Source organism: Cornus florida, unplaced genomic scaffold (assembly GCF_030987335.1).
Source record: "Cornus florida cultivar Cherokee Brave unplaced genomic scaffold, ASM3098733v1 CherokeeBrave_3.0.0_Hap2_Chr06, whole genome shotgun sequence".
NCBI classification, from domain to species: Eukaryota; Viridiplantae; Streptophyta; class Magnoliopsida; order Cornales; family Cornaceae; genus Cornus; species Cornus florida.
Genome location: NW_026775576.1, coordinates 50,895,214 through 50,967,302, shown reverse-complemented (window position 1 = coordinate 50,967,302; position 72,089 = coordinate 50,895,214). Strand labels below are relative to the sequence as shown.

The 72,089-nt window shown below is 33.0% G+C and overlaps 5 protein-coding genes across 5 annotated transcripts; 2 read left to right on the top strand and 3 right to left on the bottom strand.

Annotated features, from left to right (window-relative positions):
• Positions 1–13,595: 13,595 nt before the first annotated feature.
• Positions 13,596–14,817, bottom strand: LOC132311501 (protein spotted leaf 11-like). Its single transcript, XM_059809416.1, has one exon. The coding sequence runs from the start codon at positions 14,770–14,772 to the stop codon at positions 14,311–14,313; it is 462 nt and encodes a 153-aa protein (XP_059665399.1). The 5' UTR covers positions 14,773–14,817; the 3' UTR covers positions 13,596–14,310.
• A 93-nt stretch (positions 14,818–14,910) lies between these two features.
• LOC132314089 (FBD-associated F-box protein At5g27750-like) lies at positions 14,911–17,786 on the top strand. Its single transcript, XM_059812999.1, has 6 exons — positions 14,911–14,961; positions 15,060–15,476; positions 15,622–15,759; positions 15,884–16,147; positions 16,295–16,383; positions 17,660–17,786. Exons 1-6 carry the CDS (start codon positions 14,911–14,913, stop codon positions 17,784–17,786), a joined length of 1,086 nt encoding a protein of 361 aa, XP_059668982.1.
• A 2,831-nt stretch (positions 17,787–20,617) lies between these two features.
• Positions 20,618–22,757, bottom strand: LOC132311500 (uncharacterized). The gene is made up of 2 exons (XM_059809413.1): positions 22,386–22,757; positions 20,618–22,240 (listed from the first exon to the last, which is right to left on the bottom strand). Exon 2 carries the CDS (start codon positions 22,168–22,170, stop codon positions 20,830–20,832), a length of 1,341 nt encoding a protein of 446 aa, XP_059665396.1. The 5' UTR covers positions 22,171–22,240; positions 22,386–22,757; the 3' UTR covers positions 20,618–20,829.
• Positions 22,758–29,499: 6,742 nt separating this feature from the next.
• Positions 29,500–37,819, bottom strand: LOC132311499 (uncharacterized). The gene is made up of 4 exons (XM_059809412.1): positions 37,508–37,819; positions 37,071–37,204; positions 30,740–30,844; positions 29,500–30,183 (listed from the first exon to the last, which is right to left on the bottom strand). Exons 1-4 carry the CDS (start codon positions 37,577–37,579, stop codon positions 29,742–29,744), a joined length of 753 nt encoding a protein of 250 aa, XP_059665395.1. The 5' UTR covers positions 37,580–37,819; the 3' UTR covers positions 29,500–29,741.
• Positions 37,820–48,327: 10,508 nt separating this feature from the next.
• On the top strand, positions 48,328–57,735 carry LOC132311498 (ankyrin repeat-containing protein P16F5.05c). Its single transcript, XM_059809411.1, has 6 exons — positions 48,328–48,448; positions 52,970–53,057; positions 55,041–55,105; positions 57,132–57,200; positions 57,276–57,325; positions 57,427–57,735. Exons 1-6 carry the CDS (start codon positions 48,374–48,376, stop codon positions 57,536–57,538), a joined length of 459 nt encoding a protein of 152 aa, XP_059665394.1. The 5' UTR covers positions 48,328–48,373; the 3' UTR covers positions 57,539–57,735.
• The last annotated feature ends 14,354 nt before the right edge of the window (positions 57,736–72,089 follow it).

Sequence of the window (72,089 nt, the reverse complement as noted above, 5' to 3'; positions counted from 1 at the left end):
CGGATGTGTTCTTATCAGAACGAAATACATAATTTTTAAATCACATACAAAAAGGCATTGGTATTATGTTATGACATTCTAATTCGATTTATAAAGTCAAGTAAGACAGTTTACATTCCGCATATAAGAAGGATGAGGGTTAAGCCCTTGGTATTTGCTTAGGAAAACATTTGTGCTTTTAAGCGATGATTTAAAGGATATGTTTCGAGATTGAATGATTATTTACGAAACTATAAAAGAAAATTTTGAAACAATCTAGTAAGGTTGATTTCAAATGAGACTTTCTTTTCTAGAAAGAACGATATCCTAAATAGGAGTATATTTTGTTCTATTGTGTTTATCATACGTGTTTTATTTTATTTTTTTTGTTAATTACTCGGGATTTGGTATGTGGTTTAGTTGGGGACATAAGTGTGTCATCAACCAATTATTGTTTTAATAACATGGAGTCATAGCGCTATTTACGTTAAATTTGTAAGCATACGGTCATAGGATTTGGTAGATACACATAAATCTAACCAATCTATTGGACCTGGACATGTGTCATTATGGTATGTTTTGGGATGGGATAATTAAACCATCACTACGAGTCAAACAATCTAGAACGATTAATTTAATATACTTTACGTTAGGTATGGATTCGTATCATATTACAATGCCATGATATTGGTGATTGTTAATGTTTCGGTATGCGTGAGGTAGTGGTAAATAAAGATCACTAAAATGCCATGATGATATATCAGAGGTGCTAGATTTGCTGAACATCTTCTTAAAAATTTCAGAAGTTGTTACCAAGTTAGAAGGAGGATTTAGTACTGGATTAAGTACTTATTGGAATGACACCGAGTGATGATAGGAGACTGAATAAATATTCATCAGTAAATTCTTAATCAAGAATTTATTCAAGAGGGTGTGTCATTGGGAGGAATTTGCCGGTGTTGCACATGGAGGAGAAAACTAAGTCTTTTCATTTCCATAAATAATATGGAATTATTTTTTTAGTCACAATTTGCAACAATTAGCTGTTGCAAGGAAATTGATGACTTATGTAGAGGATGGGAAGATTTCATATTCTTTTGAAGTTAGATAAAGAAGTCGGATTGTCATTAACTTGTCTTAAAGAAGCAGGGTGTGTCAAAGACAAGATGGTGAGACCAAATACTTATATAAAGATAAGGTGCATGGTATGTATGGAAAGGTCGTAGTTTGTTGACTTTTGTTGAGTTAAAGTCATAGTTAACTATTGATAAATTGAATTACCGATTGATTTTTAATATCGGCAAGTTTATCACGGATCAGTGGTGGATAGATTTAGTTACAGAATTCGCTTTTGAAGATGCTCCAATTTAAACAATGGGTACAGACGAAAGCTGGTGGTACCGGACTAACGGTACTTTCTGTAGACAATTTGATGGAGGATGCAAGGATTGAGTTTCACAACTCTTAATTCTTTATTCACCCTAGTAGAAACATGATGCTTCACAGTATGAAGCAGATGTTTGGAGGACAGGCAGGAAGAAGAATATAGTGTTTTTTCTCTAAGTCTAATATTTATTAAATAGTAGAGATGGACCATCAGAGATCACTGGATTCTTGCAGCTATTTTCTATACTGAAGTGGAAATGACAGAGCATTTTCACGGATTTAGTTGAGGGATTGCTGATTTGATGTGAGGGTCAAGATTCTAAATGGGATATTGGTTGACTGATAAAATTAAATCAGTTTCAATTTGTCTATTTTGATCGAGCTGGTAAGATATCAGTTCATACGAATATAACGGATCACGAGAAGGCTTAGATGGATGCAATAATAACACTTGTTATTACCAAGGTAGTTCAGGAGGTCAATTTTGAATATCGGAGCTAACCCTAGAGAAGGTGTTACCTTACTCAGATGGAGTTTAAGGTACTGGAGGAGGAGTTAGTAGTTTCTATAAATAGTGATATAACTGTCGGGCGACTGAGATGGAAATTTATAATTTTTCTTGGTACACCCAGACGGTTAGAAGGTACATCACGACATCAAATGTCAGTTTTGGTGAACAGGTACGGATAGGGACGTGTATATAATTGTCCTAAGTGTAAGACCTGCTACAAAGGTGGAAAGTTGATCATTAGATATCATAGGAATCTTTAGCCACTTCCTATAACAAATATGGAAGTTGAACTAAACAGGAGTGATAGTTGGTGGGAAGGATCGACATTGATTTAGAATTTCAGTTTTTCATATGGAATCCGAGTAGTGGATTGAGAAAGATCGCTTGAGGACATAAATTTGAGTGATGCTTATTTTAGAATTTCATAGTAATTATATAGTTCAGTGATAGTAGTGTTATAGCATGTAGATGTCCATATTAGTGGATGCAAAGTGCTATTTCGAAGGAGCTTTATGAAGATTTTGGAGCAGCAGCTCTACTTCATATATATAGAAGGAGGAATTAATCGAGAGATTAAATTAGACCATAAAGGATATATTTGAGGCATATATCCTAGATTTTCATGGACTGTTGGAAGTGTTTACTTCACTTGTCGGAATTTTGTCTGTGATATTGTTGGCACAAGGAGGTTAGTGTGACAACTTTGGAGGTTTTGTATCTTTCACAATGCATACCTCTCATTTGTTGGTTGGAAATGGAAGTAAGGGTTGTACAATCAGACCTCGACTTCATTTAAAAATATGTCGGAAATAGATACTTCCCTTTATATTAAACTGCGCGCGGTTGGGAGGCAACAGTAGGATGTTGTAAATAGTTGAACTCGTATACTAGAGTTTTTCTATCAGGGAGTAGTTTGCTCGTTCTGTTTTCTATGTAGGAAGACAGGCAATTTTTGGAGAAAGGTCAATTTTATTTATTACATTGACTTTTAGAAGATTGTGTTTCGCAATTGAGGCAGTCACCTCTGAATTAGCATTACCAAATTATTAGCGGTGGGTGCATAGGAGTTTGTGCGTATATTCTATGGCACTTGGAGGTATGTAGATCATTCCCTTGTCGACATAGGAGGATTACGTTGTTATTTGATACAACCTACGCATTGTATGATTATTGTGTTTCTTAAAATATAGGAACTCTGTATACCACTAGGTATATTGGAGTTAAGTGGAGCCCTTATAGTGAGGTTGCATCTATTTGGGAATATGAGGATATTTTTCGCTCACAGTTTCCAAGCATAATGGAAGAAAGTAAGGGCGAATTCCGAGGACGGAATTCCTTTTATTAGGGGGGAAGAATGTAATACCCCTAATTTTAAAAAGATAGTCTCGGTATTTATTTATTTGTTTTAATTATATTTTTTAATTATTTGACTAATTGCTTATGTGTTTAGTTGAATTAGGTATTACTTGATTATTTGATTATGTGTCTATGTATTATTTGTATTTGTCTATGTGTTAATTGTTTAATTAGATTATGTGCTTAAATGGTGTTTCGATTAATTGTAAATTAAATGTTTTCTTTTCTTTTATTATTTTATTTTATTTTTCTTTTATGGTTATGGTTAGTAGTAATGGGCCAACCAATTGGGTCCCATGGACTACTTAGATAAGAGGTTGGATGTGTATGAATTATTACCCATGGATAATGTATGTATATATATAGATATATATTATATACATATATAAAAAGGAAAGTAATTTATTAATTATTTTTATGGTAACTTGAGTAGTAATATTTAATCTGATGTATATGTTTTATATTTAAATAATAAAAATATACATAGATTTGATACGTGTTATGTTTTAAGTTACTTTATAATATTATGGTAATTTAAGTATTATTGGATAATCCATTAATAAATAATGGAATGTGTATAATTTATTTATTTAATAAACATATACATAAATTATATACGTAACATATTTTACTTGCCTTTTTAATATATATATAAAAGAGAAAGTAATTTATTAATTACTTTTATGGTAATTTGGGTAGTAATATTTAATCTGATGTATATGCTTATTTAAATAATAAAAATATACATAGATTTGATATGTGTTATGTTTTAAATTACTTTATAATATTATGGTAACTTAAATATTATTGGATAATCCATTAATAAAAAATGGAATGTGTATAATTTATTTATTTAATAAACATATACATAAATTATATACGTAACATATTTTACTTACCTTTTTAATATATATATATAAAAGAGAAAGTAATTTATTAATTACTTTTATGGTAATTTGGGTAGTAATATTTAATCTGATGTATATGTTTATTTAAATAACAAAAATATACATAGATTTGATACGTGTTATGTTTTAAGTTACTTTATAATATTATGGTAACTTAAATATTATTGGATAATCCATTAATAAATAATGGAATGTGTATAATTTATTTATTTAATAAACATATACATAAATTATATACGTAACATATTTTGCTTACCTTTTTAATATTTTTATTTTCATTTTTTTTTTAGTTGACTTGGATTGGGAAAAGGGTTAAAGTTATTTTATTTAGCCTATAAATATATAGCTATAGGTTGTAAAAGGGGGTTAGAAATATTCACGTGATATATACTGGAGAGATAGTGTTAGAGAGGGAATGAGGAAAAGGAAGGAATGAGGAGAAAAACCCTATTGAGAGAAGATCAAGGAGGAAGAAGTTTAACTTTCGATCCGAAAGTTTAAGGCAAGTTCTTCTTCTATCTCTTTCCCTTTGATTCGTGTTTCTGTACATGCCTAGGAAATTCCAAGATTTATTAAACACATAAAATTAAACAATTATGCATGTTTAATTGGGTTAGAACATAGGTTTTATGAAATTGGTTTATATTTGTTCTTGTGTTATGAATTGATAAAATGCATGATTTTGATTTGATTTCCTATGTGAATTTTTACATGTTTAAATTATGTTTTTTTCATATCTGTGGAATGATGGAACGTAGAAACATGTCTAGGATTACTGAACATTAAATAGGGACTAGGTTTGGGTTTTAATAAATTTAAATAGACTCAATCATAATGATGCTTGCTATTTGAATGTTTTAAACAAACGAATGGATTTAATCTTTTAAAATATTTTAGCAATTGAGATTAAATGTGTAGGATGAATTTGATATAGAGAATCCTTATTTAACGGTATAATAAAATATCATCATGTATAAGATTCAGTTTGTGTAGGACATATGATATGGGAAATTTAAAGAAATAATAAGTCATTCCTATTATGTGATAACTTGATATCATATTTATCATAGTTATTTATGGAATGTTTGATGTATTTCCTTAATTGTTACATCAATTGTTGGATTGTGTGGTTTAATGCACCGGTATGGGACGGTGGCATTCTAGGGATGCATTAACTTATCAGTTAAGTCCTACCTATTTTATATAAGGGAATGGATTAACTAAAATGTTAAGTCCTACTTATATTTAAGTCAGGTCAGCTGAACAAGTTAAATGACTTATGGAGGATTAATTTATACTAGATAGGATGGTTACTAGATTATATATATATAAGTATGGTGCCATGATATGAGCTTAAGTCTCATGATCAATGGTTAGGGCGCGTATATCGCCAGGGATGTGTAGCTAGATATAGCGTAGTTGTGTATCCTGGTAGGTCTAGGTACTCATGCCCACTATATGTGCGTTTTGCATGTTGCCTACTATTCAGGTTGAGATAACCCTATAGTCTAGTGAGGTTCCTTTAGTGTGTATATATATATATATATATACGGACTACTAGTTACTGTTGGATTGACTAGGATGTATACGTGTATCGGATCTCTGCTTGGACTGTAGTAAAGTAGAACTTGTTTGTGGGCCTGACCCACCATTATTTTTCAGGTGTTCGTCACGAGTAGAGGTTGTTCATGCTGAGCGAGGATCAGTCTACTTCATTCTTCCGATGCTACATAGGAGTTCCTTTATGATTCAGTTTCCTGTTTTAGATTACTGTCATTTGTTTAGTTTGGATTTTCTAGGGGTCCACACAGTATGAATTCCCGAATTGTATTTTGGAGGATCAGTTGTATCAGAAGAGTTTATTAATTAATGGAAATATATTATGAGGTTTATTATTAGATTATCATTTTAGTTTCTTGTCAGCATTTTATTTATTCTTCTTTATTCTTTTGTACTCTGTTTTCGTTTATTATCAATTTGTTTTGATATCCTCGGGTATTCGGGCGTGGGCCTGGCCAACCCGCATTCGGAAATTCGGGGTATCACATATAATGAAGTCAAGGTCTTATTGGACAACTCTTGCTTCAATTTCAAAACAACAAATGAGAGTTATGCACTATGTAATATACAAAACCTCAAACGTCGTCACACCAACCTCCTTGTGCCAATATTATTACAGACAAAATTCTCAAAAACAAAATAAATGCTTCCAATTGTCCACGAAAACCTAGGATATATGCCTCAAGCATATCCTCTATGATCTAATTAAATTTCTCGATCAATTTCTCTGTCTAAAGATATGAAGCAAAACTGCTACTTCAAAATCTTCAAAAATCTCCTTCGAAATAGCACCTTTCATCCACTATAATGAATATCCACATGCTATAACACCACTATCACTGTAATGTAGAACTAATATGAAGTTCTAAAATGAACATTACCCAAATTAATGTCCACAGGCGAACTTTCTCAATCCATCACTCTTAACCCATACGAAATTCAAATTCCAATTAAATGTCAATAATCCCTACCGACCGTCCACTCTTGTTTAGTCTTACTCCTAATTTGATATAGAAAGTGGCTAAAACTTTCCTATAATATTCGAATATCAACTTTTCCACCTTTCTAACAGGTGTTACATTTAGAGACAATTTTGTACATGTCCCTATCCGTATTTGTTCACCAAAACCAACACATCTGATGTACTTAATAATCATCTGAATGCGCTGAGAAAAATTTATAAATTTTACATCTCAGTCACTCTGACCTCTATAACGTCATTTACAAAAAAATTTATCCTCCTATAGTACTTTAAGCTCTACCTGAGTAAGGTAACACCTCCTCCAGGGTTAACTCCAATATTTTAAGTTTACCTCCTTAATTTTCTTAGAAATAGCAAGTGTCTTTATTACACATGCTATAAATTCAATTGATAACTCAACAACTAATCGAAAGGTTTAAATACTATATCGGTTGTTGAGAGCATCCACTTCTATACTTGTTTCCACAGACGAAACTTAATACAAAGTGTGAATCACCACTTCCATCCATCTAAGCCGTCTTGTGATCAGTTCTAGTTGTATGAATTGAAGTCATACCAGTTCAAAATAGGCAAGAGTTAAGCTGATTTAATTTGTCAATCAACCAATATCCCAAATAAAATAATGACCCTTGTGCAAATTCAGAAATCCCTCAACTAAATCTGTGGAGAATATTCTCTCATTTCCTCTTCGATATAGAAAATAGCTGCAAAGGATCTGGTGATCTCTGATGGTCAATCTTGACTATCTAATGATTATTAAACTTGGAGACAAAATTAACTATGTCCCTCTTTCTACCTGTCCACCAAACTTCTGCTTCATATCGTGACGCATCGTATCTCTACCCTAAGAGTTGTGAATCTCAGTCCTTACACCCTCCCTCCAATTGGTTCGCAGAAAGTACCATTAGTCCAGTACTACCAGCCTTTGTCTGCACTCATTGTTTTAAATTGGAGCATCATCAAAAGCTAACTCAGCAACTAAATCTATGCACTACTGATCTATAATAAACTTACTGATAATGAAAGTCAATTATCATTTTAACTCAACAAAAGTCAACTAGCCATGACCTTTCCATACACACCGTGCACCTCTTTTTATATAGGTGGTCGGTCTCGCCATCTTGTCTTTGACACACCCTGCTTCTTTAACAAAAATAAGTGTCAATCAGACTTCTTATCCAACTTTCAAAAGAATATGAAATGTTTCCATCCATCAACTAAGTCATCAATATCCTAGCAACAACTAATTGTTGCGAATTGTGTTCTAAAAAATAAAAAAAAATCCACATTATTTATGCAAGTGAAAAGACTCAGTTTCCTCTTCCATGTGCAACACCAGCAACTCCTCCTAATGTACGCCCTCGTAAATAAATTCTTTCTTAAGAACCAATTGATGAAAATTTATTCAATCTACTGTCCTTACATGCCATCATTTTAATATGCACCTAAACCAGTACAAAATCCTCCTTCTGACTTGGTGACAACTTTGGAATTTTTCTAAGAGATGTTCTACAAATCCAGCACCTCTGCTAAACTACCTTGACGTTACAGTGGTCTTTATTTACCACAACCTCACGTATACTGAAACATTAACAACCACTATTATCATGGCATTGTAATCAAATATGTATCCAGACCTAGCGTCAACTACATCAAACCTATTGTACTAGATTATTTGACTCGTAATTATAGTTTAACTATCCCATCTCCAATAACATACCATACAGATGCATGTCCAGGTCCAATAGATTGGTTAGACTTATGTATATCTACCAAATCCTATGACCACATGCTCACAATCCTAACGTAAAATGGCGCTATTACTCCATGGTGTAAAAATAGTAGTTGGTTGATCACATACTTATGTTCTCAACTAAATCATATACCTAACTCCTGAATACCAAATAAAGTAATATATATATATATATATATATATATATATATATATATATATATATATATATATCAGACAATTTTACACTTAAAGTACTCATACATAAGACAGCACTCCTTCTAAGGAGAATTTCCTCCTCATTTTTCTTCTTTTTTAGAAAACAGAAGTCGTGTTGGTCCCGATATGCGGTGACCTATCACACATTTAAATCCTTTGTTAGCTTGTACTTTAAAGTAGTGCTAACCGAAACTAAACCTTCAATCCCTTCTGGTAGAATTAGGGATAACGTACTCCTATACTTCTTTGGGTTTTTATCGCTTTCGCCTTGGACCCCATCCTCTTCCTAGTGTCAACTATTCTATAACTACATAATATAATTGACATCAACTTCCCCTAACGAACCGTAAAAAGAATACAACAAATCCTATTATGGGCTCTAAGTATTAAGAAACGCAACGCGGAAGTCATATAACGAAAAACACTCCTAAGGACACTTGAACCTAGAGTGCTCTGATACCAACTATGATACCACCGGATTTCTTAATGCGGGTTGGCCAGGCCCATGCCCGAATACCCGGAGATATCAAAACAAATCGGCAATAAACGAACACAGAATACAAAAGGATAAATAAGAATAGAAAAAATGCTGAAAAGAAAACTAAAATGATAATCCAGTATTTAAAAACTTCAGAATATATTTCCATTACATAGTAAAATCTTCTGATATATCTAATCCTCCAAAATCCAACTCGGAAATCCATACTGTGACCCCTAGAAAATCTAAACTAATAGAATCAATAGTAACACTTGTCTACAACTGAATACTGAAACATAAAGTAATATCATATGTAGAAGATCCGAAAAAATGATATTAACTGGTCTCTGCTCTGCACGATCAAAATCTACATAGACCTGAAAAATAAATAGTGGGTCAGACCCACAAATAAGTTATTTCTACTACATCTAACAGAGACCTAGAGAACGAATACATACTAATCAACTAATGCAATAGCTAAGTAGTTCGTATATAGAAATACACACTAAAAGAACCTCATTAGACTATAGGGTTGTCTCAACCTGAATAATAGGCAACATGCAAAACGCACATATAGTGGGCATGAGTACCTAGACTTACTAGGGTACACAACTACACTACATCTAGCTATACATCCCTGGCAATATACGTACCATAACCATGATCCTAAGACTCAAGCTCATATCATGGAATGTAACTATATATATATAATCCGTCATATCTAAACATAAAATAAATATTTGGTATGTCATCCAACTGATTCAGTTGACCTGACATGAAAATATGTAGGATTTAACATTTTAGTTAATCCATTCCATTATACATGAATAGGTAGGACTTAACGTTTTTAGTTAATCCGTCCCTAATATGCCACCATCCCATACTGGTACATATAATGCATACAATCCATAAATGATGATACAGTTATAATATCACATCAAATAAATCTATACATAGCATGATATAAATTATATAAATATTGCAAAATATAACAATTCTAAGTAGCATGCACTGAATTTATCTCATAAAAATTTACATGCATCTCAAATAATTGTACTCCTCCACAATCTAATCAAATTTGTTTAAAACCAAATAATTGATTAAAATAATTTAATCCAACCATATGTAATTAAATACATATAACATTATCCCAAAAAATGATTTACAATATAATAATTAAATAAAATCATTAATTAATCCAATTACGTGTATTAAAATAAATACCACGTTATTACCAATTTAAACATTATCTTTACTTTTTACTAAAGTGGTAAAACCAACCAACCACTAACTAGTATCCAAAAGTAGTTATATTAATTAACCACATAACACGTTACACGTAATATTAATATTTATGCTAAAGTTCCAACATTTAACCAATACATTATTATCCTATTGATCCATAATTTCAGGATAAAATATTTATCAACAAATTAATATAATGTACAATATAATTTTTACCAATACAACGTTATCCAAATACCTAATCACCACTTAACCATAAATATCACTTACAACGTTAAAACAAACCCAAAAAAAATAAACAACAAAATATGTTGCCTTAACAGGGAATTACGGTCGACCGATTCCCCAATTCGGTCGGCCGAAACACCTACATTGGTCGATCGATCCACTTCATCAGTGGACCGGAACACCTACATCGGTCGACCGAAATAGGTCATCTCTTTCCTCGCGACAGTTGTTCTAAACCTATGACTCCACTATCCGGGTCCTAAATTGTTGTATTGAAATCTAATATGATTATCAATGTTATTTAATATAAAAATACACAAGCCCCAACAATTAAAACAAAGAATCATGCACTAATTTACAGAATTACATACAATCAAGAACCCATAATAAACACAGAATTAGTTCTTGTTTTAATCTGATTAAAGCATGCAACAGATTAATTAATCTTATATAATCACCCTAAGTAGTTCTAGACATGCATTGAATCCCAGATCAAAGAAGAAGAGTAGAACAAAGAACTTGCCTTTAAGGTTTCGGAATGAAAAACTTATCTCTTTCTTCTCCGATCAACTCTCTATTTTCTGGTGACCTTTGGTTGCCTTCACAGACCTCTGCTACTCAAGTCTTAGCCCATGAACAGTCTCTCCTTCTTCCTCTTAGAGTTCGGCCTTCCTTCTTGGTCAACTTTACATACAATCAAGAACCCACAATAAACACATAATTAGTTCATGTTTTAATCCGATTAAAGCATGCAAACAGATTAATTAATCTCATATAATCACCCTAAAGTAGTCCTAGACATGCATTGAATCCCAGATCAAAGAAGAGGAGTAGAACAAAGAACTTGCCTTTAAGGTTTCGAAATGAAAACCTTATCTCCTTCTTCTCCAATCAACTCTCTGTTTTTCGGCAACCTTTGGTTGCCTTCACAAACCTTTGTTACTCGAGTCTTAGCCCACGAACAACCTATCCTTCTTCTTCCTAGAGTTCAGCCTTCCTTCTTGGTTGGCTCCTCTTTCCTCTCTAAAACTCCCGGCTTTCTCACTCTCTGTAACCCTCTTTTCCCTAAATATATATCACATAATAGCCCCCTTCTACAGACCTATACTATTATATATATATATATACTACTTAATACAACCCTACTCCTAATTCTTCCCAAACTATATTTATTAAAGACTAAGAAAGGAAAAAGGAAAATTAAATAAATATACATATATATAAAGTAAAGTATGTTATTCTAACGTGAGATATATATATATATATATATATACACACACACACGCACACACTATAATATATAGCTATATATATATATACTACTGACCAAATCCTATTATAACTATTAATTAATCAAATAATAATACTAGTAATAAAACTATCCTTATATATATATATATATATATATATATATACACACACACACACATATACACCATTATCCATGGGTAAATATCTGTACCCATCAAGACTCCTATTTAAGTAGTCACCCATTGGCTTGATCCATTACTACTATCCATATCTAACTCCTTTAAAAATAAAAGAAAATAAAAATAAAAATAAAAACAAACATTTAATTCAGTCAATCTAACAAATAAATACAATTAGACAAACACATAATTTAAGCAAGCACAACAATTAATTAAAATAAACCATTTAAGCAAACTCAATTTAATTTAAACAATTAATTCAATTAATCATATAAACAAATAGCCAAATAATCAAATAAACAATTAAAAATGCAATTAAAACAAATAAATAAATACTGAGATTATCCTTTTAAAATTAAGGGTATTATAATAGACCCAGGGGGCAACTACCTCCCAACCCAAAAACTTAAGCTATTAAGTGAGGTTACCCCCCACTCGTATATACCCATTCCCTTTTCCATCTAGATCCGATATGGGACGAGCTCCTTCTTGTTATATTCTCCCCCACCCAAACTCGCAATAACTTTGTTGTAGTCGGGCCACCCAAACATCTCTAGACCGAGCATTTGGCGTGACACTAGATTAAAGAGTGGGTCTAGCTCTAATAGTAACTGTAACGGGTGGATACTTCGCAATTTGACCCAAAAGCTTAAACTATTAGGTGGAATTAACACCCAACCCATATATACCCATTCACTTTTTTATCCGAATCTAATGTGGGATAAGCTCCCTCTTGTTATAGTAGCCCATTAAATCTTATTTTATTCTATGCATATTATTGTAAATATTTATAAAATAACCCCTAAAATTAATAAATCCCCCCCTCCCCCCCTTAATAAAACAATCTAATTCTAAAAATCTTTTTAATTCCTTATTTCTTTTCTTTCCTACCCTTATTCTTCAAATTTCCTTTTGTTCTCTTCAAAAATAAAAAAAAAATAAAAAAATTGCATTTTCTTTCTTCAATTAAAATCTATTTTTATCCCCTTCAAAGTTCTTTCTCTCTTTTTCTTCTTAAAAATTTTCTTTTTCATGTGCTCATGTATGATTTATGTACGAATAACCTTCTTTTCTTATTCATTTTTTATTCACTTATTTTTAAATTTATTATTAGAATTTTATACACTTAGGGCATGTTGCCAATCTTTTTTGTTTTGTATTTTTGTTGGCAAATTAGTGAAAATGATAAACAAGTCACAAAAACACATTAATATATTATTGTTACACTATTATATTTCAGCTTGCTGTCTTGCAGCGGTTAGTGAAAAATTATATATTATGACATGCTTACTATGTTCCCCAACCAAATTCCGGCTCCGCCTTTGATTATACGCACAATATGACCCCGACCAAATTCCTGGCTCTTAGTTCCGATGCAATTAAAAATCACTCTATAACATAAGCTTTGAAAATTACACTATAGGTTTTGGGTTTAAATTTTTTTTATTAATTATTATAAATATAAATAAAAAAATTCCAAATAAAAAGAAGCTTGTGTAATTTACTCGTGATACTTGTTTTCAAAATATACTTTTATATTGCTCAAGTTTTCACTAAAATCTCTATAACAATGTCACATCCTAAGCTCAATAGGTCATGCCTTAAGTCCTAATATTGCAAATATTCTTTATTGAGGAGATGGAATGCTAAAAACTTTTTGGGAGGGAATAAATAAAGGAAAATGCTTGCATCCTGTGGGCGGAGGAAGGTTCAACCTTCGCGCTGATATGGCCCAATGACACGATGACAGGTGTCCAAAATAAAATAATAACAAAACACGAGTAATGTCCATTTTGTCCAGGTTAAACCCGTTTTTTACACTCTTCTCTCTCTTTTCTAAATTTCAGAACAGACCAACCGAAGGTAAACTCTCCGACCGCGACACCCAATCTGCTATCACGTCGGAGCTCGAGTCCTCCTCGCCGCTGGGCGATTGTGCGTGTACCTCTCATCAATTCCTCTGTCACAACCCGTACATCAATTTTTTTTTTCTCCCACAACCCATCCATTTTCAGTCACGCGATCTTACATTGGATCTGGTAGTGGTGGAATTGGATCAATTGCCCATTACTGACTGCAACTGCAGGCTCTTCAGGTGAGGTTGAGACAGAATTTTCCATGTCTACCTCCATGATGCCTGAACATCGAATACTCAAAATCTCAAACAATTATTAAAGTTTATACAGGTGATTCGGTGAAGTGCGACTATTTATCTACTACTTTTCTTCTGCAAATGGAATTTCTCATAAATGATGGTTAACAAAAAAATAAAAACTCAACCCATAAAAATTACACATTAGAACTGTTTTTGGATCATCAAACCACCCACTTGCAATTGAGGCAATGACCTCCACCGTTCTTGAAACCGCCACCGCCTCAAACAATCACAACCTCCCTCTCCGTCGGCGTCTCGCTTCCAATCCCAGTCTCGGTGGTCAAACCCTAACCCTTGCGATCTCCGATCCAACTGGTGTTCGGTTGACGTGCCGACCTTGATGAGATGGGCACACGCGGCGTTCTCTCTCGCCGTTGATGTGCCGACCTTGAGAGCTCTGACCAGTGGTTCGATCGCTCCGGATGAAGCTATCAACTCCTTGTTCTCGTTGTAGAGAGATAGGTTTAGAATTGCGGTGATGCCGTACTCTTGAAGCTCAGGATCGGACGACGAGATCAGCGAAATCAACGGCTTGATCGCGCCGGCGCAAGTGATCTCGATTCGGTTCTCGGACTTGTTCTTGGCGAGGAGCCTGATCTCCATCGCCGCTTGCTTTTGATGGTCGATTGGGCTCGCCCCGAGGCCGGAGATGCTTGAAACGGGTTTAACCCGAACAAAATGGGCATTGCCCGTGTTTTATTATTATTTTATTTTGGACACCTGTCATCGTGTCATTGGGCCATGTCAGCGCGGAGGATGAACCTCATCCTCGGCCCGCAGGATGCAAGCATTGTTCATAAATAAATATTGAAATGCGTAAAATGTATGTCCAAGCTTTGGATTTTGGAGGTTAATTTTGCATAAATTTGTTCTCATTGAACCAAATTCAGTCTGTCTACATAGCCTTAAAATCCTCCAGTCTTGATAGAATTGAATTTTTGGATGATGACTCGATCGGTAGGCTCTTTTCGAGCAGCCCTGTGCTTGAAGACTTGTCTGAAACATTATGCGAGCAGAAAGATATCAGTGTCTTTAAGATTTCCGCTCCTGCTCTCAAAATTTTCATCATAAATTGCTATGTGAATGTTGAAAGCAAGTACAAGATTGTACTTAATACACCAAATCTTCAACAACTTACATACAATGGTTATGCAGTAGAAGGTTATTCAGTGAGTAACATAAATTCTTATGTCAAAGCTAACTTCGGTTTGTCTAGAATTGGTGTTAGAGATCTTGCCGTAGCAGAATTTTTTGAAGGAATTGCTTCTAGAGTTCAGTGGCTTCATTTATCCAATGCTACGGTACAGGTTTGTTTGCTCAACTCTTTGAGGTCACACAATCCTTCTCAACGGCTCTTGTTTTCACACTCCGTGCACTCCCGCTCCCATTACCACTATGTGTGATTTAAATTTATAGATATATCTATTGACTATGTTTTCATTTTTCATGAAGACTCTTGAATGGTACTCATATCCACTGCCAAAGTTTCATTGCTCGACTTATTTGGAGCTTGGTGAAATGTATGTTACATGGAAATTGTTACTGGATTTACTTAACAACTCATTGCAACTGGAAACTCTTACTTTTTGGGTAAGGACTACACTAATTTTTTTTTTTTTTTGGGATTAAACGACTTATTATGGAAAAATCTAATTGCTTGAGCAGTTAAATGATGGTTGATACTATTTGTGTGTGTTTTTGTTTTTTTGCTTAGGCACTTTCACGCCCTCGTGACGAAGACCACCCAAGCCATTGGTATCCACCTGAGAACGTGCATTCTTGTTTTTCGTTTCACCTCAAAGTAATTAAAATCAAGTGGTTTGTGGGAGAGGACTATGAGATAAAAATGGCACAGTATTTCTTGAAGAACGCAAAAGTTTTGAAGAAATTGATGATACATCCTACTTCTAGTAAAGAGCTGGACGTTTACAACAAATTATTATTGTTGGCCAGGAGCTCCAAGACTAGTGCAATTGAGGTTTTTTGATCTTTTTTTACCCTGTCATTACCATGGTGACTTTGCTTTTGATCATTTTGTGATGATTTTGGAAAAGTGAATTTTCTGATTTGGAGCAATCCTTCTTGTTGAAGTACTAATATTTGCGGATTATATTTTCCTTTGTAGCAAATCGTATTTGTGATGGTTAGCAATCCAAAGCAGAAACTTATTTTTATTGTTGATGCATATGACATAATCAAGACCTTCATCAAACGGTTTCATTATGTTAAAGTCAGAATCTAGTGTTGTTATTTCAAGATACGTACAACCACTATACAAGCTCTTTTCATTGTTCATATTTGAATCGTGATTTAATGTCCAAAAGTCGACCATATTTAACTATATTTATATGAGTGACGGATGATTCATCGTCATCATCCCCCACTCACATAATACTGTTGGATGCATCCGATTGTCAGATTACATATCATTTTCCTTTCGTTTGGAATCTTGGCCTTCCTAATTTCACCCCCAAGCTTGCTGTTTGGACTTGTGAGGAATTGTTGTGGATGGATTCCACTTTTTAATCCTGCATTGAGCACTCTGTTGGAAGACGGCAAATCCACATTCATCTAGTTTGTCTATGAACTACTGATTAATTGTCCAAGGTTATATGAACTGTTAAATTGAAACTACATTTATATTAAATATTTATTGTTAAATTTAAACTTAAGGTGTATTCGGTTGTATGGAATTGGAACTTGACAAAGAAAATTGACTCAAATTTTTTTCATCAATTTCAATTTCATTTCCATGCAGCCAAACACACCCTTAAGATAAATTATAGTCCACTCAGACCAATTTATAGTATTATACAAGTTCAAAATGGAGTGTAAACTATAGTGCTTTTCATTAGTAACTTTTTCATGTGCATACTGTATGTGATGAAATTTCACGACATATGGGTAAGTTTTGTAAAAAAAACTTTATTATAAAAATATGTGAGCTAGTATGGTCATCATATTTTGATTTCCGAAAAATCAATTTGGTTGGAATGCTTGAAGGGACAGAGAGATGGAATGCTTGAAGCTAAAGAGAGAATATACCATATAAACTTATTATTAATTGATAAATTATTTTTATTTGATTACTACAGTGCATCTTAGCTACGCTGAATTGCATAGAATTAATACGAGGTTTGATTGCATCAACTCCAACTTGAATTTGAATTAAATAGCGAAAAGTTGGACTCATCTTACTTGATTGCAATCCCAATAGCATACTCTATAGAGATTTGAACTATCAACCTTCTATTTTATAAGGTTAAGAAGTATACTATACTACAACCCTAAATAGCTCTATTTAATTCATTTTGCTTTTCACAAATGTCACGAACTTGAACCTTTTCAAACTCACGTGGTCCTTAGAACACCTAAGTAACATTAAGCATGGAAGTGCCTCATGAGTGGGTAGTAGTACATTGATTCTAGGTCAGGCCCATTATCCAAACTATTATAGATTATGAATTGGGCTTTTCATGGGCTTGTTCAGAGCTCAAATGGGCTCGTCTTCAAGAGTGCAAATGGTGGTTGCCAACTTAGTCCGTGTTGATAACCCGTCGACCTTGTTGAGGGAAGTAAAGAAGCTTAGCTTACAAGCTGATCCAACTGGTCTGTAAAAGAACCTTGTGAAACCATGAAAGTTTTTAGAGCAGGCCCATTACTTTTTATTTATTTATTTTTTTTTTAATCTTGGCAAATTAGGGGATTTGGGAACTTGAATACAGGTACACCCGCTCGGAGATCTGGGTGCTCTAAGCCATAATGTCCCCATTACTGCCCATTACTTTTATTTTTTTTTAATCCTGATAAATTAAGGGAGAGGGAATTTAAACACGGGTATATCCGCTCGGGGAGCTTGGCACTTCAAATCTTAGAGCAGGTCCAATGGTAGGGATTTTAGAGACTTTGGGCCCAAATTGGCAATGCCTGGAGTATCCAAAAAGCTTGTTTGATGCAAGTCCAATGGAATAACAATGGTGGTTGCGAATTTCTAATGCTATGTTTGGAAGCATTAACCTTTTGATAAAGGCCCAGCAGCTACAGCATATAGTCACACCTAAAAAAGTTCCAATCATTTCTTTTCTTTTCTTTTCTATTTTCCCTTTACGCCAATGATTTCTTTGACGCACGTCCCGTAGAAGGGTTATTTCTTTTACCCAAACTGATGCGAGTATAAACAATATGTAAATATTTTATGTTTCGGTTGGGAGTACTAAATCCACTTCTTATAAAAATTCAATTCAAACTCAATCGGTGCCATAGATTTGGAATAGTAAAAATCATACTTAAAATTTTAACTAAATTTCTTTTAATTCTAAATTCTAAAATCTGATTTTTTTTTTTTTTTTTTTGTCCTGGCAGCAACTACAACAAAAAAACTGAAACTAGACATAACTCCAAACTCTCAAACAGCAGCATCCTCCTCCAAAAATTTAGGGATTGAAGGCGGCATGGACTGAAGCACCAAGTCCGCTTCCATCTCAGCAGATGATGAACATGCCAACACATGAGCAACCTGATTACCAACTCTTCTCACATGCGTAAGCGAAAAGGAAGGAAAATCCTGAAGCTCCTTTCGCGTAACAGATACCAAAGAAGCAAATGCACCCTCACCAGATCGAACACCCGCTAATGCTTCCACCACTACTTTAGCATCCGATTCAAAATTCTGATTTAATGCTCCCAAACATAGCATTAGAAATTTTGAAAGAAAAAATTCTATGATTGTAATGATGAGTTTTGAAATTTAAAACGGAAATCAAAATATTTTAAAATAGAATTAGATTTCATAGGATTTGAAATCTCAAAATATAGTGTCCACAAATCTTATAAAATTTGGTGGGATTTGATGGGATTAATAAATAAGTTTGTATATTACCCAATTTGCCCATCTTTTTAATGAATCGTAAAAAATTTTTTTAAATCATTTTCTAGGTAGGCTAGAGGCCTTGGTGATAATGAAACATATTATTGCTATTCCTTCCAATAAATAAAGCATAAATGATAAAAGAAATATTTCCCTGATAATAAAATTTTCAACTAATTCCAAGCACACAAATGGAATTTCAATTCAAATCTAATGCCATTTCTTTTCTTCATCATTTTTTTTTATTCCAAATCCCAAAGAAATATATGAAAGAAAAATAAATAAATAAATAAAACAGAGGAGAAACTAAAAGAAAAAAAACTTAAGAGGAAATAATTAACAATTATTTTCAATTGAAGAATGAGATCAAAACCTATAAGCCGTGAGGGTTTGCATCCCTTGGATGCATTGAGTAGGACATGCGCTGGGTCCAACCCAATGCATCCAAGGGATGCAAATCCCTTCACTATAGGTTTCAGTTTCATGCCAATTCATCTATACCATCAAAAGTTGTAACTTAGTGGTATCTCCTCTATCAATGTAAAAGGTGAAGGTTCCAGTCCTACATGAACAAATGAGTTTGAGTTTCTTGCCGATGATTACAAAAAAAAATAAAAAATAAAAAATCCTTTAGGCCTCTACTTGTACTGAACCAGACGATTAACCTCCAGAAATATAGCGCCTCAATTTAATATTGACTGCAACTGAAACAACATTGCTTGCAGCTCCAGCTTCCACTACTGGAGGATCAAGATAATCTACAATATTAGCCCATAAACTAAGCACCCTCACATCACTATCCCTAGTTAATGATTTCAGTTTTACCACTCATCATCATACTCATTACAAAAATTCAGTGGGATCTACAAACCCTACAGTATTTTCCTATCTTTGATCATCACTTCAGAATCAGGATTGATTGAACTAACTCAAATCTGTACATAACTACATATCTCAATCTGTTTTAAGAATACTAGGCACAATATGCTCATAATTTGAGGGTTGCTCATGAAGTCTAATAAGATTTCTCTTTTTGGAGAAAATTGAAGGATGCATTTCTGAGTAGAAATGTTTCAACAAAACTATAATCAAGGAAGAAGAAGCATCTATTTCTAACTATTGTTCAACATATATATATATATATATATATATATATATCAAACAATGGGGGATGTTGATCATTCAACCGAAAGAATGCATGTTAAAGAAAGAGTTATAAATTTGTTCGATTTCAAGTTGAAGGCATGGTAGGAAGAGAGAAAAAAACCTAAAGAAGGTAGATAAATTCTGGCACATAATATACTATTTGTTGGTTAAATTTGCAAACATGTTCTTCTTAGCGACTTATAAATCCATCCCCTTACCACAAAATATTGGAATAGTTTCAGAAATCTATGTCAAATGCAGATACATATATTAAGATTTAACCATATGTGAGTATCATATATTGATACAATTATTTGCCTTGGTAATAACATTTTTGAGCTACAAGCTCTAAATAAGGAGAATGATTAATAAGCACTTGAAATATTTTTAACTACAGAACCAAAACATCAAGATCAATGATCACATAGAACACTGTTAACAGAGGAACAATTACTTAATTCAAGTTAATAGAACAGATGAGTCACTATTTAAAGTCATCAAATGAAAAGGATTGAGCAAGGCTAAAATAATTAAAATCTACATCAAAGATACCATTTGTGAAGGTGAGATAAGCCCAAACTTCAATAAATTAAACTCAGTGACTCGGCTAACAACTTTCACCTGAATTTTGCAGCACCAAGTACTGGTCAGAAGAAAGCCCGGCTACCATAGAACACCCTCGAATTATCCTTCCTCTTCTTCTCGATTTCTACTTTGTTGTTATGGTTTTGAATCACCACACCACGGTCTTCAGGTTCCGGTTTATCCAGGTCCATTGGAAGCTTCATCTTCGCCAGAGACTCGGTAAACTGTTGCATGCTCCTCATGTACATGTCAACTATCTGTTGCTGCATTGCTGACTGTTCCACCTCAAGATTAATACTTCCAAGTGGCGCCGAAAACACTTGACCGAATTTGACAGAACCCATACTCCCTTCCTTGCTGCTCTCCTCTTCCTTCCCTGAAAAATTTGGCCCTTTCTCCTCTCTGACTACACTTTCCTTCTTTGAAGTTGGAGTGTCTGGACAACCACTGGGGCTTTGATTAGTTTCTATAGTAATTGATGCGTTTGGAGAATTTGATAATTCACCAACCATATGATTCTTTTTCTCCATTGAATCAACTGAGTTTCTATCATCACTCAAACTTGTCATTGTGGAACTCAGGAACCCGGAATTCTGAATGCTCCCATTGGGAGAAACGGATCCACCCCGGTTGTCCTCAGACGAGTTTGTAGTCATTTCGTAGTAGTCAACTGGCTGATGAGAAGCACCAAGATGAAGGAACGACCCAGGCACAACCAACCCAGGCCTCAAACCCGAGCCACGCCCTGCCAAGTCAAAATACTCAGAAACCATCTGCTGATTCTCTCTAACTACATCCATATCAGGAAACTCGATCCTTGAATACTCGACTGGGTCTAAAACAGCTTCGGACATCTTCCGATCCAACAACACAACTTCTGAAGTTATCGAAGAAACGGCAGCTGAATCAGAGAAAGAACCGACAGAGGGATTGAGGGGTACATCTGTGTTCAAAGAGAGACTCAATTTAATGGTTCCAGCGGGGGAGTGAAACAAATCAGTGGAAGATAGACTATAATCTTGAGTAAGCTTTCCTTTCCCAACTGAGGAAATTGGGACCAAAACAAAGCCCAAAAGCTGATCTTCCATGTAATTCTTAGCCCTGCTAAGCATCCAAATCTCACATTTGAGGACAGCGTCGAATTGGGCAACTTTCAAGATCAATTTCTCATTGAATTCTGGGTTTTTACCACCACCATTGATGATGCTAGTTGAGAGGGTCTCATCAGGGTTATAGGTGAGAGAGAATTTGGCATAAACATCTTGGTTGTCATAGATACAAATGTTGTGAATGTTCCTAGCATGGTGAACATAAATTTCAAGAATCCCAGAAAACTCAGCATCGTCTTCTGCATTCGAATTCGGGTTGTATCGAAACCCGGTTGTTTGATTGAAGGAATCCATAACAACAAATTCAATCTCTAAATTTATTCACTTCAGGGTTTCTCAAAAATCAAACCTTTTTTTTGTGAAACTGACAAAAGAAATAGAAAAAAATAAAAACAAAAAACAGAAGAAAATAGTTGTCACAGAGCAATTTTATCAAACACAATACATTCAAAGTAATTGAAATATCACTGAGTCTATGAACTGAAGTTTGAAGAGAGAGGGAGACTTACAGTGGAAATTTTGGAGCTTTGTGCAAGTTGAGAAGTGGGTTTGTTGGGGTGAAAGTGGGATAGATGGAGAGGGAAGAATAGGAACGAAAATCAAAGGGAATGATAATGATGAAGAAGAAGCAGGAGTGTGTGAGAGGATATTTTTTCCCCTTTCCTTCCCACTTTTTCTTCCTTCCTCTGCTTTTTGTGGGGGATGGGGGGGTGGGTGAGGGATAGTGATTCTTGGTGAGAGAGAGAGAGAGGGGGGTTTGCTTTGCTTGACATTGCAGCTTCCACTTCCAGTGACGAGAGCCTGCTCCACCAAGAGCAATCGAGGTCCCACCAGTCCCCATCTCCATCATCTCTCTCTCTCTCCTCTCTCCCCCCTCTCTCTCTCTCGCGAAGATGCTCTCCAAAGCTTTAAGACAAGACAATCTATATCCATCTCCCCAAGCTTTTAAGACACCAAAATGTCTACCCAGTCACATGGCCACATACAAAAATCCCATACCAACAGTGATACAGAGTTGGACTGTCAACATTCTCCAATTCTCCTATGCTCCTAGCGTAACCATTTCGTGTTTGTCCCGTGTTTTTACTTTACTAATAACTATATTAGAAAAACTTGTTTATTCTCACTGTTAGTGTAATACACACGTTCGCAATATTACACAAGCTCGAATAATAAATAATTAGATATATCATAAGAAAAAAAAGTCTTAAAATGCATTGTGCAATAGACACAAAGAAATTTTTCTCGTGTTGTAGGGTTATAGGCAGACATCCCTCCACGAGAGGGGATTCAAATTTCGAGATCCGCCCTACCCTAAAATTACTCCATGTAATAAATGTACATACAAAATTATCGCAAGGGTGGCTCTCACACACGAATTTGGTTCCTTTCCGTGCACTAGATAGTTCAGTGCACAGCAGAAGGGTGACAGGGTAAAACTTACTCTTATACGAGAGTTCCACTCGAGTACTGTTACACTTAATCGGTTTTTTTGGCTATTTTAATAATCAGTATCCAATTAGTGATGCATAACGACAGTTCTCTCTTCTTTGAAAGTTTTCAAATCAAATAGACACATTAGTTGATAATAATATCAATTCAGGACTTTTATTATTTTTCGTTCTCCTCTATAAACGAAGTGATCCCACTATTCATTGTGTCAAGTGCACAGGAAAGGCTCGTATTCTCAATCGTTTTATAAATTGAGAGACACGGTTTAGAATCCTTTGTTCTAATTTGATCAGACATTATTTGTAATGGCCTACTCCTTAAAAAAAGTCCAAGGATGAGTGTATATCATGTGTATACACAGTTACAACTATTATAGCATACTATTTGTAATGGCCACTTCTTGAAAACAAGTCAAAGGATTAGTTTATTATACAATGTATATATAAAGTTTGATGCTATACACCTAACAAATCCCATGTGAAGAATATGAATGCTATTTGTAGGTGAGTGCTACAAGAAATTGGACCAAAAGAAAAAGTGGAGGGGGCTCATGCTTTTGCCCAATAATTGCAACTTATAATTTACCTTAATGACTTGTATTCTACACTTGAGTAAATGATTTATAAATCAAGTTCTAAAACACAACATGTGAAGGAAGTATAGACTATCTAGGAGAGTTTATGAAACCAAATAATCAAGATTCTTCTTGCTGCATTGGATTAGCGATTTAAATTTGGGACATTGCAATCTACATTAAAAATGTAACACTATCAGTAAAGTAAACATTAGTGAAATTTACTTCTGACAATCATACAATCAAGGACGAACCAGAAAATTATGTGAGTTGGGCAACTTTTAACAATAACCACATAAAAAATGTTGTGGGGGCAATGGTATAATTTTTCTATAATTTCAGTAGGAGCAATTCTAAAATTTTAGCGCTATATAATACAAAAAATGAAAAATCAGTATTATATAGTACTAAGAAGGAAGGAAAAAAAAAAAAAAATCAGTGGGGGCAATAGTATAATTTTTCTATAATTTCAGTAGGAAAAATAAAATTTTAGGGCCATATAATACAAAAAATGAAAAATCAGTAGTATATAATACGGAGGAAAAAAAAAAAAAAATCAAGAGCAGTAACACTATAACATCATTAAATAGAGAATGAACACATTTAATATTATTGTGTGATATTATATTATATTCTCAATTTAATTGTACCGAATAATATTGAATTCAAATGTGTATCGGTCAGTACTACATATATTTAGTCACTACTATAATATAAAAAATCAAGGGTTATTTACAATATTTCTCTCTATTGGCCAAATTGAAGAAAAATTTTAAAAATAACTTTCACTCACACCCCATCGCATATATATATATATATATATATATATATATATATATATATATAGTGGAGACTGTATATATGAACTCAAATGTTATATGAAGTTTTATATCATACTAAGAAAACCTACGCATCCACTTTACCGAAGATTTGAAATCTCAACATTTAACTTAAAAGGTAAGAAAGTATCTCTAAATAAAGGTTAAAAAAAAAGGTATAAAACTAACTTGAAATAATGGTACTCAACTGATTTGAAATTAGGAAAGGTCTTCTTTCTTTCTTATTCTTGCCTCACGTCTAATGTCCAATATAATTGAGAGAGAGAGAGAGATTGTGACAAGTAATAGTTGGGAATTGGTTTAAATTCAGCCAAGGATAAGTAAAATGCAAGTGAAAAAAAAAAAAAAAAAAAAAAAAAATTATTTGTTTGAAATTTAAAAAAAGTTGGAGCTCAGGTTTGAGCCAACAGCTAAAATATTAGATTTACCTCGAGAACATAATGATTAATGAAATAAAGTCAAATAATTAAGGTAGCAACCCAAAGCTACAGCCAATATCCCCACAAAAATGTCACCAATATGCATATAGTAAAGAATATAAGATATTGCGACTCCTAAACTTTGTCATTTCTTGCTACCCCATTTTGACCCCTTCGAACAAAAATATAGAGACAAATGACGTACTAGAGTTAGAATTTGATAGACTTGTACATTCGTTTTTTCTTTTTATAGTAAAATTTATTTGTGGTCTATATCTATCTTCTACGTAGGCTATATAAGCTTAAACCACGATAAAATGTGATGCAATATTGAGAATCTTAAAAAAAAAAAAAAAAAAAAAAAAAAAAAAAAAAAAAAAAAAAATGGAGGAGGAGACAAATGGACCATACATTCGTCTTTTCTTTCAATTGTAAATTGTATTCGCGATTAATGTCTATCTACGTGGGTTGTCTTTCCTTTCTATAGTAAAATTTCTTTGTGATCTTTGTCCATCCACGTAGACTATAAGCTAAAACACGTTAAATTGTGGTGTGTGGTTTGAACCATAAATGATGCAAAAGCACAGACCCCATAATTCCCTGTAGGTCATACTTGATTGGAATGTTCTAATTTAGTTGTCCTTTTCATGGCATGCTTATTACAAAGTCCTCAATTTGGCACATGCATTGAGACATGAGTGACATTTTCCAACTGAATGGCCCCAATTCTCTCGGTAAATAATGGTTATGTAACACAAATTAATGTATGCAACTGTTAAAAAGTTCCTTTCTTTGTTTCATGAATGAGAGAATAAATGGTGGTAATTCTGAATTTGACAGGTTTAACCTTTTTCAACAAAGTTACTACATTCTCACTTCAAAATGTTTTAAAAACTTCCCTTTCCATCAATTTTATCTATTCAATATAGAGTGACATTTTTTCACTTTCCCCAATCAGTGGGTCATTTTAGGCATATGTCACGTGTTTGTAGCATCCAACTCTCACCTACCGTGCAATTATATCACAAACGTAGCAGATAGGGGCGGAGTCAAAAATTTGAGGTTGGGGGCTCGGTTTGTAATATGTGAGTAAAGTTAAAAAAATTTATACATCAATTGTAAAAATTCTTAAATTTGAGCTTTTAAAAATATAGTTAAAAGAGTCCAAATTAAAAAATTACTAAATTTCAAGGAGAGACAAACTAAATTTATTCCAAATTCTCTATTTTTAGTCGATAGATGAAATTACAATGAAGCTTATATAGTGTTTTGAAAAATGGGGGGCCCAATTGAAATTTTTAAGAAAGTTTGAGATAATTTTAATGAATTTTAGGGATAATACCTACCAAGTAATTAATATTTTAGGGTATAAATGAAATTTTTAAGAAAGTTTGGGGGCAAGCCCCTGCCCACCCCTAGCTCCGCCCCTGGTAGCATATTAAGAACAAAACAAGAATTACAACAGAAAAATAAATATAACACACAAAAGTATAAAGATTTATGTGGTTCGACTTAAATCTAACCCTACATCCACAATGAAGATTCTACCAATATTTCATTACGTGAGAAACATGAATTACAAATTTCAGCTTGCAAACTTTAACTCTTGCTCTTACTTTCTTATAGCGATATTTAGCATTTTCTTGTTATCCCACTCCAAACCCTAGACATCCTTATATAGCAGGTTACAAAAACAAATCAATGACACGCAAGCGAAAAAACGGGCCAAAAAATATCATTTTTCAAGTCGCAACACGGCCTAGATTGAAACAAAATTCGGACCACAACATCGCAGGTATTATTATTATTATTTTATTTTATTTTCTAAAACCCAAACATAGCAATATTTGTTCAAAGCTTAGAAGCTTTTGCAAAGAAAATCGAATCATCTGCTTTTGCAGGTGATATATGCTGGGACATAATTTAGCCAATTTGATTCCTAAAATACACCAGCAAACAACAAGATTAGTTTTATAATTTACTGAAAGGCTATATGCAACAAGAATAGACATGTAGAAGCCCTAAGGGGCATAGTGGCATTGGCAGGGATTCGGAGGTAAATTCTTGAGGTTTTGCTTTCGAACCGCACAATGATATGTGTATTGTAGGGCCGATATACATACTCTCAGAAAAAATATATATATATATAGGACATAAAAGTATTAAAAACACCCAATTTTAACATTGTAGACTGTTAACAGTATGCATAATGAGCTGCATCCATTTCCCACAAAACTAACACAGTTTTAGCTCTTCTATGTGTTTATTTCACTCCAATCTGCCATGCCTTGTTAATGTCCAATTTTAACTATATGCCATGATTGTTCTCTCTCCTTTGTCCACCAAGACTAGTGAAAAAGCCTCTTGTGCCACAGTAGTATTAATTGTCTTGGATCTGTTTAGATGCTATAAAATAACTTTAGATATTATATTATATGAAGAATTGCACAGATTTATTGGTCTACAATAAAAATCCTAGCCCTAACCATGGATCTGATACCAATCGTGTTGGGTTTCAATTCAATTATCAACTTGTAGAAATTAAGAAATAGTGCAATAATTAATTAAATAGGGCAATTTAGCAATAGTACCAAATTGAAGATTAAATATCTTTGTCAATTTGCAGAAGTTCCTTAAGGCACTATCCCCTTATAAGAGGAAAGGGTTATGAAACCCTTACATACAACAACGTGGGAGGACGGTTTCTACACAAATAAATATATCTAAGCTTCACTTTCTATCATGAAAACTTAGATACCAATGCTTAAGATTAAATACACCAAATAAAGTTTAAAAAATCACAATCCAACGGTATAAAACCATACTTTCAATTAGAGCACAAAATTGAAATGTACAACTCAATCTATCAAGTATTGATAATCACATTGCAATTTATTGTAGAAAACGTAATGTATAGGACAACAAAATAATTTTATTTTAAAAAATTCTAATTCTTGAATCTAAGGATCATCAACATAGGATGATTCAATTTGATCCAAGATCTTTGACTTTTGTAAGTGTGAATACTAAGATTTTGAAAGATATTCTAATTTGGTAACCATTTCAATATTTAAAAAAGACTTTTTAAGATTAAAACGATTAAATTCAAAGGCCAAGTCAATGATTTCTAGAGACCAATTCAAATTACATATGAATGATATGCATTTGGTACTTAAATTTTGTTAAATCTAGAGTTAAGTTCTTTCAAATCTTATGAAAGTTTGAACTAACTCAAACTCTGCAAAGGTCTTATAATTTGTGCTTTTGAGTGGTGTGAATGATATTTATGGTCCTAGAAACTAATACTTAGATTGGGCTTTTCAAGTGGATTATTTATTATTATTATTATTATTATTTTGGTAAATAACTTTTCAAGTGAGTTACTTCAAAAATTACTTTCTTTGCACTCATCCAAGACTATCTTCTACCCAAGTCTTTAATCTTCAATTATTTAGCTTTAGGTAGAAGTCTTTTATCTTTAACTTCATTGTCTTGATCTTTAAGAAGAAGTCTTTGACTTCATTGTCTTTTATTGTTTTTTTCCTAGTTTGACTGCATTGTCTTTGATTTTAGATTTTTTCATCTTTCAAGTATAAGATTCTTCTTAGTTTTTGCCATTCATCCACAAACTCACTTGAGTTTATTACGAGTTACCATAATTAACAAAAACTTAAGCAGACGTTAAATCCAACCCCTTCAATAATTTGTCATCACCAAATACCATTGGTTTGAAACCCTAGGGCCTAACAGTAATATTTTCTATAATATGCCAATACTGGTGCTACATCACACTCAATCTGGGCCAGGTGCTCGAGGATAACCAAAATGTGCTACATCACACTTATTGTCAGATTTTTTTTAATCTAACAATAATTTCAGGTAAATTTCAAATGTTTCACCAAATTGGGTCAAGAAGTTTATAATACCAATCGACAATTAACTCATTAAAAACAAATGACTTTATAAGAGTTGCCAAAGTCGAATAATTATAATCTGTTTCAGCTTTACATGGTCAAAAATCCATCTTTTATCCTGCATTACATCAATAATAAAAAGTGCTCTTGAAACAACAATTAACGGCTTTTTCTATCCATGCTTTTAGCTCAACAATTTCACCCGCGAAAAACCCCAATAAAGTGGTTAACCGCCACAAGAAAAATGAACTCAATAACCTTTTATTTCTGGAGACATAGTAGGCCTAACATGATGGGCAAAATCATCTTAATTTTGGACACCATAATCCAACTTATGTTAATCTTAACAAAACGACTTCATTGAGCTTCACCTGAAATTTCTTTCTGCTAAATTTTTCTTTTACGGAAATTACGGATCACGGAAGTAAGATAATCAAATAATGTACACCACAGAAACCCATATAAACAAGGTTGCTGGAAGAACTGAATAGTCAGGGATGTAAACCTGGAAAGGTACAGTAGGGCATTGATCAAGCCCATTTATAACAGGTATCTAACCTACTACCGAGTCAATTGTGTTATTATTTCACAAACTTGAAAGCAAGGAACAACTGTACAAGGAGCGACGAATTTGAAGGTCTCTGTACTAGAGAGTACTCGGAGACGGTCACTTCCGACCCAATCTGACCAAAAGCTGCTCATGTTTTGCAGCGGCAGCCTTATCAGCAGCTTCACGCTTCAGTGCCCTCTTCGCTCGTCGCCCCACCGAATCTTTTGCAGCAGCAGCTTCCTTCTTCTTAGGCTGACGTGACGAACCAGCACCAGAGTCCTGTGTATTTGGTCGATGGATGACTGGCCTTGCTTCTTGCCTTCCAGCGCTAACATATCCATTATCCCCCCATCTGCGGTTACCAATGCGGAGGTTTGATGAACTGCTATAGTATACCTCATCCGGATCGTCATCTTCATCCTCATACTCATACTCATATGAATAAAAAAGATATGCATCTCCATCATCCACCTCTTCGTGATACTCCACTACCAAAGGCTTAAACCATGAAGCCCTGAGAAGAAGGCACACACTCTCCTCGAACATGTAATCGTGGATGCTGTTCAAAGTGGGACATAAACATCTCATAAGAATTTTTATTTCTTTTTTAACTATGATGTATGGTACAAAATCTCTCTTAAGTATCCCTAAAAGCAGTGTAGTCTACTCGTAATATTTTCTTTCTTTCTTTTTTTTTTTTTTTCTTTCTTTCTTTTTTTGTATTTTAACCATCATCAATATTAAAACACCGTAAAATAATATCTAGAAGCCCCAAACTTTTAGCTCATATTCCCTTTTACTTGTATCACACCTTCTAATCTACTTATCGGTAACTAAATAATAGGTTTACATATACGAAGTATTGATTCCCCTCACCTGAGCATCCATTTAAATACTACTGTAGAACACCGTTTCTTAAAATAGTTTCCCTTTCATCAATATTTTCCTCATGTTTTTACAAGTACCCCTGGCAACAAAGATCCCAAACCTCTCATTTTCATAAATACTTGATGATCTTACCTCACTAATTATTTTGACCAAAAAAAAAGTCATTTTTACTTCACAATTAAAAGACCAGAGAATTATATAATGAGCAAGAAGGAATTCTGTTGTACCTGCCATCAAGTGAACGATGTATATTGAGGGACTCAAATGGATGTTTACACTGAGGGCATGTCGGTTTCTCTCTGTATGTGGCCCACTGAAGTATACAGGTCACACTACATGAGAACAATGAAAAGAAATCTAGTTAACATTACAATGACATACATATTTCACGTTCAAATTCCTATATTGCAACTGAGATATGGCAAGAAAACCAATTAACAGACATATTTGTAGTCACATTCCAAGCTCATATTGTTTAACTAATCACCTTGAGCAAACTGATGAGATTGCAAGCATTGTAAAGCACATCAAATGTTCCACCATTTACAAATTAATATTCCAACAAAATCAGTATTGTCAGCTTGATGTATAACAATGCACTTGTACTCAACCATGGATTGAAAGCACATAATAATGAAGTTAAAACAAAAAGAAAACATAGCAAAATTTTAAAATCCAACTGCAACTAGAACCCAAAAAATAAACAAAAGAGGAAGATTAATTAGTGATTATTGAAGTGTCATTGATTAATATAGAAGACAGGACACGTGGATACAGAAAGATGGAGAGAGAGATGTTGTGAACTATTAAAATTAAGTGGTATCAATGACGTAATTAGATATATTAGAATAATCAGTTTCAATAACACATACAGAACTGTATCAAGTAGAATAAATTAAACTGCTCCACTTATTCAGTCGATTCAAACTGAACAGATACAGAATAATTCACAATCTGTTTTTTGTTGGGGGGCAGCGGAAACGTAACAACAAAGACAAATCACAAAATAAAACATCCGATTTACGCGGGGAACGGATGAGGAAATATTCCACTATAATCATATAGATATTCCGGCAATTGAGAATTTCCAACACCGGAACATGTAACCACTCTTACCCAAGAGTTCTTCTCTGTGTACTCCATGAGACTCCCCCTCGACATCAGTATTCACTCTTACCAAACCCGTAATAAGGCTAAATCTCTCTCAACTCAGAACTCTCAACAATAACCCAGGTATTTATATATAGAATCCAAAACCCAATTTCTTGTTGCATATGGATTACAATTCCTTAGAGCCAAGACTTGCCTAACAAGAAATTCCCTAGAGGTCATGATGTAGACAAGGGAGACTTGAAGAATTCAAAGGCTAAAAGTTCAAAGAACTAAGGCTGAAATTTGCAGTTTTGATAGTGGATACGTAGGAAAACAAAGGAGAAGTGGCTGGAAATTCAAATAAACAGATTGGTATAGAGAGAGGATTTGAAAATAAGAAGAAAAAAAAGCCAATTGGCATCACACCATCAGAAAACAAAAACCTATTGAAATCACTCCAACAGGGCCTAGGTATCACACCTAGAGAAGGCCCCACACCCTTGGAATTTGTGAATCACTCACAAAAAAATCTCAAAGGATATTTTTATTCATTCATTCACTGAGTAATCAGAATTACATAGTATCCTATTTATAATAACTGATGACCAATGGATTACCCTACAATGGAGGTAATCAAAAGTTGACTCTAGCTTAATAAAGTAACAAATAACTTAGTTGATACAATTTACAAAAACAATGCAATTTCACCATAATTGATGCAATTACCAAAATAATGCAAATTGACCAAACCCTCTAATTATGCAAGACCCCAAGTGGACCCCCCAACGTCTAGCATGTGCCAAATTAAGGTTTGAGCCTTAGAACCCTCCTTGCCACGCCTTTTATTTACTTTAAAAGGCTCCTGACATTGTCCTCTACTTGCTGCCACTGTTCTCTACCAATTCTCTCTGGCTTGGAAAAACTCGGCTCCGACGAGTTAAAGGGATAAAATTGCGCACAAGTGTGCAAAGAGTAAGAAAATTTCAGCCTTGTATTCAGCAATTTCCTTAATTTGCACCAAAAAACAACGCATAAACTTCAGAGCTCGATCAGAAATAATAGTGTTATGTAACCCATGAAGTCGGACAACTTTTGAAAAGAAGGTTTGGCATTGTGGAAAGCATTGGAGGTCTTAGAACATAGTTCTAGGCAACCCCAGAACAAAATCAGAATCTGACCCCCCACCTCTGACACCAACTCTACCATGTCGAAAATCAAGGCTATCCTTCCATGAATGTATTCAAGCAAGAACATAAAGAGCAACCCAGTTGGTTCCATCTAGGTACTATGCTCCCGAATCGAATAGGCAAATGTTGTTAGGATAAAGTCCTAAACATGTTTTCTCCTCTAGTTTATAATGCATAATTGCTGCATTAGGACCAACTGAGGAAATAGTAGGAAAACTTAACCCTCTAAAATGCTCTTTTAATGCACGAGACCCCTCTAGCTTATCACTTGCAGGATTAGTTTCTTCTGGCAATTGGTTTTTCCAGACCTCATCTACCAAGTTGGTGGATATTTGAACCAGCTTCTGTTGCTTCTTGGCACAACCATGCTCCCATTTCTTTACAGTGCTCACTAATATACACCAAGTATCTACTCCAACAGCCGCATCTTTTGGCAGATTCGGAATAGAAGTACTATCTATCCAGGACACTTTGAATGGTTGTGGATATGGTTTGGTGGAAAATTTGAGACACTTAACCATGGCTGGGGAGACAACATTTGGGCTGTCACTGTCATCCATAATAGGCTTCCAAGCTTGGTTTCCACAATGAACTTCCATCTGAAAATTAGAGTTAAGCAGCCCATCTTCATCTTCAACTTCAGGGTCTTCAAGGATTTGGGTTGTGCAAAGTTTGAGACGCTTAACCATGGCTGCGGAGATCCACAAAGAAATTGCATCTGAGAATTAGATGTGAGTCGCCCATCTTCGCCATCAACTTTAGGGTCTTCAAGGATGCGCGTCACAACGGAGATGGAGGAAACGTTCTCCCCAACTTCTTTCACATGATCAGTGTTGCAATTCTCATCATCAGGCAGGTTCTCACGATCCTTGCTAGCCATCGTACTCTTTCCTCCAAAATGAGCCATGTCATAGAAAGATGCATTTGATCCACCATTTGGCAGCAGCATGGTGGGTTGTCAGTGTGCTGCACATTCCATCACTTGACTTATTTGGAATATCTCCAACGGCATCATGTGGTTCATGATGATTCACTTCCAATGGATTTCTTGGAAACTCTAACATGGGAGGTAGTGGTGGGTCAGCCTTCAATTCACGCATTTGCTGGGAGTGTAAAGGTGGTTGTAGATCACAATTTTTGCCATCATTAATACCAAATGCAAATCCTTCTTCAAGGGCTACAGATTTGTTAAACAGCCGCAAAATTCAAGCTCCTATCTTATCACATCGAGCATTCAAACCTTTAAGTTGTTCCAAAATATGTAACAGCAACTCAATCTCCTGATTGGTATCAATCTTTCGTTTCCTGGTCGTGTAAACATAATGTCAACTTAGGCTCTGATTACGACAAGGGAGACTTAAAGAATTCAGAGGCCGAAAGTTCAAAGATCTAGTTCTGAAATTTGGAGGTTTGATAGTAGAAATGTAGGAAAACAAAGGAGAAGTGGCAGGAAATTCGAACAGATAGATTGGTAGAGAGAGAGGATTTGAAAATAAGAAAAAAAATCCTATTGGCATCAAACCAACAGAAAACAAAAACATATTGGAATCACTCCAACAGGTCCTAGGTATCACACCTAGAGAAGGCCTCACCCCCTCGGAATTTGTGAATCACTCACAAAGAAATCTCAAAGGATATTTTTATTCATTCATTCACTGAGTAATCAGAATTACAAATTATCCTTCTTATAATAACTTATGACCCTTGGATTACCCTACAATGGAGGTAATCAAAAGTTGGCTCTAGCCTTAATAAATAACTTAATTGATGCAATTTACCAAAACAATGCAATTTCACCATAATTGATGCAATTACCAAAATAATGCAATTTGACCAAACCCCCTAATTATGCAAGACTCCAAGTGGACTCCCATCATCTAGCATGTGCCAAATAAAGGTTTGAGCCTTAGAACCCTCCTTGCCACACCTTTTATATACAGTAAAAGGCTGTTGCCACTGTCCTACACTTGCTGCCACTGTTCTCTACCAGGCCAAGACTTGCCTAACAAGAAATTACCATATAAAGTACGACTCTAAATCAAAGTAATTATTGATAGAATTTGAGACAAAAATCCTAACAGTTTTTGACATGTGTCACATAAAGTGAGAGTCCAACCAAACTAGCTCCCTCTGTTTCAGTTTAAAGCATTCTCCAATAATTCATCTACTTGACATTTCCTAAATAACAAATCCCCTTGCAATCAGCTCAATAGTCCCATTTTAGTGTTCAATTGTTGACAGCCATTAACATAATGTTAAAATTTCCCAAGTTTCCGGAATTGGTTAAAAATGAAGTTCTTAGCTCTTTAGGTTCAACTCTCTATTTCCAAAATTTCAATATCTTATCCATTCAGACGGGTCTGGGGAGTAATGTGCAGCCTATCTTTGCATGTAGAAAGACTGTTTCCCATTTCGAACCAAAACCTCCAAGCACAATGGAGCAAACTTACCATTTTTAAAGACTGAACTCAAGGAAATCCAGAAAACTCAAGAATCAGTTTGCAAATTAAAGGAGTTGCAAACAGACGGTTTAGTGAGAATGTACTAAAGCAATTATGACTAGGGCTGGGGGTGTGTGGAAACAATTAAAGAGAAAATCCAAAAAGCTGCCTCGCAGAATATATATCCTGTCTTTGTTTCAATTCAAACTATCAGACTGTGAGACCACGGAGACAACATTCACTTGTAAGAATAAACATGTGTGCATAATATATATATATATATGTATAATTATACATATATATATATATAGAGAGAGAGAGAGAGAGAGTAAGAGAGAAAAATAAGAGGGGTAATGTGTGGGCGTGTGTGTGTGTGTGAGTGAGAGTGAGAGTGAGAGACGGTGTACTCCCGAATGATACAGATATCACCATAAAAAAAGGGTGGATCTAAAAGTCTCACCTTGGAGTCACAGTAAATGATAAAACTAATATATATATATATGTGTGTGTGTGTTAAGGATCACGAACAACCAAGACATATGGCATAACATGACACAGGACACAGCACTATCATATTTTCAAAATGTAAAGTACGAAGCAGCATGATTGCCAGCACAGAAACGAATAGAGTTCCATTGCACTAACGAACTCGCTCCAAATTGGTTGAAGCCCAATCTCAGAAGATATTAAACAATTCACATAAAGATCATAAATAGAACTTCAAACATCATGAGAAATGCACAAATTAACAGGGAGAGATATATAGGGACTAGGGAGAGATCTCAATCCATGTAGACCACCTCAATTATTACACGAGCGGCCCATCTCAGACCTAAAGATAAGCATTGTGTATTCGACAAACAAGTATGAATTGATGAACTTACTTAGCTCACAAAGAAACATCTATGGTTGGTTGCTTAGGAAGACCAAAAACTTAAGATGATAATAGTTTCTAATTCTTATAGAAATCAAATGGTATTTGGAAAATGAAACTGACAGGAAAATGATACAAGTAAATCTAGCATTTTTACTGAAGGGCAAAGCTACTACTAAATTTCATATCAACAAATATGATGTAGCATCATATAATACCACATCAAGTTTTAAAGGGAACTTGCTCAGAATCCCACATCATTATGCTTGTAACAAATACTGTAGAAAATAGATAAACAAAACATATAAGAAACTCTCATTATATTTATTGTACCTATTTGCCACTTCTTTTTCAAATGTCTATAAATTACGAGTTCACATATTCTTGATTTTACAAAACCCAGGTTCAAAATAAGATCAGTAAACAAAAAGGTGAACTTTCAACTTAAGATAGAAGTTTCACTTGAGAATGTCACCCATAAACCTACTTATAATCCCCAGGTCTAAACAAAGTGCTAGGCTGTTAAGTTGATACAAGTACTAAACTTCCATCTGTGTATCACAAGCCACGTCATTTGATTTTTCTTCATACACTTTCTCCTAATCAAATTTCATAATTGTGATGGTGTTTTATCAGATATGGATCAGAATCTCATTTTCCACATGCACAGAAAGCTCCTTCCTACCCAAGGAAAAACTACACATGCATAGTTTATTGTTTTCTACCACCCTGATAATGTCCAAAAACACAAAAAGCAATTCTTAACTAGGGGAAAAAAAAAAAAAAAAAAAAACAATTCTTCCTCCCCGTGTAATCACAACTCAACTCAATTCGTTAGACAATGCAAAAGCAATTATTACAGTACACCATAACAATCACTATAACCCCAAAACTAAAAGACACAAAATGACAAAAACACAAGGTAAGGTAATGCAAAATAAATTCAAAAGTGATTTCGACAAACCAGTAGGCGTGCTCGCAACCTTTTACAAGAGCAGTTTCTTGAAGTGCTATCTTATCCAAACAGATCGCACACAACCCGTGATGATTCTCACAATCAACTGCTTGATGATCCCCAATTGGACCCTCCAGTTCCGTCTGAAAACACTTATGAGCTATCAGATCCAGTCAAACAACAAGAACATAACTCTTAATTTCATTTCCAACAAAATGTACAAACAGAAAATGAACAAAAACACTTTCAAAATCCTAATCCGGATTCTAATCTAAGTGTTTTTCAATTAATTCAACAGAACATCCATCTAAGCTAAATCAAGGCAACAAAAGAAATAAGATCGCAATACTTTCTCTCGTTTTTTCCGTTTCTCAGCAACCAAACAAGATCCGCTCCAAACAGTTGGGAAATGAAAAATTAACGAAGATCCAACAACAAATGCTCACCTGCTTTTCAATAGAGAGATTCTCAAGGGCGTTGCTTAGCTGTTGATCGTTGTTCTCAACGAGTGCAGTCATGGTGATAAATTTAGGGCAAAAAATAAATAAGTAGATTTATATATAGATATATGTATATATATATATAAATATAGAGAGAGGCGGAAAGCTGTAGAGAGAGAAACTATACAAAGACAACTTTACAAAGAAATTGAAAGAGATTCTGAAGAATTATTCTGATTCCTAGAGAGAGGAGAGAGAGGGGAAAGCCCTGTATTGGGGACGAAGCCCCAGGACAAGAGGGATAAATTGTGGATGGCATAAAAGCGGCGAATAATAACGTATAGTTAAAATATTTCTCTCTAGGGTTGAGAGAGGCGGTGTGACCGGGGTTTATGTGAAGACACGTGTCAATAAGGGTGAAAAGTGGTCACAGAACAATCACTGTCCTGTGGTTTAGGGTAATTTGGAGCGATGTGGGAAACGGGGTTGAGAGAAGTTTTTTCCTTTTGACTTGTCGGTGGAGTCTCGACTCGGACCAGATGGTTTCGTGACGGCTGCGTAACATGAACGAACACACGTCTTCCTCTCTATTTTTTAAGGATAAAGAGAGGTATGTTTTTGGGGAGGAATATTCTTATTTCAAAGAAAATATTCGGTTTTCGGTTGTTCTAGCAAAAAAAATTTAGGGTAATGTACACCCTTTAAGGTTTGATAAAAGACACTTTTTTTTTTGAACGAAGACGCTTTTTAAATGTTCAAAAATGGACAAATACACCTCTTTATATAAAAAATTGACTAAATTACCCTTTGATTGTTTTGGAGACTTTTTTAACTTTATAATTTAATAAATTGGACCAATCTACCCTCATGAATAATTTATGTATAAAAAAAAGTAAAAAAAAAAATTATATTGTTCACTTTTTTTTTTTTCTTTTTTTGTTATTTACTTTATAAATATCCCAATTTCTTATAAAGGAAAATAAGTACCAGTATAACTTTATGCATCTTAACTTTATGGATGCCTTCGTTTTTTTTTTCCCCCTTTGTTTTATTATTTTTTTTCCCTTTGTTTTATTATTATTTTTTCACTTGGTTTTATTATTATTTTTTTTCCCTTTTATATTGGGAAATACATAATATTTGATATATAATTTAAGATGCATAAAGTTATACTAGTACCATATTTTTTATTTTTAAGGAAAAGAGATTGGTTTAATTTTTTTAGATGAAAGAATTTTAGCATCTTAATATAAAAATAAAAAAGAAAAATAAGTAATAACAAAATATAATTTATTTGAAATATATATATTAGATCAAAAAATCATTTTAGACGTCTACATTTTTAAGAAGTTAGAACATTTATAAAGTAACTAACAAAAAATATATATATTGAACAATAAAAAGTTTTTTTTTTCTTTACTTTTTTTTTTATGCATAAATTGTTCATGAGGGTAGATTGATTCAATTTATTAAATTGTAAAGTTAAAAAAGTCTCATAAATGGTGAAAGGGTAATTTGGTCAATTTTTCACGTAAAGGGGTGTCTTTGTCCATTTTTGAACCTTCAAGTGGTGTCTTTGTCCAAAAAATAGGTAAATTTTCTCTGAGTGTCCTTTTGCCAAATCTCAGGGGGTGTGGCTGTACTTTATCCTAAAATTTAATGCGGCTCAATGGCCTATTTATCAGGGTGAGTATTTTTTTTTTTTTTTTTTTCTTTTTTAAAGGCCTGTTTGTCTAGTGTCTTTGTTTCGTATTTTTGTTTTTACTAATTACTGTAATGAAACAAAAGCACGAAACATATTTGATAATATTTGTTGTGCTTTTGAATAGTACCGAAATAAAAATAAAACAAATTAAGCAAGTTTGAATTTGTTTGTACTCGTTTCTTTCATTTATGGGCTCAACTTGAACTTGGCTTAAAATTATGACAGTCTCAAAATATTGAGTTTAGACTTAACTCGTAGTTATTTTGAAAAGTTTGAGCTTGATTCGTTTAATAACAAAATTCGTTTAGGTTCGATTTGAGCTCGTGTTCAAGATCGTCTTCTCTTGTGGATGAACTTATATAAACTTATGTTCGTGGACTTACATTGATAAACCTATACAAATCCTATATTTATGAGCTTAAACGAGTTTATATTCACGAGCCTACAAGAGTCAAGTTCCATACTATTCAAGTTCGGTTTGTAAATTAAACGAGTCTAAAAATTTAGCTCGAGCTTGACTCGTGCTTAGCAAACAAGTCTCGAGCAGAATTTTAACGAGTTAAGCCTTAAACCAAAATGAGTCTTAGCGCAATTTTGATTAATGTGAATTTAATCCAATTTGCATTTTGACCAAATCTTTTTGGTACTCAAATTAAATTTAAGATAATACTTTCCTACTTACCGATGAATAGGAAGTTCATACTCACCCGCAAAAATAAAGTGACAAGTGTCCAACAATACAAACTAATAAAAATAAAAAATTTGAGAGGCTATCCGATTTAAACCCAATAGCATCCAAATCAAATCCTAATATGATTCTCAGTACGTCTCTATCTTTCTCACACTACCAAAACCCTAACATGTCTGTCTCTATCTCACGCTACTTACTTGCCCAATTATATTTTGTCTCTCACTCTCAGATGCTTAACCTTTTGTCCAACACCTCAGTTTTTCTCCATCACCATATAGCCCTATAAAAAGAGCATAGAAAACATTAAATTGTGGGAAACAGAAAACTGATATATCAAATTTCAAAACAAAAAACTTTCAAAACTTACAATAATTTAAGAAATTAAGAATCAAGAAGACTTTGTTTGAGAAAAGGTAATCAATCATTCGAGCAAGGTTGGGACATTGAAGGAGAGATGTTTAACAAATCAAGAATTTGTATTTGAAATTCCAATTCTTGGCAGAGGCTGACTACAACATTCAGAGGGATTGTGGAAGGTTGAGGCCCATTTGCAAATCCCTTGCAATTTTTTTTTTTTTTCGTATGATGTTTATATTGCACATTGAAAACATCATATTAAGATTTAATTTTGATCATATTGTTTTTTAAGAAAACATCATAATAACATCGTATTACCGTGAAAGTATGTGATAAGTGCTTTCGCGACAAGGTAGTGTGAGAGAGAGGGAGAATTAGGGTTTGATTTGAATCATGTTGGGTTTAACCTAGATAACATTATGAATCTTTTATTTTTTATTCAGTATTTTATATCACGGGACACTTATCACTCTGTTTTTGCACCACATCGATGGTAAGTATGATCACTGGTGAGTAGCTAACTACTGTCTTTAAATTTATGTAAGAGATACTATATTTGGATTGGGTTCAAAATAAAGGTATCTTGCAACTTAAACTATAACTTGAATGTGACTTATATTATTATTGGTAGGAAAAAAGATATAATTGTATGACTGTATTTTACCAACTACATAACCGACTTAATGTGAAAATTAGTGATTGGAATAAGTACCTAAAAATGAGATTTTGTTATTTTTAAAAGGTGACAAGAGTCATTGTTGGACTCTATTTATTAAAGTAACTACAAAAAAATGACCGATTTTTGTAATATTGTATTTACTTTAGAGGATTTGTCACTATGTGTCATTATTTTATCAGTTAGTAATTTCATATCATTAGTACAACTTGGGCACATGATTAAAAATTAAAATTAAACATCTGACCCAGAGAAGCTAAATTCTTAAACGTGGATCAATCTCTACCATTAATACATGGGTCAAGTGCAGAAAACACCCCTATAGTATGCTTACAGTACATATTGCACCCCTCGTGCAAAAAATATCTCTAAACTATAATATTTGTGCAAATAGGTTATACTCACACGTTTATGATAAAATTGAACTAAAATGCCCTTAGCTACACATTTAATAATATATATATAAAAAAATTAATATTTTGTAAAATGACTAAAAAGGGTAGCTAAAAAAAAAACCATCTTCCCTCCTCTTTTTTCTTTTTCCCCGGCCACAAGCTCCAAAGGCCTCTCCGGCAGCCTCCTCCCGCCCATCCGCAACTTCCACCTCTCCCTCCGTGACCTCGGCATCAACGAGATGCCGTCTACACCACCTTCACCTTCATTAACGACACCTTGATTGACGCCGTGCGCAGTAACCCAAAACTGAGATTTAAAGATAGTTGCAGAGGTCCCTGTCACCGGAGGTTTCATCTTTGGTGTGGCTGTTTTCGTTGCCTTTGCCATAGTCGTCTTGAAAGCTCCAGTTGACACCATCGTCGTCGTCGTGGCTCGCCGGTGCTAGATCGCAACGCGTGGTTCGCCACTTGTTAGGTGGGGTTGAAGAATGAGAAGAAGCGTGTTTGGTTAATGGAGTGATGGTGTCTCAAACCAGTTTGGCCTAACCCAAAACCAGTTTAGCCTAATCCAGCCAAAAAAAGAAGAAGTAATGTGCATATAACAACCCTATACTATGATATTAGTAGCATATACACCTCCTTGGATATTTTCGGAAGAGAAAAAAGGCAAAACGGGTATTACAACTCTAATTTATGTCAGATATCTGATTGAGGACTATTTTCACACAATTTGAAAAATTAGGGGTGTTTGTTAAACATTTTTTAAAATAGGGTTAAAAGTGTTACGCAAAATATACATTAGGGGTGTTTTTTACACTTGTCCCATATATACATGCATGCATACATATCTTGTGGAATAACAATTAAAAATCAGAGAAAAATATGAACTTCTGGAAATTGATTATTAGAATCTTCCTTTATCATTAATCTCCACACGAACTCTATTAGATTCAAACTTGCTTCTCTAAAATGGCTACACTAATAAGAAATAATGTTACCACCTAACTCCTACTTGATACATGTTGGGTGGGATTGATGGTCTCTACACCTGTTCTGCTTATGGTTCTTTCACTTACGTTGTTATATTTTATTTGACAAATAACACATAGACCCACTTTTATCTATGTGTACAGTGCATTTTTATTTATTTATTTTTCTTTTTTCATTGCAAGAAACACATGTACATGCATTAGAGAACATCACAATCGTTCATGTTGTGTGTATGTAAGTGCGCTTCTCCAACGCGTTGAAATATGAATGACTTGTAATGGAATGGCGCACCACGTAAATTGAATGTCTTCTCCACTAAGGGACAAAGACAGCAGCTAAGGCCCACAAGTGATGTTCTATTTTTTCAGCATGATATTCCATAATCAAATGTGTTAAATATTATTTCTACAACGTGCCACGGGAACCTTAACTTTAATTTAGTTCTTGTAAAAAGTAACCACCCTTTATTTTTAAATAATTACAATGATATCTTATAACAAATCATAGAAAAAGAAGATAACGTGTAAAGTAAAAGAAAAAAAAGTAAATTTGGCATCCATATAGTTCATTAATCTCACTTGGTCAACAACTCGGAATTAACCAACACCTAATCCTCATTATATAAGATTTAAATGTCTAATCTGAGTTGTTATTTTGCAAATTGACTTGGATGGGAAGTGATAAAAAGTGCTCTCTTTTTCCCTGTTCTGCGAGCTCTTGATTGGTGATTATGAATAGGATTATGATTGAATTTGAACTTTGATTTTTTGAGCTTGATAATCAAAATTAGCAATGACAAGGGTCACCTCTTAAACCCGTCCTATTATTTATTTTTTACCATATTTGATTTGAGGCCCTTTGCATCATACTTCAGACGAGTTCGCTCACCCCAATGTCCATATTTTAAAGGTTCGTTTGGTTAGATATAATTAATAAGAAAGGAAAAGAATCGAAAAATATTTAAAATTTTTGTGGTTTTGTTTAGGATGAAACAGAACTGGATTCCCGCAAATAGCTAATTTTCTCTAAAATAATTCTGGTATAAAACACGCGAAAAATTTTAATTCCCAAGGAACTTGTTAGGTTATATTTTAAACTTCTATTATAACCATAATTATCAGTTGTATTCCTTTATCTTTTTCTCCCTTTTTGAAAGAGATTTTTTTTTTCCAAACCTAAATGAACTCATGAAATTGGGGAGATCTTATTTTTAACATTTTTTTTATATCTATTTTTATCGCTTTATTCTTCTTTTTTTTTTTCCCTTTTTTTTTTTTTTTTTTTTTTTTTTCCCTTTCAAATACGTATATACATATAAAATATTATGGTGGGTATTTTTTAACTGCATTATATTAATTTATAATATATATATATATATATATATATATATATATATATATATATATCAACTAGGTTTTAAAATTTGGATAATACAGTTATTATAAGTTTTAGGGAATTTATACGTTTCTTAAAAAGAATAATACAAAATATTCTTATATAATTCTATTGATTTTAGTTATGCTAATATAAACAAACATATAGTGGAATAATCCTAATCTTATTCGATCTCATAAAGCCCTTACAATTATTATATAAATTGTAATGTCCAAATCATATATATATATATTTTTTAATAACAAAATTCAGGTGACTTGGTGTCTCGTACAAATTCAGAATATTATTATCAACAACAAATTTTGATGCATGAATTAATTTTACTCAAATTTATTTGTATTTTTAGTATTTAAAATTATGAGGACAAATTTGACAAGTACAATCATTTTATTTTCTCTTTCATTCTATCAAAACCAATAACATAATATTTTTTCACAACTTTCTTGAAAAAATTTCATGCTAACCAAATGCGCCATGGAAACTTAATTTTCTTTTCTTTTATTTTACTTTCGACCATCTATTTCCATCCAACCAAACAGACCCTAAGAGAAAAATCATTTAAATTTGAATACATTTAAGATAAATTTTATAATTTTTTTTTTTTTTTTAATATAGTCAAATATTTAACACTTAATAATAACAAAAATATTGTTAAAATTTAAAATTAGCATAAGAAATAAGAGAAAAATAAAAATATACTTAATAAAATAATATTTATTTATGTATTTATTATTCCCTCCTTCCCAAAGAGAATGTCTATTTTTCCTTTTTGGGTTGTTCTAAAATAATTGTCCACTTTTCTTTTTCAAACAATATATTTTATATCTTTCCATATATGTTCCTGAAGTTTAAAATTTCAAACTTGAATATTCAAAACTTAAAAGGGCAAGTTTGTAGCTGTTCAGGGGATAATACATGGCTCACATGTCCCCTAAAAAATTTATACTTCCCAAAAAAAGACATTCTTTTTGGGACCGAAGAAATATTAATCAAGGCGGGTTTAGGGCTTTGTGAGTTTTAAATTCTTTTTTCAAATTTACCTCTAACTTGATTAGGATGATCTTAAATACGTCCCAATAGGTGCGAGATCTAACATAACAGGTTAAATTGACTTCCCTAACCAAACTGTACCCGAACACAAGGAGAGGGTGCAAGGCTCTAACACGAACTCCTGAACACAGAAAAAGAGTGCAAGGCTCCAACACAACTCCCGAACACATAAAGCACCTCAATCACTCATACAACAATGCTATTTGCATCTTTATGTGTGTGGGGTGAAAAGATTTGGTCTGGGTTACAGATCGACTAGCCTAAATCAATCTGCTGTAGCCCAGCCTTCAACGTCTATTATTAGTTCTGTGTACTTGTTGGCTAATAGAGCATAGGAGATTGCACCTAAAACGACGTCTCGAGCAGGGCCGAGATTCCCGAAATACAAAGCGCCGATTCGATACTCCCAAATGCTACACTACTTTAGGCACTGTTGGTCCCATATGGGAAAGGGAATATTGAAGACATATATAACCTCTTGTATTATATTCAAATATACGTTTTTATGATTGTTAGTCCAAGTCTTTTTAACCATTGCCCCGGTTTTGTTGGTTTTTTGAGAAGATGGAGGAGAGGAAAAAATAGGGGCAAAGTTTGTACTTCTTAATTTTTCTAATGTCTTAAAGAATCGAATAGCTCGACTCAATTAAACATTGTTGATTGATTATTTAGTTGATTTCATCAACATATTTTAGGTCACTCATTGTGTACATTTTGAATGTTAAAATATCTGGAGGTCTAAGTTATTTAAGTGCACTACAGGAACATATATGGAAAGATATAAAATATATTGTTTGAAAAAGAAAAGTGGACAATTATTTTAGAACAACCCAAAAAGGAAAAATAGACATTCTCTTTGGGAAGGAGGGAATAATAAATACATAAATAACTTGAATATTCAAAACTTAAAAGGGCAAGTTTGTAGCTGTTCAGGGGATAATACATGGCTCACATGTCCCCTAAAAAATTTATACTTCCCAAAAAAAGACATTCTTTTTGGGACCGAAGAAATATTAATCAAGGCGGGTTTAGGGCTTTGTGAGTTTTAAATTCTTTTTTCAAATTTACCTCTAACTTGATTAGGATGATCTTAAATACGTCCCAATAGGTGCGAGATCTAACATAACAGGTTAAATTGACTTCCCTAACCAAACTGTACCCGAACACAAGGAGAGGGTGCAAGGCTCTAACACGAACTCCTGAACACAGAAAAAGAGTGCAAGGCTCCAACACAACTCCCGAACACATAAAGCACCTCAATCACTCATACAACAATGCTATTTGCATCTTTATGTGTGTGGGGTGAAAAGATTTGGTCTGGGTTACAGATCGACTAGCCCAAATCAATCTGCTGTAGCCCAGCCTTCAACGTCTATTATTAGTTCTGTGTACTTGTTGGCTAATAGAGCATAGGAGATTGCACCTAAAACGACGTCTCGAGCAGGGCCGAGATTCCCGAAATACAAAGCGCCGATTCGATACTCCCAAATGCTACATTACTTTAGGCACTGTTGGTCCCATATGGGAAAGGGAATATTGAAGACATATATAACCTCTTGTATTATATTCAAATATACGTTTTTATGATTGTTAGTCCAAGTCTTTTTAACCATTGCCCCGGTTTTGTTGGTTTTTTGAGAAGATGGAGGAGAGGAAAAAATAGGGGCAAAGTTTGTACTTCTTAATTTTTCTAATGTCTTAAAGAATCGAATAGCTCGACTCAATTAAACATTGTTGATTGATTATTTAGTTGATTTCATCAACATATTTTAGGTCACTCATTGTGTACATTTTGAATGTTAAAATATCTGGAGGTCTAAGTTATTTAAGTGCACTATTTAGTGTACGTAAAATTTTAACAAAGTATAAGAGATTACTCGAGAGGATAGAAAATTTTCATCTTTGACCAAGAATTTAATTTAATCTCTGATTGTTCTTAAATTTAAGGAGGTGTTTTTTTGATACTCTAATCTTTGAAATTGACAATAAGGTATTTGTTTTGTTTTGTTTTGTTTTTTTTTTTTTTTTTTTTTTTTTTTTTTGTGATAAAAACTTAAATTCTATACTAAACGTCTTAGATTACATTAAGCAGTTGAATTTGTAGTATTGAAAATTTGAGGGTAAATTTGAAAGTTGGATTGAGTTTTGAATCATCTCTGCATTCGACAATCAGCATAAATTTGAGGCATCTGGACTCTGGAGAACTTAGTATCAAAGAGTTGAATGAACTTGGCTATTTTCTGCAACTTTGAACTAAGCTTTTCTTCAATTTAGATTTTGTAACTAGAGATTATGTGTGCATTTGTTATTAGACCATATCACCGGTCACTAGGAATAGGTTACACACTTACCGGTGAGTAGACAAGTATTGGTCATATATATATATATATATATATATATTTTTGGTGTGTGATAGTCAAAAATATTTATTAAGTAAAATATTTGATTAAAACCTAACAATAAAGAAAAAAAAAAATTCAGGAACTTTGCCAAACACCTAAAAAAACAAAAAAAGAAAAGAAAAAACCTTCTACATCAAATGGAGTCCAAGTTTTACATATGGTAGAAAGTGATGACTACTCTTTATTTATAATTAATTATAACCATATGTCGTTACAAATAATAGAAAAAGAAAAAGAGTTGAAAAAAAGTAAATGTGGCATCAATATTCATTAATCATCTCAATTGGTCAACAACTTGGAATTAATCAATACCTAACCCTCAGTGCATGGGATTTGAATTGTTAATGTGCAAAAGTCTATAACAAAACAAAAGAGATAACGATGACTTGGATTGGAAGTCATAAAAAGTTCAAACTCACTTTTTCTGTTCTATGACCTCTCATAGAACATAGAATGTTGACAAAAGACCAACGTTAGATTATTTATATTGATAAAATGTTTGAATCTGAAAAATTACTCTTTTGTCCATAGTATGTTGACCAGTTCGACTTTTGCATCCTACTTCTGTTTTTTAATCCAAAATAGAAGCAACATTGATAACGTAAAATTTGTTGTAAGATTTTTAAAAGTAAAAATATAAAATATGTTTGGTAAAAAAATGTTAGAAGTTTGAAAAATAAAATGGCTAGCTAAAAATGTTATTTAAAATTTTTTTTTTTTTTTTCAATTGTTACAAGATTTTTGGAAATAAAAACATGAAAATATGTTTGGTAAAAAAAAGTTAGAAGTTTGAAAAATAAAATTCTTAGTTAAAAAGTCATTTAAAAGTTTTTTTTTTTAATTTTAATTATTACGTGCGGAAACAACCAGAAATACCAATTTGGTGTTGTCAATTTTGGTTTCTTTTTCAGAAATGTTTCGGTTTTATTCAAACCGTAACAAATATTACCAAACACACTTCCACAATGTTTGAAACAAAAAATACAAAACAAAAACGATTGTCAAACAGGCCTTAAAAAACAAGCTCAGAGTTTTAATCAAGCCCACTCCGAATTGTGCACGAATAACTTGGTTCAATTAGGTTGGAAAATATTTGGTCTGGGCTGGGCTTCAAACCACCCAAATTAACGAGCAGCCCAGCCCAACCTAGCTTTCCTGAAAAGCATATTCTTAGTCAGTTGAGCGGTGTCTCTCTCTTCTCGACGCAACAAATGGGGGCGGAGGCTAATAGAGCAGAGGAGACTGCAACTATAACGACGCCGGAGAACGTTGAGGCCTTGCTTGAGGTACAATTACACGTTATTGTCGATTAGGGTTTTGTTTCAATTACATGATATATTCATATGTCTATATGATTCTATGAATGACTAAGCCCGTATGGATGGTTAAGCTCACATGGTAGATTCTAAAGGTTTTCTTGGCTTTCTCACTTATACACATCTAAGATGGTAGATGGATTTGGTTATTGTGTTCGATTGTATGTATTTAGCTTCCCTTTGAAGCCTCACAAATACAAAATTTTCTATTGGCATGTATGGTGGGACTTAAAAACTATGTGGTGGAACTTGGGAGATCTGCACGGAGTGTGAGAGATAAGAGAATAGAAAATTTTCATCTTTGAACGAGAACTTAAAGTTCAATCCACTAGCTAGTCATAGTGTGAAGGTGATTCAGCTCTGATTGTGCTGAAATTCAAGGTGTTTTATAACGCTCTAAGCTTTAAAATACAACTGAAATTCTGTATTGAATTTTTTTAATGGGGAAGTCTATATTACTTTGAGCAGTTGAATTTGTAGAATGAAAATTTAAGGATAAACTTGGTAGTTGGATTATGTTTGAAACCATCTTTGCATCCAGTATTCAGTGCCCAGTCAAGTTTCTCTTAAAATTATCAGCCCTTACAAGCTTGTTCGGGTTTAAAGTTTATTTCTACTTCAACCCTTTGGATAGGGGTTCGAGGACTAGTAGAGATTTTGGAGAAGTTTCTCTTAAAATTTAAACATTTCTTATAAATGCAACTGTCTATTAAAGTGGTAACTATTAAACAAGCGCAAAATTCTTTTAGTTCTAAACACTTAAAGCTCGTTTTGTGTTGTTGTAGCTTATAACAAACTTTTTATTTATTTATTTATTTTTATGTAGAGCTGTCTTAGAAGTGCTGCCTGAATACAAAGATCCCAATGAAAATCAATAATTCAATCACACACAAACACAAGATATACATGGTTCACCCAAATTCAGGGCTACGTCCATGGATGAGAAGAGATTCCACTATGATTCGTAGAGATATTACAACAATAGAGTAACAACACCATGTACATGCCTTTTTACCATGTACCACTCCACGAGCCTAATCCCTCGCTTTAGGTGAATTCTTTTGTTTTGGTTGAGATATTCCCGAATTCTCTTTTTCTTTTTTGCAGCCCATATGATTCTATGAATGACTAAGCCCATATGGATGGTTAAGCCCACATGTTAGATTCTAAAGGTTTGTAAAGTTTTCTTTTGTTTTTCATATAGGTGAATTCAAGTAGAATGATTAGTTCAAATGGAAATGACAATCAAATTTAAAAAGAAAAATAATAATCAATTTTGGAAAGGGAAAATGGAAGGTTTATTTATTCTTAAAAGAGTCAGGACAGTGAAAGTTGGGTAACCAGAAGAGGTTTTTATTTTCTTTTATATAAATTTCTTTATTTTCAAGTATTTTTAACTTCGAATTTTCTTGATTCCCATCCAGATAAGAAGTCTCAGAACTTGGGCTATTTTGATAGCATGTTTCTTTAAAGTGAAAGTGGAATTTGTCCGTTGTTTTTTCCTTTCCATTCAGTCGGATCTCTTCTGTTTCATCGATTTTGTCCGAATCCTCACTTTTTTCCTGCAGAAAGGGAAGGAGAAGGATATTCTTTGGTGGATTCCTCTTGTTCCTGTTTACTTCCCTTTGTTTTGGAATCTGTTTCTATTGAGTTTGATTCACATTTTCAAGAAAGTTACACAATCAAATGGCGATTGAAGAATAAAGATGGATTTGAAAGGGATGTCTGCAAGAACCTTCATATGATCAATCACACATTAGGTAGTTTGCATATAATGTAGGTTGTTTACTGGCCAGAATAGTTCACCTTCCTTGGACCTAGTTAATTATGAATGAAGAATTGAACAAATGTGAGTTAGACAGGATTTGATAAAAAATGATAAAAAAAAAAAAACAAAAAACAACTCATCGATCAAACTAAGGTTCTAGATTATTTTTATTTTTATTTTTTTTATTTTTTTAAATTTTAAATCTATTTATGACTTGATTTGTCGAAGCTGGTCTAGAAAGTCTCTATCAACTGAACCAAAGTTTCTACTGTTCTGACTGCAATCGATCAAAGAAGTCATTGGTTGATTGATAGTTGTAAAGTTTTGAGAATTGCACGTTGTCATTTTATCTTTTTGAATTTTAACGTGTTAAACTTGATCATAACTCAGAAAATCATAATAACATGCATTTAGTTTAGAGGAGAACATTTTAAGGAGAGAACTGGGAAGAAATTCTTCAAAAAAAGATTAAACTGGTTTTGATTCTCACATGGTTAGGGAATAAATGAAAAACCATACGCAGCTTTGCAATTGAAGTCAAGCAATGATCTCACTAGTATATGCTGTGATTATCAACCATGACAATCATCTCTTCATTGTATCTTCGATGACAGACTGCTTGTAATCCATGAAGTGTTTTTATAAGGGGTGATCCATTCTGACGGGTAGGTTCCTACTATCATTGTGGAAGAAGAAGGATTGCAGGGAGTGGGTCGTTGGTAGGAACAACAACTGGGCTTAAATTGGCTAGTGACAATTAGTAACAAGTCTGTCATCAGAGGTAAATCAAAATCTGGTGATTTGTAGGCATTGGAAGATATCATGTATTTTACTCTTAAATTGGAGTCCTTAACCGGAAGTTTTATTTTACTCTTTCTTTGCATAATTGACTGGTAGGCATTGGAAGAGGTTCAGTGATTTTTTCATAGTTGGGGGTTTCCATGTAGAGAATGCGTGTTCTTGTTTGTGATGTGGTTTATCATTTGCTGTGGGTGCATTGTTACAACTTGGAATCATATAAAATTGAAGGAAATCAGATTAGATATATCTACCCCCTGGGTTAGTCTGTGATTTCATGCTTTAAACTGGAACCTTTCTTTCAAAATATACCACAATCCAAAATGGGGTGGTTTGATCAGGCCATTTTAATTCAAGACAATTGGGAATTGCTAAACCGTCAAGTTGTTGGATATATCCATATGTGGTTGGATGATATCATGTATCACCATGTTGCGAAATTGCCAAATAAGAAAGATACTAACATATACTGTCATTTGAAAAAATTGAATGAACTTAGTGAAAGAAAGGAAGTTGAGATTACAACTATCCTAATGTGAAAGCTTGTGAACTACAAGTACAAGGAGGAAACTCCTATTGCTGAAGACTTGAATTAAATGCAAAGCATTGTATGAAAACCCTTCTCAATGAAAATGCTGGTTGATAATAAGTTGCAGGCTTTGTTGCTTCTTAGCACCTAGATGGATGGTTAGAAGATATTGAAGGTGTTACCGTGCAACCAGTTTCTGATGGGGTTGTAACCATGAGTCTGTGATGAGTAGTTTATGAGATTGAATGAGCAACAAGAGAGTCCTTGGGGTTTATCTTCTTGGTCAGAGGCACATGTTACTGAGGTTTTGGGGTAGAAGCAAGTGTAGGTCTCCATGCAGTAAATGGAGTGGTAATTTAGACAATATAAGAAAGAAATTCAGTAAGTGAAAATAAGTGTGGCAAAAAGAAAAAAGGTGACAAAAAGAATGAGGATAAAGAAACAATTGCAACTGCTAAGGGGACATTCATGTTGTATGCGATGATAATGTGGTTAATCTCATGTGCTAGGAGCCTAGGAGACAAACTGGGTGTGTAGCATCCATTCATGTCAATCCTAGGGAGACTTCTAATCTATAAATTTGGTGATATCACTGTACTCAAGATGTCATATGTTGATGTGTTGAAGCTCATAGGCATTGGAGATGTTGCTAGGAAACCAATATTAGCTGCAAGTTGATGTGCAAGCATGTGGAGACATGTTGCAATGTTCACTCAATTTAGTTCCTGCAAGATCAGGAGGACTATAGCGGTCACTTTGGTGATGTGCAGGAAGGTTGTTAAGGCTCCATGGTGGCCAGAGGAAGGGAGTGTTGCACTCTTTGCATAACACGGGCAAAGGTTACTAAAGGTTTGGTTAGATTGATAATTGATTCACATGGGTTGGTCATTAACGTGTGTTAAGATCCTAACACATTACTTTGTATTGGCCTTAGTCTTCATTCCTAGCCAATTTAGTGAAAAACAGGCCAAATTATCCATGTTATGCCCTCTTCCCCCCACCCCAAGTTCCGAGTTATGTGAAATTGAGTCTCATAAGTTGTCTGGCTTACTAATCTGAAACTTGGTTCTAATAATACACAGATCTGAAAGGAAGGGACTTAATCCCCCTTTCAGGATAGAAAAAATAGAAAAACAACTATAGATATGTAAAAAGTGATAAATAACAATGAACAGTAAATAGTTATTGATCTATGAGAGATGTTTGGCTCATTTTAGTTTTGCTTTATTTGTCTTACCACAACGTTTGTTGGTTATATGCTTGCTACAACTTATCATCGGTTTTAAAGTTATTCGACTATAGTTCTCTGGTATGATAAAACCAGTAGCATTTGTTGGCTGCTAATCAATCATGCATTCTGACAGTTAGATAACTTTTATTTTATTTTCTTCAACAGGCTGCAAGATATGATGATATTGATGATATTAAAAACTTAGCTTCTGCTGGCGTTTCTCTTAATTCCAGGGATTCACAGGGTCGAACAGGTGATAATTATAACAAACATGTTTTATTTAACATTTTACATTATTCTATTGATGATGATCCCTTACATATATGGTTTTGTTAAAACTCTTTTGGGAATCTTGCCTTTATTAAGGATCCAAGATTCATTAGTCTTGAAAAATCGGCTTTATCTAAACAAAAAACAAACAGCAAACGAAACCTTTTCCCAACTATTTGGGTCGGCTACATGAATCCTAATTTTCCATTCCACTCTAATAAGGTCATAACCTCAATCAAACCACATGTCCCTCCTTGCTAATTCTACCCGCATTAACTTTGGTCTTCCCCTTCCCCTAGCATTATCCTCGATATGGACCATGTCACATTTCCTAATCAAACAACGGAATAAATAATTTTGCCAAAATATAATAAAGCATGATAAATTAATGTCCTACGTAAGACTACCTTGGAATGGCAAGGCTTTCATTAGGAATTTTCCTTTAACCTAGGTTCTGATACCTATGAAAACATCATTTTACTAACCTTCTTGCTTTAATTTTATGAGTCCTATAATTTTTATTTTTTTTCCTACTCGTAATTAGTCAAGTTTAGGTAGTGATACTCACCAGTCATCACCCTTTGGTATCTCTTGACTTTTGATTTTCCCTACATCCTTGTTTATATTCTTTATTGTACTAGAGTTACGTTTCATATATTTAGTTTTGATCCATCTCAACTTAAAACCTCGCGGTTTTAGAGTCTCTATAGAAATTTCTAATCTAACATTTATCACTGCTTTACCTGTATACGCAATTTTAAATTTTCGTTTTGTGTGTTTGTGAAGCAAAAAGAGTTGCATCATTAAGTTGAAATATGACTGCACAATTATGAAGAAAAAAAAGAAAAGAATAGAAAAAGAAACTTGACAGCACTCATTCATTTATCTTTTTTGATGTTGGCTGAAATTTGAATAATGTGTCTTGAGTTCAAGGCTCCAAGTCATTGATATTAACATTGTGCATTAATGGACTAAATTTAAGTGAGGGAAGAAGAAGAATGTTCTTGATCGTGGCTAATTCTCTGGTTGGAACATATTTCGTTCTTAGAATGCGAATTTGAGGATTGGGGTGAGAGTGTTTTTGTGAGTTGATCTCATTTGTACATTCTGTACACACACACACACACATATATATATATATTATTTTATATGCAATCTATTTCTCTAATAAGGGGGTCATATATTTTATAAACCTGGGATATAGATTCTTATATCCTTATGCCAGGTTCTTTGTGGCCTTCTTCTTGAATCCCAAGCACATTCCTCTTGAAGCATATGGGTTCTTACTTTCTCCTTTGGTTGCCATAGCATAGACTAGACCAGTTAACTAATATCGGTTCCAGATGTTTGCAACTGGATTCATTTCCTTGCATATTTTTTCTGTCTTTAACACTCGTTCATCTCGAGGTTCACTTTTAGCTACAATCAATTAAAATGACATACTTCTAGCTACCTTGGGTAGCCTTAGGATCTCCATATGCACATCCTGTAGAATTTCTCCAATTTCTCCATCAATTTTAGTGTCATCTTAGTCTTCTCCGCTCGTGAAGCTTGCATGTGGCTTTTGTTACTCTTGACTAATTTGGTATCTTTTCATGAGTTGTTTTTTCCCTTTTCATGTTAGTTCAATTGGGGAATCTTTACTTATTTATTTGATAGGTAAATTTCTTAGAGATGTATCACCCCTATTAAGTGCCTAGCCTGGCCTAAGGGATTTATACATTATCCTATTATTAAAATTTAGTGTTATTTACCACCGGGCCACTAGCTCCGATGGTATGACCTCCCCAAAGGGGAGGTTGAGGGTTTGAGCTCTGCTAGGGGCATGTTTTGTGTGTGTGTTTGCTTTAAATTCCAAAAAAAAAAAAAAAAAAAAAAAAAAAATTAGTGTTGTTTATGTTTTCTACTTAATTTTTGCATAGTTTCATTTGTATTTGACTTAGGTTTCGCTAATATATGATTGCAGCACTACATATGGCTTCAGCTAATGGGCATCTTGACATTGTGAACTATCTTATCAGTAATACAGTGGTAAGGAAACTGTCTCAGATGAACTATTAAACATTTGTTTTATGCAATTAAGTTGCTAAACAGTTTCCTTTTGATCAATTGCTGTGCATTGTGTATTTTCATTGAAGGCATGTCATAGATCTAATTTTCACATTTAGCTGTCCTTTGGCTACCATTTCTAAAGTATGAGGTTTATATGATATTTGAAGTAAGTCATTATAGTGGACTGCAACCTCCTACTGATGCCGGAGATTTCCATGTTCTATTCCCCCTCTATTCAGGGTGGGCTCCTAAGCTGCATCATGGTTCCTAAATCTTGCAGTATCTGTCATGCTGCTCAGTAAAATTTGTTTCCGCACACAAGAATTTTTTTATTTAGTAGATTATGAATTATTAAATAAGGATGCTACGTTGGATGGTTGGAGTACCTAGAAGAGAGGAGATTGATAATGAATGTGTGAGGGGAACACTAGGTGTAGTGCCTAAAAATGATAAAATTAGAGAAAGTTGACATAGGTTGTAGAGGAGTGCTTGCGGCGGTCACTCTAGCGACTGTCGCAACACAGTCACACTACGTGTCAGCAGCCTATTGGCTGCTGACTTTTTTCTCTCTCTCTCTCTCTCTCTAGGTAAACGCCTCTTTCTGTCTCCTCTCTTTCTCTCTCTAACCTCTCACTCCAAAGTCCAAACAAATCTCCACCATCCTTCCTTGCCTTGTAAATCTGACCTGAAAGAAGGTCAAAAAATTACAAGAGGAGTTGGAGATGGTGGTGGTCATGGGGGTGCAGATGGTGGTGGTTTTGTTGTGAAAATGGTGGTGGTTCATCTGCCATAAACGATCTGAAGCGGCAGTGACGATCTACGATGGCAATCTGCGGCGGCGGCGATGATCTGCAACGGCAGTGAGGATCTGCGACCTGCAGCGATGGTGAGGTTCTGTGGTGGCCGGCGATGATATATGCATATTGATTTCTGCCAATGAGTCTGATTTTGATTCCGGCGATAAGTCTGATTTTTCTTCCAGCGATAATCTATATGTATTATTGTATTGATTTATGTCAATAAGTCGGATTTTGCTTTGGAGAGAGAAAATCAGAAGCAAGGAGGGTGAAGATTGGTTTGGTTAAGAGAGAGAAAGAGAGAGGAGAGAGAAATTCACTGAAAAAAGGAGGGGAGAGAAATAAATTCAGAGACTTAATTAGAAAATAAAAAGAAAAAGTCAGTGGCTGAGCGGCCTATTAGCTGCTGACACATAGCGACTGTGCTGCGACGGTTGCTAGTGTGACTGCCGCCAGCACTCCCCTAGGTTGTATGGCCTTTTTCAACGTAGACCAAATGATGCACCTGTTAGAAGAGGAAGAGTTGTTTGACTAGAACGTAAGAGACAAAGAGGCCGACCAAAATTTACATTGGATGAGGTAAATTAAAAACGATTTTAAAAAATTAAATTTTAGAGAATCCATGTGGCCGACCCCATCCATATGGGATAAAGGCGAGGATGATTATTATTATTATTATTATTAAGTATTAAAGGAGAATTTAAGGTGACAAATTTAAAGATGACCTTGTTAATGCTGAAAATTCATTATGGTAGGGTTAATATTTAGTGAATTTGTAAACTTGGACTTTGACTGGCGGAAAGTAAGGAGGCTTTTATCGTGTTGACCTTCTCCAGTTGTGTGGTCAATATTATGCCAAATGCTACTTTCTGAACTTGGAGATGTATTCGAAATTTCACAATCTAACCAAAGTAGATGGGTAAGCACAGGAAATGAGGATAATTAACCAGCCTTGTCCACTGTACTGGTGTTGGTATTACATATTTTGTTAATATTTATTCTTAACTTTCAAATACGGTTAAACTTGTTTTCTTTAATAAAATTTTCGAAGTCTGCAAAAGAAAGATTGAATCAGGCTTTCAGTATCCATTCTTGTAGGCGCTGTGATTGCTAAATAATATTCAAGGAAGAATCCATAAGAAGTTAGGTGTTTCTTTGGATACAGGATGTTTATGCTTCTAATATGGAGAGTGTTTCTTTGGAAACAGGAAATTAATGCTTCTAATTTGGAGAATAATACACCGCTACATTGGGCTTGCCTCAATGGGCATATTGAGGTAACAAGTGTGTTTACTTTCGATAATCATTAGTGTGCATATTTCAAGCTTATTAGATCAACTTTGCCTTTTCAGGTGGTTAAGAATTTGATCCTAGCAGGAGCAAATTTATCAGTTTTAAACAGGTGCGTCATTTTCTTACCTAAGGTCATGTTTTCATGATTATTAGACATTTGTATTCGTTTTCCCTTTTCTTTAATTGTGTATGGTATCGGGTGATGTTTAGCCACGAGCGGACTCCAATGGATGAAGCAGTGAGTAGGGGAAAGATGGATGTCATTGATGCAATTAATGCAGCAGTGGCACAGCTTGAGCTAAGCGGCACAAGCGTTTCCTAATTTCCGAACTTCGTAGTGAAGCAAAGTTTAATCATGTTTGTATGTTTCCCCTTCTCGGGTTGCAAGTTTGTGATCTGAAAATTCTGGTGACATCTCAAGTGGAAATCTCTGTTTTTGTTGTGAGAAGCATTGTAATTAGTTTCGGGCACAAACTAAGCAATGCTAATAGAGTAATATACAGATTTATCTCTTTATAACTTTTTGGCGGGCATTCATTACATGTTCTTTGTATCTGTTTAAATTTGGGAGTGAAGATTAGACTGCTAGTATATTTTGGAACTTCTGAGAAGTACTCCAATAAGACATTCATGTGTTATCAAATTTCGGCCTTGAAATTGGAATTGGAGTAATGAAACTATTAAGAATGAGGGTTTAGCCGTGACAATAAAATCGAAATTTTCTCTTGTACACCATCCACATTATGCACGGTGTACACTTTATCACGGTTATTTTGAATTTTTAACAAAGCTGAAATCTCTAATCAAATCACAATGGTGAGATTTCACTATTAAAGTAATGAATTATAAACTATAAAATAGTACTATCATCAGTGATGTGGCGCCTTGCGTGATATTGAAACACCACCTTCGTGTGGATTTTTAGGAAAGTTTTGGATAAATATTAAAATATGATAATCTGAATTTCTTAAAAAAGTTCATTTCTTGCTATCTAAACTCTTCTTAATAACTTAAAAATCATTTAATTAATGTTAAGATATGTAATTTTGATTGCATTTATGTATGCTATATTACAAATAATTTTGACAATAGTACAACAAACAAGGGAAATATTTTTCTCATAACAATTCAGCTCCAATCTTGAAGAAATGGACCAAACTTATGGTTTCTTTGTTACTCTCAACTCTCTATAGGAGTAAAGTGAATGTGTTGTATGCTAAAAACTGATGATATGAAAAATAAGGGAAAAAAAACAAACAATATATAAATACATGCATATGTGTGTATGTATACATGTGCATGTAATCTTGTATACATACATGTATACAATATATTGCAGGGTATTACAGCTAGTAATGCTCATATTAGAGAAAATTATCTAACTGGAATGTTTGTAAAGTAATTGCTGCTTATATTACAAAAAAATGTTCCAACTTGAATGTTTGTTTGAAATTATGTATTGAAATAGTAGTAGGATCATGAATTAAGAATCCTAGAAAGTGTGATTCGTGTAGAGATATAAAACATAGTAACAAAAGTGTATGTGTAATGATATATTGAAATAACTATTACAATAACGTTACGCTCGTAAAAGGAGGTTGCGCCATATAGGCGACACATGAGGTTTATTTGATAAGGTCGTTCAGTGAAGTTTTAAGGATTCTAAAATGCTGTAGGATTTTGTATGGTAGCTTGGTAGGAAAGAATCTAGAGAATTAGAGAAGAGTGGAGAGATTTGTAAATATCTGGAAGAGAATTTTAGAGGGTGAACTAGGAAAGAATCTCAGAGGATGATTATAATGCATTATAGTGGTGGAGATGCCTATATTAAGGCAGTAGTAAGCAATAAGGGAGTATAATGCAAATAGAGATGGTAAACGAGAAGTTCTCATAAGATTCTGTAAAATAAAATTCTATCTAAAATTTTACATGCATTTATTAACATAGTTATTAACATAGTTCTACATGTTCACAACGATGATGAACAATTTGCAAGAAACTAAGAATTAATTTGGTGTGTTAGAATGAAATGATCATTCCACTTATTAATTCATTTTTTCTTATTGGTTTGTTATTTTAAAGTTGGAACGGTGTTCCAATTCATTTCCTTCCTTGCAATGTAGTTGTAATGTTCCTTCCTTTTTTTGAGTTGGGGAATGTTCATTTTATTCCAACCAACAATTAATAAAATAATTTAAATACAAAAAAAAAACCTTTACCTTTTGTTCACACAAACCCGTACGTCCCCTCTGTCACATCATCTATCTCTTTAGTCATACACGCACTATGTAATATGTGATATATATAATATGTCTATAGCTGCAGTCTGTTCCCTCCCTTCGGATTACACACACAAGGATGAGACGAAAACAGTGTAATTGATAGTTTCTGTGTTCTGTTTTGCAAGTCACTAAAATTTAATTTTTACTTACTAAAAAACTCTTTGTAACTTTAAAGAAAACTCAAATAAGTTTAACGATTTATTGGGTCATAGGTTTTTTAAGGATGTGCGAGGCAATTTCATAGGAAAATTCTCATATTTTATCCCAATAAACGGTTTTGTTTTTTTTTTGGGAGGTTTCAATATTTTCTTTTGGAAAATCACAGGTATATTTGAATTTGTAAAAGTATACTATTAGGCAGCCCATCAAAATATTAGTTCATTTTTAAGAAATATTTGTGAATCCGAGTTTTTGTTACATTTGTCTTGCATTATATAAGATAATTATATATATATTTTTCCATTTTCTGAAAATACATTAGTTGGTTTGGAGATATTTTATTCTATTTTAAAATAATAAGGATATCTCATTCAATATAATTTTTTAATATAATAATATATTACGGGTATTTGAAGAAACTAATTTAAAAATTATTCCATTCCAGCTTTTTATTTGGACTAACCAAACAGGAGAATGGGAATAGTAATTCCATTCTGTGTTAGCAGCCAAGTAGTGGAATAAGAATGGTCATTTCATTTCTGCATCAGTCTTATTCCATTTTCACTTGCATTTCATTCCTGCGTCCCAAACTAACTCTAAAATCATAATCACTACGAACAATTTTAGAAATCTTGTAGACGATGAAGATAAAAAGAACATGTTGCAAGCAATTGAAGTCATGATGTTGCAATTGTTGTTCTGCCTACGAACAATTGATGTTGCAATTGTTGTTTCTCAACACTTGTGACCACCAGTCCCACATCAAACACAAACTCAGAGGGAACATAAATTAGGGTTTGGGGGTGAAATTAAAATTTAAAAATTTTAGAAATCAATTGTAGTATAAATTATTATTTTTTTAAATAATATTTGTCTTCGTACATATATGGAGGAAAATATAATCCAAAATATTAGAAAATAATAGAGATGTAATATTGTCATATTGATATGAGAAAGAAAAATATAAAGAAGATGAAATGATAAGTTACATATAGAAAGAGAATTGGTATAGAAAAATGTACTTACAAAAATAATTTTCCTCTGGCAATTGTTTCAATTTTTGAGAAAAAAATGACTAATTTTAATCCAATTTGAGAAAGATATATCATTGTCATGTTGACCAAAGATTAGTAATAAAAAAAAATTGTATCATTTTAATTAAGAAAAATCTCTCAAGCTTTAATAAAAAGCATTATTAAGAACAGTATAAATAAGTACTTAAATAAATTGTACAAAGAATGGCAAACTAAAAATGTTGTTGTTGGCATTTTTGCAAAATTTTAGATATTTTCCATGTTAACACTATCTAACAAAAATATTCATGTATGTTTATTGAATATATCATATAATCACTGCAATACATGTGTGTGTGTATATATAAATGTACACACACATTATTAAACCTCCCTGTACAAAACCTCCCATTCTCTTATGAGAGTCATCCAACATGACCAAAAAGTACCTTTGGCAAGGGATATCTTGAAACCCATTGAACCACAATATTTAGCTCCAAGGATTGAAGAAAGCAAACATACATGCCTACTTTATTTAGATAAAAGCCCTAACATTTAATAAGTTTCTACATTATTTTATTCTACTATTGTCAATGGTTCTTAAATTTAGTGGTTCCATTTTATTTAGATAAAAGCCCTAACATCTTTGAACCCATTCTCCTTGCATATTCAAATATTTTACCAAAAGATTTCATAAAAATGCAATTTTTGAGATTAATGTGACTCATCTAGCTCTCCATCTCTCAAATTTTTTTTTCGGTAATTAAAAAAATAAATAAATAAAATTTACATTTTGGCCCAATTTTTCTTTGCAAATATTGACTTTTCTTTCTTCAGCCTTAATTCATATGCTCTAAGTTTTGCATTTTGGTATTTCTTAGAATCTTATCAATGGCTCAATTGGAAAACATCATTCTCTTGTCTTAAATCATAATATTCCTGAAAAGTTCCAATATCAATCTGTACATCATTTGATGTATTGCCAAAGTGACCCTACTTACTAGAGTTGACTTGAAAATTGACTAGGAGTAGAAAACTTTATACTCAACTACCCATACTTGTATTTGTCTTGTGTATTGTGTCTATAACTCTATAGTAAGTTGTGTATTTCATTTTTTTTTTTTTTTTTTTTTTGTCAATTTTTATTTTATTTTATTGAAATTAGAACTTGTGATCATATTAGAAGATTTAGAAAATTAAGTAGTATATTTGTGGAAGAAGATGGAGTTGTAGCTTTGAATCACAGTGTGTATTTAAATTCTTCTCCTCCTATCCTTTTCAACCATGTCATTGTCCAAAATAAAAAGGTTAGTTTTTCAATAGCTTATTGAGGTAGGGATTGAGCTAAACAAAATAGGCAATTCTTTATTCAATTGATTCTCTCTACTTCATTAATGGTGATATAGGGATTGACCCAAACAAATTAGGCAATTTTTTTTTAATTTTGGTGCAAATAGACTCTCTCTTAAGTATTTATTTCAATAATCGTCACATCAATCAATATAAAAATCAATTAGCATTTATCTTTTTTTTATTATTTAAAAAATATGCCATTAGAATGAATAATAAAAAATAAAAAAATCATGTTCTTACCTATTATTATAAATTGGTACTGTCCTAAAACTTTCTTCTAAATTTTTCATTCTAACAAACACGTGCAATAAAATTTAGTTTCTTTTTATTCACTTCAATTTCTAGTACTTAAAACTCTTTAATATTATATTCTTCAATGAAACCTAGAATGCCAAAAAAAAAAAAAAAAAAAAAAAATCATGGAAATTGATAAAAATATCACCTTCTTGTGTATTTTTAGGAAAGTTTTGGATAAATATTAATAAAAATATGATAATCTGAATTTCTTAAAAGTTTTCTTTTCTTACTAAGTTACTATCTAAACTCTTAATAACTCAATTTTTTTTTTTAATTAATGTTGAGATGAGTAAATTTGATTACATTCATGTATGCAATATTACAAATAATTTTGACAATAGTACAACAAATAAGAGGGAAATCTCTCTCTCTTGGTTTCTTCCCCAAGGTTGAGAGTCCAACTCTGAGCAAAGGGAATGTGAAAGTTTTATGCTTAAAATAATAATAATAAAATAAAATAAAAATATAAAAAATAACAGCAACCCAATGCATATTAAATGTTTGTTATGGACTCCTTTATTTTTCAAATTGGTTGGTTCTCGTGTGTCAATGGTGCGGCCCTTTCATGCCCGTCTTGAGCCTGTTCCATTAATGTAAATTTTTTCCTAAACTCGATTTGAGGCACACGAGATACATATTTTTTTTAAAAAAATAATTCAAAACTAAATAAATTTATGATAAATTTTTTAAATTTTATGTTGTTCATTAAAATATTTAACAATTATAATAACAAAAATGTTATTAAAATTTAATTTTATCATACGGAACAAAGAAAAAAGAAAATTATAGTTACAAATAATATTTATTTATATATTAATTATTAATTGGGGCATGTTCAAAGCTTTGTAGGTTTACTCTGGGCATACACCGAGGCATATATAAAAATTTTATCTAGTTACAAATTCAATTGAACGCTTTGAGAATGGAGGGTACTATAGAGCTAGTAATGCTTATATTTATATATATTACAGAAAATGTTTTAAACTTGAATGTTTGTAAAGGATCTGTAGCTTGATTTCTACTTGAAATTATGTATTGAGATAGTAGTACTGATGAAGCTAGTGTTTGATTCACTCAGATATATAAAACACAGTAGCAAAAGCTTATAAATGTAATGATATATTGAAATAACTATTAATACAATAATACGCTTGGAAAATTTTGAATATAGAGAATTATACTTTAAAGTCTTTCAAGATTTATGGGTGAGAATTGAGAATTTTAGAGTGTTGTAGGATTTTGTAAGATTGGGAGAATCTAAATAACTAGGGAAGAGTATAGACTTCTTAAATATTCAGAAAAGAATAGTAAAGAGTGAATCTTGTCAGTTAATTGTAATGCATCCTAACCGTCCATTGAGAAAGAGTTTCTTATATAAGATAATATCCATTTGTAAACAATTCAAGGATATAGTAGTCTCATTTGTACACAAGTGAGTATAATGAATGAGAGAGTTTGAGAGGTAATCTTGTACCATGTTCGTAATTAATGCGTTCGATCAAAATTCTATCTAATTTTTTAGAAAAGTCTTATAACAGAAATTAAAGTGCATATCATAAGAATGAATAGCACATTCTAAATAATGAATTAGTGGACACTTAATGTTAGCAATGACAGTGTACCCGAAGGTGTTACAGGACCGTTAAATATCAAGTCTTAAATCTTCATACCATAAAAAATTTGTCAGTCACATATATTTATAACAATGTGTAAAATGAAAATTTTCTATTTTTACAAGAAGCAACCCTCAAATTTTTACAAGAAGCACATTTGAGATACAAAGACAAATTAAAATCTTATACCAAATGAGACTATTCAAGAGTACCATATAATTAGTAATAAACTGTCAAATAATGTGGTAAATGCCCCAATACAATAGCATGGTATAAAAAAATCAACAACATGATGCTCAATATAAATTCTTTTTATTTGTTAATCAAATAAAATTTTGAACAATTTTATGGTTTTTCAGTTCGGTAAGGCAAGAAAATTATTCTCTTAGGACTAAATCAAGCAGCCCCATAGATTTCAAAAATTGTATCAAAACTAAGCTTTGCATTTTGATATTTCTTATAATCTTATCAATGGTATTTTTGCTCCTTAATTTCATATGCACTAAGTTTTGCATTTTGATATTTCTTATAATCTTATCAATGGCTCAATTGAAAAATAACATTCACTTGCCTTAATATTGCCAAAGAAACACTACTAGGATGTCAAGCCGGCTTATTGGAGACTTAGAGTTGACTTGAAAATTGATTTTCAAGTAGAAAACTTTATACTCAACCGTCCATACTTTAATGTTGTAGATTTCGAATTTGTTTCCTTGTCATTCTTTTGTTTTGTATTGAAATTAGAACTTTTGATCACATTAAAAGATTTAAAAAAATAAGACCTTTAATTCTTCTCCTCCTATCCTTTTCAACTATGTCATTGTCCAAAATAAGAATTTAGTTTTTCACTAGCTTAAGAACCACGATTGAGGTGGGGATTGAGCTAGACAAGATAGGTTATTTTTATTTAACTGATTCTCTCTACTTCATTGATGGATAGATTGGGATTGACCTAAACAACATAGGCAAATCATATTTAACTGATTCTCTCCACTTTATTAATGACATTTTTGGCTTTTTTATTTTTATTTTTATTTATTTATTTATTTAAGAAACTGACATACTCATTTTTTCTCGTAGAGACACGACTTGAATTACAGTTCTTGACGAGTGAACTAGTTATTTCACTCTTTGTAAGCTACAATCACTTGTTAGATCTAGGATTCAAATATACTAAGACTGCATTCGGTTGTATGAAATTGGAGCATTGAAATTGGAATTGGAAAAAAACTTGGTTCAATTTTGTAAGCTGATTTCCTCTAATTCCACGAACTCCAATCCTATGTAAACAACTAGAGTTAGTGTGTTCCTCTGGTTGGCACAGATTTAAAGTCACATATATCAATGTGAATTAATGCTAGAGGTTCAGTACTTTGCTCTATGGAGTGAAATGAGGTTCTAGTTAATTTTGCTTAGACATATATTTGACAATTTTTGATTTAAATCAATATTAACTTTAAGTATAGAATCCATGTTAATTAATCTACGAATCGTATTATAATTAACATGTCCTAACCTACCATGCCACACATTAGATGACTCAATCATTTAAGCAGAAGTATTAGCTTTATTATTATTAATAGTTTTGGGTACAACAGTCATTATATTGAATTTGAATAATCCATCACTTAGATACCCTTTGCCCACATACACCCCATTCTTAGTAAGCACAAACTTATCAGAAACAAAGACCAGTTTGAACCCATTCTTGCTTAGAAGTGATCTAGAGACCAAGTTCTTCCTGGTGTCTGGTACATGCAACACATTATTCAGAGTGAGTTCTTTCCCCGAGGTCATCATCAGCTTAATCTTTCCTTGTCCTTCAACCTTGGCAGTAGAAGAGTTCACATGTAGAGTTGTTCTCCATGATCTATAGCTTCATAGGTAGTGAACATCCTCTTTTATGATCAAACATGATGAGTAGTCCCTGTGTCCACCCACCATTCTTTATTGTTGCTCACAAAGTTGATTTCAGATACCATAGCTGAAAGATTTAGCTCTAACACATCAGCTGTCAATTTATCTTCCTCTGCAATGTGCACCTCAGTGGTCTTTTTCTTAGAGTTATCTTATGTTTTGCTGCTACGACAGTCTTTAGCTTGATGTCCTTGCATTTCGCATATGTAGCACTTCCTGTTGAACTTCTTGTAGTTACCTTGGCTGGGATCTTGTCCAAAGTGCTTCAACTTCTTATTTTTCTGCCCAACTTCCACTACATTTTCCTTTGACACCATTAAAGAATTTCTGGATTTTTTTTTCAGATTTGTGGTTATCTTCTTCAATCCTCGGCTTGACAATTAGGTCTTTGAGCCCTATTTCCTTGCGCTTATGCTTCAAGTAATTTTTGAAATCTTTCCAAGTAGGCGGCAATTTTTCAATGATTGAAGCTACTTGAAAAGATTCACTCAAAGTCATCTTCTCAGCATGTATCTCATGTAGAATTAGCTGGAACTCCTAAACTTGGCTCATAACAGTCTTGGAGTCCACCATTTTGAAGTCCATAAATCGTCTGATCACGAATTTCTTTAAACCAGCATCCTCTGTTTTATACTTCTTGTCTAGTGACTCCTATAACTTTTTAGCGGACTATACATATTATCTAAAGTGTTGTCCAATCCATTGATGATGTAGTTCTTGCATAGGAAATCTCCATGCTTCCATGTATCAACAGCTTCCAAATTTGTAATGTTATTCTCACCCTTTTGCAGCACCGGGGCAGTTTCAGTTAGGAACTTGCTCAAATTTAGAGGTGTAAGATGGAACATCATTTTTTGTTGCCACCTTTTAAACTCCGTCCCATTAAACTTTTCGGGCATCTCCCCATGACAGACGGGAACATTAGGCACAATTGCACTCATACTTGTCATTCGTTTGCTATGCATGAAATATACAGACCATAATTAAATTTACCAAAATATTATATACCAACAATAATATTTAAAAAACAATACTATAATAAAATGAAATCTGTCTTAAGTTTGTTGTCCAAATTGGTCTAAGTATACCATATACTATAGTATTACTATTTAAATATTATGTAAAAATATAATATATATATATATAATAATAATTATTATTATTATAAAACAATAATAATATATATAATTTTCTAATAAAATATAGTGTTATATATATAATAAAACAAAACTATATAAAAGAACCTGTTAATCGGTCGAGATAGATTCGCCCCACTATGGTGCTGACGGATTCAGTGGCGTCTATCTCCCAGGATACAACGACCTTTCTTTCTTCGGTAGCAGCACTGCAAACTGGAGAAATGGGCGAACCGGCTCGGTGTAGTACTCTCTCCTATAAACCGGACTCACTCACACACTAGAACTATATGTATGCAGAGAAGAAAATAAGAGAGAGAGAAAATTCAGAAATCTATAAAGAAGATTCTGAATGGTACACTTTGCAAATGAACCTGTGGGGTTATTTATAGGCAACCAGGTGCCTTTCCACAACAAACACAAACATACGCAAAGGTTGCACTGTTTCACTTGTAAAGTATAAAACAATATGATTCCAAAGGTTGCAATGTTTTAGTCTTTACAACTGCCATATACTAGTAGGCATGTCTCTTAGCATATAAGTGTCATGCCTCTTCAGTTATTCTTTGAACATATTCATTCCCTTAAATAAAACATATTTAGCGACACGTTATTACGGTGAACGTGTTTCCCACATTACGTTAAAGGATACGTTAAAGAACCCATAAACTATAGGATGTTTCTGCACCTATAGCATTCTTTATATAACATCATACAACACTTCACATTAGGCATAACAACCAGCCACATACATGTTGTAGTAGTTCTAACATGATATACATGAATCACATTCACGTTGTTAGAATAACGTACTTGGATTTTCAAAGTTAAAAGTTACAAGCAAATTTCATTCACATATTCTAACAATATCATTATCATATTGACGAAAGATTAGTAATAAAAAAATTGTACCTTTTTAATTAAGAAAAATCTCTCAAGCTTTAATAAAAAGCAATTATTAGGAACACTATAAATAAGTACTTAAATAACTTATACAAAGAATGACAACTAAAAATGTTGTTATTGGCATTTTTACAAAATTTTAGATATTTTTCAAGTTAACACTATCCTACAAAAATATTCATGTATGTTTATTGAATATATCATATAATCACTATAATACATGTGTGTGTATATATATAAATGTACACACACATTATTAAACCTCCATGTACAAAACCTCCCATTCTCTTATGAAAGTCATCCAACATGACCAAAAATTACCTTTGGCAAGGGATATCTAGAAACCCATTGAACCACAATATTTAGCTCCAAGGATTGAAGAAAGCAAACGTACATGCCTATTTTATTTAGATAAAAGTCCTAACATTTAATAGGTTTCTACATTATTTTATTCTACTATTGTTAATGGATCTTAAATTTAATGGTTCCATTTTCCTGTGTCCTTTGAACAATGAGGTCCTCTTCGAACGTATTAATGTGGCTCATCTAGCTCTCTATCTCAAATTTTTTTCGGTAATTAAAAAATAAATGAATAAAATTTACATTTTGGCCCAATTTTTATTTGCAAATATTAACTTTTCTTTCTTCAGCCTTAATTCATATGCTCTAAGTTTTGCATTTTGATATTTCTTAGAATCTTATCAATGGCTCAATTGAAAATCATCATTCTCTGGTCTTAAATCATAATATTCCTGAAAAGTTCCAATATCAATTTGATGTATTGCCAAAGTGACCCTACATACTAGAGTTGAGGGTTGAGTTGACTTGAAAATTGACTTGGAGTTGAAAACTTTATACTCCACTACCCTACTTGTATTTGTCTTGTATATTGTGTCTATAACTCTTTAGTAAGTTGTGTATTTCAAAAAAAAAAAAAAAAAAATTGTCACTTTTTTTTTGGTTTTGTTTTGTATTGAAATTAGAACTTGTGATCATATTAAAAGGTTTAGAAAAATAAGTAGTATATTCATGGATGAAAATGGAGTTGTAGCTTTGAATCATAGTGTCTATTTAAATTCTTCTCCTCCTATCCTTTTCAACCATGTCATTGTCCGAAATAAAAGATTAGTTTTTCAATAGCTTATTGAGGTAGGGATTGAGCTAAACAAAATAAGCAATTCTTATTTAATTGATTCTCTCATGGTGATATAGGGATTGACCTAAACAAATTAGGCAATTTTTTTTTTTTTTTTTGGGGGTGCAAGTAGACTCTCTCTTAAGTGTTTATTTTAATAATTGTCATATCAATCAATACAAAAATGGAATAGCATTCATCTCTCTTTTTTTTTTTTTTTTTTTAATTTAAAAAATATTCCATTAGAATGAATAATAAAACAATACATTCTATGATTTATTGAAGAACATAATATTAAAGAATTTTAAGTACTAGAAATTGAAGTGAATAAAAAGAAACCAAATTTAGAAGAAAGTTTTAGGACAGTACCAATTTATAATAATAGGTTAGAACGTGATTTTTTTTTCTTCATAAAAACAAAACATGGAGATTGATAAAAATATCACCTTCTTGTGTACTTTTAGCAAAGTTTTGGATAAATATTAATAAAAATATGATAATCTGAATTTCTTAAAAGTTTTCTTTTCTTACTATCTAAACTCTTAATAACTTAAACAATAAATTAATTAATGTTAAGATGAGTAAATTCGATTACATTCATGTACGCGACATTACAAATAATTTTGACAATAGTACAACAAATAAGAGGGAAATCTCTCTCTTGGTTTCTTCCCCAAGGTTGAGTCCAACTCTTTATTAGAGTAAAGTGAATGTGTAAGTTTTATGCTTCAAAAAATAATAATAAAATAAAATATAAATATAAAAAATAACAGCAACCTCTGCAACCCAATGCATATTAAATGTTTGTTATGGACTCCTTTATTTTCAAATTGGTTGGTTCTCTCGGTACAAATTTCATTAGTGGAGATCATACATAAGAATGTCAAGGGGGGCGGGTTAAGGACAAGCATCCCTTTCTTGCTCGTCTTGAACCTGTTCCATCAATGCAAATCTTTTTCCAAACTTGATTCGAGATACCTATATCGGATTCGGGGTGCCCGGCACACATATTTTTTTAAAAAAAATAATTCAAAATTAACTAAATTTAAGATAAATTTTGTAAATTTTATGTAGTTCATTAAAATATTTAACAATTATAATAACAAAAATGTTTGTTAAAATTTAATTTTATCATAAGAAACGAAGAAAAAAGAAAATTATAGTTAAAAATAATATTTATTTATGTATTAATTATTAATTAGGGGCATGTACAGGACTTTGCAAATTTTAAACTCTCTTCTCAACTCTGTTCCTAACCGATTAGGAATTAGGATGATCCCAAAACCGTTCCATTGGGGGAGGGACGGGCAATTGACATACCTAACAGTAAAGGGTATGTGTGTGTGTGTGTATATATATATAATGCTTTGAGAATGCAGGGTACTATAGAGCTAGTAATGCTTATATATATTACAGAAAATGTTTTAAACTTGAATGTTTGTAAAGGAACTGTAGCTTGATTTCTACTTGAAATTATGTATTGAGATGGCAGTACTGACGAAGCTAGTGTTTGATTCACTCAGAGATACAAAACACAGTAGCAAAAGCTTATGAATGTAATGATATATTGAAGCAACTATTAATACCATAATACGCTTGGAAAATTTTGAATATAGAGAATTATACTTTAAAGCCTTTCAAGATTTATGAGGGAGAATTAAGGATTTTAAAATGTTGTAGGCTTTTGTAAGATTGGGAAGAATATAAAGAACTAGGGAAGAGTAGAGACTTCTTAAATATCTAAAAACGAAAAGTAGATAGTGAATCTTAGTCCTTAATTGTAATGCAACCTAGCCCTCCATTGAGAAGGAGTTGCTTATATAAGATAAAAGCCATTTGTAAAAAATTCAAGGATATCTATAGAGGATAGTAACCTCATTTGTACACAAGTGAGTGTAATGCAATGAGGGAGTTTCAGAGGTAATCTTGTACAATGCTTGTAATTACTGTGTTGAAACAAAATTCTATCTAATTTTTTAGAAATTTCTTATCACAGAAATTGAAGTGCATATCACAAGAGTGAATAGCACGTTTTAAACAATAAATTAGTCACAATTGGATATTGCAGTGACACAGTATCTCCTCGATCTGTATTATAGGATCGTTAAATATCAAGTCTTAAATCTTCACACAATAAAAAAAATTGTCAGTTACATATATTTATTACAATGTGTAAAAATAAAATTTTCTATTTAAATTTTCCTCAAATTTTTACAAGAAGCACATTTGAGGTACAAAGACAAATTAAAATCTTATACCAAATGAGACTATGCAAGAGTACCATATAATTAGTAATAAAACCATGTGTCAAATAATGTGGTAAATGCCCCCATACAATAGCATGGTATAAAAAAATCAACAACATGATGCTCAATATAAATTCTTTTTATTTGTTAATCAAATAAAATTTTGAACATTTTTATGTTTTTCAGTTCTGGAAGGCAAGAAAATTATTCTCTTATGACTAAATCAAGGAGCCCCATAGATTTCAAAACTTGTTTCAAAACTAAGCTTTGCATTTTGATATTTCTTAGAATCTTATCAATGGTTTTTTTGCTTCTTAATTTCATATGCACTATGTTTTGCATTTTGATATTTCTTATAATCTTATCAATGGCTCAATTGAAAAATAACATTCACTTGCCTTGAAAATATTGCCAAAGTGACACTACCAGGATGTCAACCCGGCTTAGTGGAGCCTTGAGTTGACTTGAAAATTGATTTTGATGTTGAAAACTTTATACTAAAACATCCATACTTTAGTATATTTTGAATTTGTTTCCTTGTCATTTTTTTGTTTTGTATTGAAATTACAACTTGAGATCACATTAAAAAATTTTTAAAAAAATTAGACCTTTAAATTCTTCTCCTCCTATCCTTTTCAACTATGTCATTGTCCAAAATAAGAATTTAGTTTTTCACTAGCTTAAGAATCATGATTGAGGTAGGGATTGAGCTAGACAAGATAGGTGATTTTTGTTGAACTGATTCTCTCTACTTCATTGATGGAGAGATAGGGATTGACCTAAACAACATAGGCAAATCATATTTAACTGATTCTCTCC

What these genes read in the sequence shown, in the direction of transcription:
- LOC132314089 (XM_059812999.1), top strand. Translation starts at nt 14,911, where the DNA reads ATGTCAGCGCGGAGGATGAACCTCATCCTCGGCCCGCAGGATGCAAGC. An exon ending in GCCCGCAGGATGCAAGCATT is followed by an intron (nt 14,962 to 15,059) that starts GTTCATAAATAA and finishes AACCAAATTCAG; the next exon opens with TCTGTCTACATAGCCTTAAA. An exon ending in TGGAAACTCTTACTTTTTGG is followed by an intron (nt 15,760 to 15,883) that starts GTAAGGACTACA and finishes TTTTTTGCTTAG; the next exon opens with GCACTTTCACGCCCTCGTGA.
- LOC132311499 (XM_059809412.1), bottom strand. Translation starts at nt 37,579, where the DNA reads ATGACTGCACTCGTTGAGAACAACGATCAACAGCTAAGCAACGCCCTT. An exon ending in ATCTCTCTATTGAAAAGCAG is followed by an intron (nt 37,205 to 37,507) that starts GTGAGCATTTGT and finishes AAGTGTTTTCAG; the next exon opens with ACGGAACTGGAGGGTCCAAT. An exon ending in GGTTGCGAGCACGCCTACTG is followed by an intron (nt 30,845 to 37,070) that starts GTTTGTCGAAAT and finishes GTTCTCATGTAG; the next exon opens with TGTGACCTGTATACTTCAGT.
- LOC132311500 (XM_059809413.1), bottom strand. Translation starts at nt 22,170, where the DNA reads ATGGATTCCTTCAATCAAACAACCGGGTTTCGATACAACCCGAATTCG.
- LOC132311498 (XM_059809411.1), top strand. Translation starts at nt 48,374, where the DNA reads ATGGGGGCGGAGGCTAATAGAGCAGAGGAGACTGCAACTATAACGACG. An exon ending in ATCTTATCAGTAATACAGTG is followed by an intron (nt 55,106 to 57,131) that starts GTAAGGAAACTG and finishes CTTTGGAAACAG; the next exon opens with GAAATTAATGCTTCTAATTT. An exon ending in AATTTATCAGTTTTAAACAG is followed by an intron (nt 57,326 to 57,426) that starts GTGCGTCATTTT and finishes GGTGATGTTTAG; the next exon opens with CCACGAGCGGACTCCAATGG.
- LOC132311501 (XM_059809416.1), bottom strand. Translation starts at nt 14,772, where the DNA reads ATGGAGATCAGGCTCCTCGCCAAGAACAAGTCCGAGAACCGAATCGAG.